The sequence below is a fragment of the Heterodontus francisci genome, chromosome 29 (assembly GCF_036365525.1).
Source record: "Heterodontus francisci isolate sHetFra1 chromosome 29, sHetFra1.hap1, whole genome shotgun sequence".
Lineage (NCBI taxonomy): Eukaryota > Metazoa > Chordata > Chondrichthyes > Heterodontiformes > Heterodontidae > Heterodontus > Heterodontus francisci.
The window spans coordinates 55,117,937-55,190,025 of record NC_090399.1 but is presented as its reverse complement, the minus strand read 5'-3'; the positions used below and the strand labels follow the sequence as shown (position 1 = coordinate 55,190,025).

General features: G+C 56.8%; 1 long non-coding RNA gene across 1 annotated transcript; it reads right to left on the bottom strand.

Moving 5' to 3' along the window:
* Window positions 1–49,394: 49,394 nt before the first annotated feature.
* Window positions 49,395–50,232, bottom strand: LOC137346038 (uncharacterized). The gene is made up of 2 exons (XR_010968636.1): window positions 50,145–50,232; window positions 49,395–49,959 (listed from the first exon to the last, which is right to left on the bottom strand). It is a non-coding gene; the product is annotated as an uncharacterized lncRNA (long non-coding RNA).
* Window positions 50,233–72,089: the final 21,857 nt, after the last annotated feature.

Sequence of the window (72,089 nt, the reverse complement as noted above, 5' to 3'; positions counted from 1 at the left end):
ACAACAACCCACCACCTCCCACGTCCCAGCAGACACACACACAACAACCACCACCTCCCCCCGCACAGCAGACACACACACACAACAACTCACCACCTCCCCCCGGCCAGCAGACACACAGACACACACACAACAACTCACCACCTCCCCCCGCCCAGCACATACACACACACAACAACCCACCACCTCCCACGTCCCAGCAGACACACACCCACAACAACCCACCACCTCCCACGTCCCAGCAGACACACACACACAACAACCACCACCTCCCACGTCCCAGCAGACACACAACAACCCACCACCTCCCCCCCGGCCCCGCACACACACACCCACAACAACCCACCACCTGCCCCCGGCCAGCTCACACACACCCACAACAACCCACCACCTCCCCCCCGGCACAGCACACACACACACACACACACACACACACACACAACAACCACCACCTCCCCTCGCCCAGCAGACACACACCCACAACAACCCACCACCTCCCCCCGCCCAGCACACACACAGACAACCTCCACCTCCCCCCGCCCAGAACACACACAGACAACCACCACCTCCACCCACCGAGCAGACACACAGACACACAGACACAACAAACACCACCTGCCCCCGCCCAGCACACACACAACCACCACCTGCCCCCGCCCAGCACACACACACACACAAACAACCCACCACCTCCCCCCGCCCAGCACACACACACACACAACAACCCACCACCTCCCCCTGCCCAGCACACACACACCCACACACAACAACCACCACCTCCCCCCGGCCAGCACACACACACCCACAACAACCCACCACCTCCCCCCGGCCTGCACACACACACACACACACAACAACCACCACCTCCCCTCGCCCAGCAGACACACACCCACAACAACCCACCACCTCCCCCCGCCCAGCACACACACAGACACAACAACCCAACACCTCCCTCCGCCCAGCACACACACACAACAACACACCACCTCCCCCCGGCCAGCACACACACACCCACAACAACCCACCACCTACCCCCAGCCAGCACACACACCCACAACAACCCACCACCTCCCCCCGGCCAGCACACACACACCCACAACAACCCACCACCTCCCCCCGGCCAGCAGGCACACACACACCAACCACCACCTCCCCCCACCCAGCACACACACACCCACAACAACCCACCACCTCCCCCCGGCCAGCAGGCACACACACAACAACCACCACCTCCCCCCACCCAGCACACACACAACCACAAAAACCCACCACCTCCCCCCGCCCAGCACACACAAACAACCACCACCTCCCCCCGCCCAGCACACACACTCCCACAACAACCCACCACCTCCCCTCGCCCAGCAGACACCCACACACAACAAACCACCACCTCACCCCGCCCAGCCCACACACCCACAACAAACCACCACCTCCCCCCGCCCAGCACACACACACCCACGACAACGACCACCTCCCCCCGCCCAGCGCACACACACCCACAACAACCACCACCTTCCCCCGCCCAGCACACACACCCACAACAGCCACCACCTCCCCTCACCCAGCACACACACACCCACAACAACCACCACCTCCCCTCACCCAGCACACACACACCCACAACAACCACCACCTCCCCCAGCCAGCAGGCACACCCACAACAACCCACCACCTCCCCCCGCCCAGCACACGCACCCACATCCGCCACCACCTCCCCCCACCCAGCACACACACACCCCCACAAGAAACCACCACCTCCCCCCGCCCAAAACACACACAAACACAACAACCACCACCTCCCCCCGCCCAGCACAAACACACACACACACACAACAAACCATCACCTCGCTCCACCCAGCACAAACACAACCACCTCCCCCTGCCCATCAGACACACACAACAACCACCACCTCCCCCCGCCCAGCACACACACAAACAACCACCACCTCCCCCCGCCCAGCACACACACAAGCAACCACCACCTCCCCTCGCCCAACACACACACACACAACCCACCACCTCCCCTCGCCCAGCACACACACACACAACAACCACCACCTCCCCCCGCCCAGCACACACACACACACAACAACCACCACCTCCCCTCGCCCAGCACACACACACACAACAACCACCACCTCCCCTCGCCCAGCACACACACAAACAACCACCACCTCCCCCCACCCAGCACCCACACACACAACCCACCACCTCCCCTCGCCCAGCACACACACACAAACAACCACCATCTCCCCCCGCCCAGCACACACACACACACAACCCACCACCTCCCCTCGCCCAACACACACACACACAACCCACCACCTCCCCTCGCCCAGCACACACACACACAACAACCACCACCTCCCCCCGCCCAGCACACACACACACAACAACCACCTCCCCCGCCCAGCAGACACACACAAACAACCACCACCTCCCCCCGCCCAGCACACACACACACAACAACCACCTCCCCCCGCCCAGCAGACACACACAAACAACCACCACCTCCCCCCGCCCAGCACACACACACACACACACACACACACACACAAACAACAACCACCTCCCCCCGCCCAGCACACACACACACACAATAACCACCACCTCCCCCCACCCAGCACACACACAAACAACCACCATCTCCCCTCGCCCAGCACACACACACACAACAACCACCACCTCCCCCCACCCAGCACACACACACAACAACCACCACCTCCCCCCGCCCAGCACACACACACAAACAACCACCACCTCCCCCACCCAGTACACACACACAACAACCACCACCTCCCCCCGCCCAGCACACACACACACAAACAACCCACCACCTCCCCCTGCCCAGCACACACACACCCACACACAACAACCACCACCTCCCCCCGGCCAGCACACACACACCCACAACAACCCACCACCTCCCCGCGGCCTGCACACACACACACACACACACACACACACACAGACAACCTCCACCTCCACCCGCCCAGCACACACACACACACAACCACCACCTCCCCCCGCCCAGCACACACACACCCACAACAACCCACCACCTCCCCCCGCCCAGCACACGCACCCACAACAACCCACCACCTCCCTCCGACCAGCACACGCACCCACATCCGCCACCACCTCCCCCCGCCCAGCACACACACACACAACCACCACCTCCCCCCGCCCAGCACACACACACCCACAACAACCCACCACCTCCCCCCGCCCAGCACACGCACCCACAACAACCCACCACCTCCCTCCGACCAGCACACGCACCCACATCCGCCACCATCTCCCTCCGACCAGCACACACACCCACAACAGCCACCACCTCCCCCCGCCCAGCACACACACACACAACCGCCACCTCCCCACGCCCAGCACACGCACCCACATCCGCCACCACCTCCCTCCGACCAGCACACACACCCAAAACAACCACCACCTCCCCCCGCCCAGCACACACACACACAACCACCACCTCCCCCCGCGCCCAGCACACACACACACAAAGCCACCACCTCCCCCCGCCCAGCAAACACACACACAAAAACAACCACCTCCCCCCGCCCAGCAGACACACACACACAACAACCACCACCTCCCCCCGCCCAGCAGACACACACACACAACAACCACCACCTCCCCCCGCCCAGCAGACACACACACACAACAACCACCACCTCCCCCCGCCCAGCACACACACACACACACACACACAACAACCCACCACCACCCCCCGCCCAGCACACACACACCCACAACAACCCGCCACCTCCCCCCGCCAAGCACACACACACAAACAACCCACCACCTCCCCCCGCCCAGCACACACACACCCACAACAACCCACCACCTCCCCCCGGCCAGCACACACACACCCACAACAACCCACCACCTCACCCCGGCCAGCAGACACACCCACAACAACCCACCACCTCCCTCCGCCCAAACACACACACACAACAGCCACCACCTCCCCCCGCCCAGCACACACACACACACACACACAACAGCCACCACCTCCCCCCACACAGCACACACACACACACACAACAGCCACCACCTCCCCCCACCCAGCACACACACACAACAACCACCACCTCCCTCCGCCCAGCACACACACACAACAACCACCTGCCCCCGCCCAGCACACACACACACACACAACAACCCACCACCTCCCCCCGCACAGCAGACACACACACACAACAACCCACCACCTCCCCCCGGCCAGCACACACACACCCACAACAACCCACCACCTCACCCCGGCCAGCACACACACACACACAACAGCCACCACCTCCCCCCGCCCAGCACACACACACACACAACAGCCACCACCTCCCCCCACCCAGCACAAACACACACAACAGCCACCACCTCCCCCCGCCCAGCACACACACACACACAACAGCCACCACCTCCCCCCACCCAGCACACACACACAACAACCACCACCTCCCTCCGCCCAGCACACACACACACAACAACCACCTTCCCCCGCCCAGCACACACACACACACACAACAACCCACCACCTCCCCCCGCCCAGCACACACACACACACAACAACCCACCACCTCCCCCCGCCCAGCACACACACACCCACAACAACCCACCACCTCCCCCCGGCCAGCAGACACACACACACAACAACCACCACCTCCCCCCGGCCAGCAGACACACACACACAACAACCACCACCTCTCCCCGCACAGCAGACACACACACACACAACAACCACCACCTCCCCCCGGCCAGCACACACACACACAAAAACCACCACCTCCCCCCGCCCAACAGATACACACACAACAACCACCACCTCCCCTCGCCCAGCGCACACACAACAACCACCACCTCCCCCCGCCCAGCACACACACACACAACAACCACCACCTCCCCCCGCACAGCAGACACACACACACAACAACCACCACCTCCCCTCGCCCAGCACACACACACACACACAAACAACTCACCACCTCCCCCCGCACAGCAGACACACACCCACAACAACCCACCACCTCCCACGTCCCAGCAGACACACACACACACAACAACCACCACCTCCCACGTCCCAGCAGACACACACACACAACAACCACCACCTCCCCCCGCCCAGCACACACACACCCACAACAACCCACCACCTCCCACGTCCCAGCAGACACACACACACAACAACTCACCACCTCCCCCCGGCCAGCAGACACACAGACACACACACAACAACTCACCACCTCCCCCCTCCCAGCACACACACACACACAACAACCCACCACCTCCCACGTCCCAGCAGACACACACCCACAACAACCCACCACCTCCCACGTCCCAGCAGACACACACACACAACAACCACCACCTCCCACATCCCAGCAGACACACAACAACCCACCTCCCCCCCGGCCCCGCACACACACACCCACAACAACCCACCACCTGCCCCCGGCCAGCACACACACACCCACAACAACCCACCACCTCCCCCCCGGCACAGCACACACACACACACACACACACACACAACAACCACCACCTCCCCTCGCCCAGCAGACACACACCCACAACAACCCACCACCTCCCCCCGCCCAGCACACACACAGACAACCTCCACCTCCCCCCGCCCAGCACACACACACACACAACCACCACCTCCCCCCACCGAGCAGACACACAGACACACAGACACAACAAACACCACCTGCCCCCGCCCAGCACACACACAACCACCACCTGCCCCCGCCCAGCACACACACACACAAACAACCCACCACCTCCCCCCCGCCCAGCACACACACACACACAACAACCCACCACCTCCCCTTGCCCAGCACACACACACCCACACACAACAACCACCACCTCCCCCCGGCCAGCACACACACACCCACAACAACCCACCACCTCCCCCCGGCCTGCACACACACACACACACACAACAACCACCACCTCCCCTCGCCCAGCAGACACACACCCACAACAACCCACCACCTCCCCCCGCCCAGCACACACACAGACACAACAACCCAACACCTCCCTCCGCCCAGCACACACACAGACACAACAACCCAACACCTCCCTCCGCCCAGCACACACACACAACAACACACCACCTCCCCCCGGCCAGCACACACACACCCACAACAGCCCACCACCTACCCCCAGCCAGCACACACACCCACAACAACCCACCACCTCCCCCCGGCCAGCACACACACACCCACAACAACCCACCACCTCCCCCCGGCCAGCAGGCACACACACACCAACCACCACCTCCCCCCACCCAGCACACACACACCCACAACAACCCACCACCTCCCCCCGGCCAGCAGGCACACAACCACAAAAACCCACCACCTCCCCCCGCCCAGCACACACAAACAACCACCACCTCCCCCCGCCCAGCACACACACACCCACAACAACCCACCACCTCCCCTCGCCCAGCAGACACCCACACACAACAAACCACCACCTCACCCCGCCCAGCCCACACACCCACAACAAACCACCACCTCCCCCCGCCCAGCACACACACACCCACGACAACGACCACCTCCCCCCGCCCAGCGCACACACACCCACAACAACCACCACCTTCCCCCGCCCAGCACACACACCCACAACAGCCACCACCTCCCCTCACCCAGCACACACACACCCACAACAACCACCACCTCCCCCAGCCAGCAGGCACACCCACAACAACCCACCACCTCCCCCCGCCCAGCACACGCACCCACATCCGCCACCACCTCCCCCCACCCAGCACACACACACCCCCACAAGAAACCACCACCTCCCCCCGCCCAAAACACACACAAACACAACAACCACCACGTCCCCCCGCCCAGCACAAACACAAACAACCACATCCCCCCGCCCAGCACACACACACACACACACACACACAACAAACCATCACCTCGCTCCACCCAGCACAAACACAACCACCTCCCCCCGCCCATCAGACACACACAACAACCACCACCTCCCCCCGCCCAGCACACACACACACAACCCACCACCTCCCCTCGCCCAGCACACACACACACAACAACCACCACCTCCCCCCGCCCAGCACACACACACACACAACAACCACCACCTCCCCTCGCCCAGCACACACACACACAACAACCACCACCTCCCCTCGCCCAGCACACACACAAACAACCACCACCTCCCCCCACCCAGCACCCACACACACAACCCACCACCTCCCCTCGCCCAGCACACACACACACACAACCCACCACCTCCCCTCGCCCAACACACACACACACAACCCACCACCTCCCCTCGCCCAGCACACACACACACAACAACCACCACCTCCCCCCGCCCAGCACACACACAAACAACCACCTCCCCCGCCCAGCAGACACACACAAACAACCACCACCTCCCCCCGCCCAGCACACACACACACAACAACCACCTCCCCCCGCCCAGCAGACACACACAAACAACCACCACCTCCCCCCGCCCAGCACACACACACACACACACACACACACACAAACAACAACCACCTCCCCCCGCCCAGCACACACACACACACAATAACCACCACCTCCCCCCACCCAGCACACACACAAACAACCACCATCTCCCCTCGCCCAGCACACACACACACAACAACCACCACCTCCCCCCACCCAGCACACACACACAAACAACCACCACCTCCCCCCACCCAGCACACACACACAAACAACCACCACCTCCCCCACCCAGCACACACACACAACAACCACCACCTCCCCCCGCCCAGCACACACACACACAGACAAACAACCACCACCTCCCCCCACCAAGCACACACACACACAAACAACCACCACCTCCCCCCACCCAGCACACACACACACACAACAACCACCACCTCCCCCAGCCCAGCACACACACACACACACAAACAACCACCACCTCCCCCCGCCCAGCACACACACACACAAACAACCACCTCCCCCAGCCAGCACACACTCACACAACAACCACCACCTCCCCCCACCCAACACACGCACACACACAAGAACCACCACCTCCCCCAACCCAGCACACGCACACACACACAACAACCACCTCCCCCTGCCCAGCGCACACACACCCACAACAACCACCACCTCCCCCCACCCAGCACACACACCCACAACAACCACCACCTCCCCCTGCCCAGCACACACACACACAAGCACCACCTCCCCCCGCCCAGCACACACATACAACAAACCACCACCTCCCCCTGCCCAGCACACACACACACAACAAGCACCACCTCCCCCCGCCCAGCACACACACACACAACCACCACCTCCCCCCGCCCAGCACACACACACAAACAACCCACCCAGCACACACACACACCCACAACAACCACCACCTCCCTCCGCCCAGCACACACACACACACAACCACCTCCCCCCGCCCAGCACACCACACACACAACAACCACCACCTCCCCCAACCCAGCACACACACACACAACAACCACCACCTCCCCCCGCCCAGCACACACACACACAAAACAACCCCCACCTCCCCCCGCCCAGCACACACACACACACACAACCACCACCTCCCCCCGCCCAGCACACACACACAACCACCACCTCCCCCCGCCCAGCACACACACACAAACAACCACCACCTCCCCCCGCCCAGCACACACACACACAAACAACCACCACCTCCCCCCGCCCAGCACACACACACACAAACAACCACCACCTCCCCCCGCCCAGCACACACACACAAACAACCACCACCTCCCCCCGCCCAGCACACACACACAAACAACCACCACCTCCCCCCGCCCAGCACACACACACAAACAACCACCACCTCCCCCCGCCCAGCACACACACACCCACAACCACCACCTCCCCCCGCCCAGCGCACACACACAGACAACAACCACCACCTCCCCCCGCCCAGCGCGCACACACACACAACAACCACCACCTCCCCCCGCCCAGCGCACACACACACAAACAACCACCACCTCCCCCCGCCCAGCGCACACACACACAAACAACCACCACCTCCCCCCGCCCAGCACACACACACAGACAACAACCACCACCTCCCCCCGCCCAGCGCACACACACACACAACAACCACCACCTCCCCCCGCCCAGCGCACACACACACACAACAACCACCACCTCCCCCCACCCAGCACACACACACAGAAACAACCACCACCTCCCCCCGCCCAGCACACACACACACACAACAACCACCACCTCCCCCCGCCGAGCACACACACACAAACAACCACCACCTCCCCCCGCCGAGCACACACACACAAACAACCACCACCTCCCCCCGCCCAGCACACACACACCCACCCACAACAACCCACCACCTCCCCCTGCCCAGCACACACACACACACAACAACCCACCACCTCCCCCCGGCTAGCACACACACACCCACAACAACCCACCACCTCCCCCCGGCCTGCACACACACACACACACACACACACACACAACAACCACCACCTCCCCCCACCCAGCAGACACACAGACACAACAACCCACCACCTCCCCCCGCCCAACACACACACAACCACCACCTCCCCCCACCCAGCAGACACACAGACACAACAACCCACCACCTCCCCCCGGCCAGCACACACACAACCACAAAAACCCACCACCTCCCCCCGCCCAGCACACACACACAACAACACACCACCTCCCCCCGGCCAGCACACACACAACCACAAAAACCCACCACCTCCCCCCGCCCAGCACACACACACACAACCACCACCACCCCCCGCCCAGCACACACACACACAACCACCACCACCCCCCGCCCAGCACACACACACACAACAACCCACCACATCCCCCCGCCCAGCACACACACACACAACAACCCACCACATCCCCCCGCCCAGCACACACACCCACAACAACCCACCACCTCACCCCGGCCAGCAGACACACCCACAACAACCCACCACCTCACCCCGGCCAGCAGACACACCCACAACAACCCACCACCTCCCCCCGCCCAGCACACACACACACACAACCACCACCACACCCCGCCCAGCACACACACACACAACCACCACCACCCCCCGCCCAGCACACACACACACACACAACAACCACCACCTCCCCCCGCCCAGCACACACACAGACACACAACAACCACCACCACCCCCCGCCCAGCACACACACACACAACCACCACCACCCCCCGCCCAGCACACACACACACCCACAACAACCACCACCTCCCCCCGCCCAGCACACACACACACAACCACCACCTCCCCCCGCCCAGCACACACACACACAACAACCCACCACCTCCCCTCGCCCAGCAGACACCCACACACAACAAACCACCACCTCACCCCGCCCAGCACACACACACCCACAACAACCACCACCTCCCCCCGCCCAGCACACACACACCCACAACAACCACCACCTCCCCCCGCCCAGCACACACACCCACAACAGCCACCACCTCCCCTCACCCAGCACACACACATCCACAACAACCCACCACCTCCCCCCGGCCAGCGCACACACACACACACAACAACCCACCACCTCCCCCCGGCCAGCACACACACAACCACAAAAACCCACCACCTCCCCCCGGCCAGCACACACACACACACACACACACAACAACCCACCACCTCCCCCAGCCAGCAGGCACACCCACAACAACCCACCACCTCCCCCCACCCAGCACACGCACCCACATCCGCCACCACCTCCCCCCACCCAGCACACACACACCCACAACAGCCACCACCTCCCCTCGCCCAGCAGACACACACCCACAACAAACTACCACCTCCCCCCGCCCAAAACACACACACACACAACCACCACCTACCCCCGCCCAGCACAAACACAAACAACCACCTCCCCCCGCCCAGCACACACACACAACAACCACCACCTCCCCCCGCCCAGCACAAACACAAACAACCACCTCACCCCGCCCAGCACACACACACACAACCCACCACCTCCCCTTGCCCAGCACACACACACAAACAACCAACATCTCCCCCCGCCCAGCACACACACACACAACCCACCACCTCCCCCCGCCCAGCACACACACACACACAACCCACCACGTCCCCTCGCCCAGCACACACACACAAACAACCCACCACGTCCCCTCGCCCAGCACACACACACACACAACCCACCACCTCCCCTCGCCCAGCACACACACACAAACAACCACCACCTCCCCTCGCCCAGCACACACACAAACAACCACCACCTCCCCCCGCCCAGCACACCCACACACAACCCACCACCTCCCCCCGCCCAGCACACACACAACCCACCACCTCCCCTCGCCCAGCACACACACACACAACCCACCACCTCACCCCGCCCAGCACACACACACAAACAACCACCTCCCCCCGCCCAGCACACACACACACACACAAACAACCACCACCTCCCCCCACCCAGCAGACACACACACACAACCACCACCTCCACCCACCCAGCGCACACACACACACAACAACCACCTCCCACCGCCCAGCACACACACACACAACCACCACCTCCCCCCGCCCAGCACACACACACACAACCACCACCTCCCCCCGCCCAGCACACACTCACAAAACAACCACCACCTCCCCCCGCCCAGCACACACTCACAAAACAACCACCACCTCCCCCTGCCCAGCACACACACACAAACAACCACCACCTCCCCCCGCCCAGCACACACACACAAACAACCACCTCCCCCCGCCCAGCACACACACACACACACAAACAACCACCACCTCCCCCCACCCAGCAGACACACACACACAACCACCACCTCCACCCACCCAGCGCACACACACACACAACAACCACCTCCCCCCGCCCAGCACACACTCACAAAACAACCACCACCTCCCCCTGCCCAGCACACACACACAAACAACCACCACCTCCCCCCGCCCAGCACACACACACACACAACCACCACCACCTCCCCCGCCCAGCACACACACACACACACTAAACAACCACCACCTCCCCCTGCCCACAACATACACACAACCACCACCTCCCCCCGCCCAGCACACACACACACAACCACCACCTCCCCTCGCCCAGCAGACACAAACACACAACAACCACCACCTCCCCTCTCCCAGCACACACACAACCACCACCTCCCCTCGCCCAGCAGACACACACAGACAAACAACCACCACCTCCTCCCGCCCAGCACACACGCACACACACACACAACCCACCACCTCCCCCCGCCCAGCTCACACACACAACAACCACCTCCGCCCGCCCAGCACACACACACAAACAACCACCACCTCCCCCCACCCAGCACACACACACAACAACCACCACCTCCCCCCATCCAGCACACACACACAACAACCACCACCTCCCCCCGCCCAGCACACACACACACAACAACCACCACCTCCCCCCGCCCAGCACACACACACACAACAACCACCTCCCCCCGCCCAGCACACACACACACAACAACCACCACCTCCGTCCACCCAGCACACACACACAACAACCACCACCTCCCTTCGCCCAGCACACACACACACAACCACCACCTCCCCCCGCCCAGCACACACACACACAACCACCACCTCCGCCCGCCCAGCACACACACACAACAACCACCACCTCCCCCCGCCCAGCACACACACACACAACAACCACCACCTCCCCCCACCCAGCACACACGCACACAACAAACACCACCTCCCCCCACCCAGCACACACACACACACAACAACCACCACCTCCCCCCACCCAGCACACACACACAACCACCACCTCCCCCCACCCAGCACACACACAACAACCACCACCTCCCCCCACCCAGCACACACACACAATCACCACCTCCCCCCACCCAGCACATACACACACAACAACCACCACCTCCCCCCGCCCAGCACACACACACACAACAACCACCACCTCCCCCCGCCCAGCACACACACACACAACAACCACCTCCCCCCGCCCAGCACACACACACACAACAACCACCACCTCCCCCCACCCAGCACACACACACAACAACCACCACCTCCCCCCGCCCAGCACACACACACAACAACCACCACCTCCCCCCGCCCAGCACACACACACACAACAACCACCACCTCCCCCCACCCAGCACACACACACACACAACCACCACCTCCCCCCACCCAGCACACACACACAACCACCACCTCCCCCCGCCCAGCACACACACACACACAACAACCACCACCTCCCCCCACCCAGCACACACACACAACCACCACCTCCCCCCGCCCAGCACACACACACACACAAACAACAACCACCTCCCCCCGCCACGCACACACACACACAACAACCACCACCTCCCCCCGCCCAGCACACACACACACAAACTACCACCTCCCCCCGCCCAGCACACACACACACACAACAACCACCACCTCCCCCCGCCCAGCACACACACACACACAACAACCACCACCTCCCCCGACCCAGCACCCACACACACAACAAACACCACCTCCCCCCACCCAGCGCCCACACACACAACAACCACCACCTCCCCCCACCCAGCACCCACACACACAACAAACACCACCTCCCCCCGCCCAGCACACACACAGACAACAACCACCACCTCCCCTCGCCCAGCACACACACAAACAACCACCACCTCCCCCCGCCCAGGACACACACACAAACTACCACCACCTCCCCCCACCCAGCACACACTCACACACAACAACCACCTCCCCCCACCCAGCACACACACACACAACAACCACCTCCCCCCACCCAGCACACACACACCCACAACAACCACCTCCCCCCACCCAGCACACACACACACAACAACCACCTCCCCCCGCCCAGCGCACACACACACACAAACAACCACCACCTCCCCCCGCCCAGCGCACATACACACAACCACCACCTCCCCCCGCCCAGCACACACACACACACAACCAGCACCTCCCCCCGCCCAGCACACACACAGCAACCACCTCCCCTCGCCCTGCACACACACAACAACCACCACCTCCCCCCGCCCAGCACACACACACCCACAACAACCACCACCTCCCCCCGCCCAGCACACACACCCACAACAGCCACCACCTCCCCCCGGCCAGCGCACACACACACACACAACAACCCACCACCTCCCCCCGGCCAGCACACACACAACCACAAAAACCCACCACCTCCCCCCGGCCAGCGCGCGCGCGCACACACACACACACACACACACACACACACACACACACACACACACACATCAACCAACCACCTCCCCCAGCCAGCAGGCACACCCACAACAACCCACCACCTCCCCCCGCCCAGCACACGCACCCACATCCGCCACCACCTCCCCCCACCCAGCACACACACACCCACAACAGCCACCACCTCCCCTCGCCCAGCAGACACACACCCACAACAAACTAACACCTCCCCCCGCCCAAAACACACACACACACAACCACCACCTACCCCCGCCCAGCACAAACACAAACAACCACCTCCCCCCGCCCAGCACACACACACAACAACCACCACCTCCCCCCGCCCAGCACAAACACAAACAACCACCTCACCCCGCCCAGCACACACACAAACAACCACCACCTCCCCCCGCCCAGCACAAACACAAACAACCACCTCACCCCGCCCAGCACACACACACAAACAACAACCACCTCCCCCCGACCAGCACACACACACACAACAACCACCACCTCCCCCCGCACAGCACAAACACAAACAACCACCTCACCCCGCCCAGCACACACACACAAACAAACAACAACCACGTCCCCTCGCCCAGCACACACACACACAACCCACCACCTCCCCTCGCCCAGCACACACACAAACAACCACCACCTCCCCTCGCCCAGCACACACACAAACAACCACCACCTCCCCTCGCCCAGCACACACACACACAACCCACCACCTCCCCTCGCCCAGCACACACACAAACAACCACCACCTTCCCTCGCCCAGCACACACACACAACAACCCACCACCTCCCCCCGCCCAGCACACACACAACCCACCACCTCCCCCCGCCCAGCACACACACACACAACCCACCACGTCCCCTCGCCCAGCACACACACACACAACCCACCACCTCCCCCCACCCAGCACACACACACAAACAACCACCACCTCCCCCCACCCAGCACACACACACACAACGCACCACCTCCCCCCACCCAGCACACACACACAAACAACCACCACCTCCCCCCACCCAGCACATACACACAAACAACCACCACCTCCCCCCCGCCCAGCACACACACACGCACACACAAACAACCACCACCTCCCCCCACCCAGCAGACACACACACACAACCACCACCTCCACCCACCCAGCGCACACACACACACAACAACCACCTCCCCCCGCCCAGCACACACACACACAACAACCACCACCTCCCCCCGCCCAGCACACACTCACAAAACAACCACCACCTCCCCCCGCCCAGCACACACACACAAACAACCACCACCTCCCCCCGCCCAGCACACACACACACACAACCACCACCACCTCCCCCGCCCAGCACACACACACACACACGAAACAACCACCACCTCCCCCTGCCCACAACATACACACAACCACCACCTCCCTCCGCCCAGCACACACACACACAACCACCACCTCCCCTCGCCCAGCAGACACACACACACAACAACCACCACCTCCCCTCGCCCAGCACACACACAACAACAACCACCTCCCCTCGCCCAGCAGACACACACAGACAAACAACCACCACCTCCCCCCGCACAGCACACACGCACACACACACACAACCCACCACCTCCCCCCGCCCAGCTCACACACACACACACACAACAACCACCTCCCCCCGCCCAGCTCACACACACAACAACCACCTCCGCCCGCCCAGCACACACACACAAACAACCACCACCTCCCCCCACCCAGCACACACACACAACAACCACCACCTCCCCCCACCCAGCACACACACACAACAACCACCACCTCCCCCCGCCCAGCACACACACACACAACAACCACCACATCCCCCCGCCCAGCACACACACACACAACAACCACCTCCCCCCGCCCAGCACACACACACAACAACCACCACCTCCCCCCACCCAGCACACACACACAACAACCACCACCTCCCCCCGCCCAGCACACACACACACAACAACCACCACCTCCCCCCGCCCAGCACACACACACACAACAACCACCACCTCCCCCCACCCAGCACACACGCACAACAACCACCACCTCCCCCCACCCAGCACACACACACAACCACCACCTCCCCCCACCCAGCACACACACACAACAACCACCACCTCCCCCCACCCAGCACACACACAAACAACAACCACCTCCCCCCGCCACGCACACACACACACAACCACCACCTCCCCCCACCCAGCGCACACACACACACAAACTACCACCACCTCCCCCCGCCCAGCACACACACACACAACAACTACCACCTCCCCCCGCCCAGCACACACACACAAACTACCACCACCTCCCCCCGCCCAGCACACACACACAAACAACAACCACCTCCCCCCGCCCAGCACACACACACACACACACAACAACCACCACCTCCCCCGACCCAGCACCCACACACACAACAAACACCACCTCCCCCCACCCAGCGCCCACACACACAACAACCACCACATCCCCCCACCCAGCACCCACACACACAACAAACACCACCTCCTCCCACCCAGCACACACACACACAACAACCACCACCTCCCCTCACCCAGCACACACACAAACAACCACCACCTCCCCCCACCCAGCACACACACACAAACTACCACCACCTCCCCCCACCCAGCACACACTCACACACAACAACCACCTCCCCCCACCCAGCACACACACACACAACAACCATCTCCCCCCACCCAGCACACACACACCCACAACAACCACCTCCCCCCACCCAGCACACACACACACAACAACCACCTCCCCCCGCCCAGCGCACACACACACACAAACAACCACCAACTCCCCCCGCCCAGCGCACACACAAACAACCACCACCTCCCCCCGCCCAGCGCACACACACACACAAACAACCACCACCTCCCCCCGCCCAGCGCACACACACACAACCACCACCTCCCCCCGCCCAGCACACACACACACACAGCAACCACCTCCCCTCGCCCTGCACACACACACAACAACCACCTCCCCCCGCCCAGCACACCACACACACAACAACCACCACCTCCCCCCACCCAGCACACCACACAGACAACAACCACCACCTCCCCCCGCCCAGCACACACACACACAACAACCAGCACCTCCCCCCGCCCAGCACACACACACAAACAACCACCACCTCCCCCCACCCAGCACACACACACCCAACAACCACCACCTCCCCCCGCCCAGCACACACACACACACACACACAAACAACCACCACCTCCCCCTCCCAGCACACACACACACAACCACCACCTCCCCCCGCCCAACACACACACACAACAACCACCACCTCCCCCCGCCGAGCACACACACACACAACAACCACCACCTCCCCCCGCCCAGGACACACACACACACACACAACAACCACCTCCCCCCGCCCAGCACACACTCACACACAACAACCACCACCTCCCCCCGCCCAGGACACACACACACACACACAACAACCACCTCCCCCCGCCCAGCACACACACACACAACAACACACCACCTCCCCCGACACAGCACACACACACACACAACAACCACCACCTCCCCCCGCCCAGCACACACACACACAACAACCCACCACCTCCCCCTGCCCAGCACACACACACACAAACAACCACCACCTCCCCCTGCCCAGCACACACACAAACAACCACCACCTCCCCCCGCCCAGCACACACACACACAACCACCACCTCCCCCCGCCCAGCACACACACACACAACAACCACCACCTCCCCCCGCCCAGCACACACACACACAACAACCACCACCTCCCCCCGCCCAGCACACACACACTACAACCACCACCTCCCCCCGCCCAGCACACGCACACACAACAACCACCACCTCCCCCCGCCCAGCACACACACACACAACAACCACCTCCCCCCGCCCAGCACACACACACACACAACAACCACCACCACCCCCTGCCCAGCACACACACACACAAACAACCACCACCTCCCCCTGCCCAGCACACACACAAACAACCACCACCTCCCCCCGCCCAGCACACACACACACACAAACACCACCTCCCCCCGCCCAGCACACACACACACACAACAACCACCACCTCCCCCTGCCCAGCACACACACACACACAACAACCACCACCTCCCCCTGCCCAGCACACACACACATAACAACCCACCACCTCCCCCTGCCCAGCACACACACACACAAACAACCACCACCTCCCCTCGCCCAGCACACACACACACACAACCACCACCTTCCCCCGCCCAGCACACACACACACAAACAACCACCACCTCCCCCCGCCCAGCACACACACACACAAACAACCACCACCTCCCCCCGCCCAGTACACACACACAAACAACCACCACCTTCCCCCGCCCAGCACACACACACACAAACAACCACCACCTCCCCCCGCCCAGCACACACACACACAAACAACCACCACCTCCCCAAGCCCAGCACACACACAGAAACAACCACCTCGCCCCGCCCAGCACACACACAAACAACCCACCACCTCCCCCCGCCCAGCACACACACACACACTCACAACTACCCACCACCTCCCCTCGCCCAGCAGACACACAAACAGCTCACCACCTCCCCCCACCCAGCACACACACACACACACACAACAACCCACCACCTCCCCCCGCCCAGCACACACACACACAACAACCACCACCTCCCCCCGCCCAGCACACACACACACAACACCCACCACCTCCCCCTGCCCAGCACACACACACACAACAACCCACCACCTCCCCCTGCCCAGCACACACACACACACAAACAACCACCACCTCCCCCCGCCCAGCACACACACAAACAACCACCACCTCCCCCCGCCCAGCACACACACACAACAACCACCACCTCCCTCCGCCCAGCACACACACACACAACAACCACCACCTCCCCCCGCCCAGCACACACACACAACAACCACCACCTCCCCCCGCCCAGCACACACACACACAACTACCACCTCCCCCCGCCCAGCGCACACACACACACAAACAACCACCACCTCCCCCTGCCCAGCACACACACACACAACCACCACCTCGCCCCAACCAGCACACACACACACACAACCACCACCTCGCCCCAACCAGCACACACACACACACAACCACCACCTCCCCCCGCCCAGCACACACACACAACAACCACCACCTCCCCCCGCCCAGCACACACACAAACAACCACCACCTCCCCTCGCCCAGCACACACACAAACAACCACCACCTCCCCTCGCCCAGCACACACACACACACAACAACCACCACCTCCCCTCGCCCAGCACACACACAAACAACCACCACCTCCCCCTGCCCAGCGCACACACACACAACAACCCACCACCTCCCCCTGCAACAGCACACACACACACAACAACCACCACATCCCCCTGCCCAGCACACACACACACAACAACCCACCACCTCCCCCTGCCAAGCACACACACACACAAACAACCACCACCTCCCCCTGCCCAGCACACACACAAACAACCACCACCTCCCCTCGCGGAGCACACACACACACAACAACCACCACCTCCCCCCGCCCAGCACACACACACACAACCACCACCTCCCCCCGCCCAGCAGACACACACACAACAACCACCACCTCACCCCGCCCAGCAGACACACACACAACAACCCACCACCTCCCCCTGCCCAGCACACACACACACACAAACAACCACCACCTCCCCCCGCCCAGCGCACACACACAACAACCACCACCTCCCTCCGCCCAGCACACACACACACAACAACCACCACCTCCCTCCGCCCAGCACACACACACACAACAACCACCACCTCCCCCCGCCCAGCACACACACACAACAACCACCACCTCCCCCCGCCCAGCACACACACACACAACTACCACCTCCCCCCGCCCAGCACACACACACACAAACAACCACCACCTCCCCCTGCCCAGCACACACACAAACAACCACCACCTCCCCTCGCGGAGCACACACACACACAAACAACCACCACCTCCCCCCGCCCAGCACACACACACACAACCACCACCTCCCCCCGCCCAGCAGACACACACACAACAACCACCACCTCCCCCCGCCCAGCAGACACACACACAACAACCCACCACCTCCCCCTGCCCAGCACACACACACACACAAACAACCACCACCTCCCCCTGCCCAGCACACACACACACACAACAACCACCACCTCCCCCCCGCCCAGCACACACACAACAACCACCACCTCCCCCCGCCCAGCACACACACACACAACCACCACCTCCCCCCGCCCAGCACACACACAAACAACCACCACCTCCCCCCGCCCAGCACAAACACACACACACACACAACCACCACCTCCCCCCGCCCAGCGCACACACACACACAAACAACCACCACCTCCCCCTGCCCAGCACACACACACACACAACAACCACCACCTCCCCCCCGCCCAGCACACACACAAACAACCACCACCTCCCCCCGCCCAGCACACACACACACAACCACCACCTCCCCCCGCCCAGCACACACACAAACAACCACCACCTCCCCCCGCCCAGCACAAACACACACACACACACACACACACAACCACCACCTCCCCCCGCCCAGCACACACACAACAACCCACCACCTCCCCCCACCCAGCATACACACAAACAACCACCACCTCCCCCCGCCCAGCACACACACACACAACCACCACCTCCCCCCGCCCAGCACACACACAAACAACCACCACCTCCCCCCGCCCAGCACACACACAACAACCACCACCTCCCCCCGCCCAGCACACACACAACAACCCACCACCTCCCCCCACCCAGCGCGCACACACACAACAACCCACCACCTCCCCCCACCCAGCGCGCACACACACAACAACCACCTCCCCCCGCCCAGCACACACACACACACACACACACAACAACCACCACCTCCCCCCGCCCAGCACACACACACACACACACCACAACCCACCACCTCCCCCCAACCAGCACACACACACACACACAACAACCACCACCTCCCCCCGCCCAGCACACACACACACAACAACACACCACCTCCCCCGACACAGCACACACACACACAACAACCACCACCTCCCCCCGCCCAGCACACACACACACAACAACCCACCACCTCCCCCTGCCCAGCACACACACACACAAACAACCACCACCTCCCCCTGCCCAGCACACACACAAACAACCACCACCTCCCCCCGCCCAGCACACACACAAACAACCACCACCTCCCCCCGCCCAGCACACACACACACAACAACCACCACCTCCCCCCGCCCAGCACACACACACACAACAACCACCACCTCCCCCCGCCCAGCACACACACACAACAACCACCACCTCCCCCCGCCCAGCACACGCACACACAACAACCACCACCTCCCCCCGCCCAGCACACACACACACAACAACCACCTCCCCCCGCCCAGCACACACACAAACAACCACCACCTCCCCCCGCCCAGCACACACACACACACAAACACCACCTCGCCCCGCCCAGCACACACACACACACAACAACCACCACCTCCCCCTGCCCAGCACACACACACACACAACAACCACCACCTCCCCCTGCCCAGCACACACACACATAACAACCCACCACCTCCCCCTGCCCAGCACACACACACACAAACAACCACCACCTCCCCTCGCCCAGCACACACACACACACAACCACCACCTTCCCCCGCCCAGCACACACACACACAAACAACCACCACCTCCCCCCGCCCAGCACACACACACACAAACAACCACCACCTCCCCCCGCCCAGTACACACACACAAACAACCACCACCTCCCCCCGCCCAGCACACACACACACAAACAACCACCACCTCCCCAAGCCCAGCACACACACAGAAACAACCACCTCCCCCCGCCCAGCACACACACAAACAACCCACCACCTCCCCCCGCCCAGCACACACACACACACTCACAACTACCCACCACCTCCCCTCGCCCAGCAGACACACAACAACCCACCACCTCCCCCCGCCCAGCACACACACACACAACAACCACCACCTCCCCCCGCCCAGCACACACACACACAACACCCACCACCTCCCCCTGCCCAGCACACACACACACAACAACCACCACCTCCCTCCGCCCAGCACACACACAAACAACCACCACCTCCCCCCGCCCAGCACACACACACACAACCACCACCTCCCCCCGCCCAGCACACACACACAAACAACCACCACCTCCCCCCGCCCAGCACACACACACAACAACCACCACCTCCCTCCGCCCAGCACACACACACACAACAACCACCACCTCCCCCCGCCCAGCACACACACACAACAACCACCACCTCCCCCCGCCCAGCACACACACACACAACCACCACCTCCCCCCGCCCAGCGCACACACACACACAAACAACCACCACCTCCCCCTGCCCAGCACACACACACACAACCACCACCTCGCCCCAACCAGCACACACACACACACAACCACCACCTCGCCCCAACAAGCACACACACACACACACAACCACGACCTCCCCCCGCCCAGCACACACACACACACAAACAACCACCACCTCCCCCTGCCCAGCACACACACACACAACAACCACCTCGCCCCAACCAGCACACACATACACAACAACCACCACCTCCCCCCGCCCAGCACACACACAAACAACCACCACCTCCCCTCGCCCAGCACACACACAAACAACCACCACCTCCCCTCGCCCAGCACACACACACACACAACAACCACCACCTCCCCTCGCCCAGCACACACACAAACAACCACCACCTCCCCCTGCCCAGCGCACACACACACAACAACCCACCACCTCCCCCTGCCCAGCACACACACACACAACAACCACCACCTCCCCCTGCCCAGCACACACACACACAACAACCCACCACCTCCCCCTGCCCAGCACACACACACACAAACAACCACCACCTCCCCCTGCCCAGCACACACACAAACAACCACCACCTCCCCTCGCGGAGCACACACACACACAACAACCACCACCTCCCCCCGCCCAGCACACACACACACAACCACCACCTCCCCCCGCCCAGCAGACACACACACAACAACCACCACCTCCCCCCGCCCAGCAGACACACACACAACAACCACCACCTCCCCCCGCCCAGCAGACACACACACAACAACCCACCACCTCCCCCTGCCCAGCACACACACACAAACAACCACCACCTCCCCCCGCCCAGCACACACACACACACAAACAACCACCACCTCCCCCTGCCCAGCACACACACACACACAACAACCACCACCTCCCCCCCGCCCAGCACACACACAAACAACCACCACCTCCCCCCGCCCAGCACACACACACACAACCACCACCTCCCCCTGCCCAGCACACACACACACACAAACAACCACCACCTCCCCCTGCCCAGCACACACACACACACAACAACCACCACCTCCCCCCCGCCCAGCACACACACAAACAACCACCACCTCCCCCCGCCCAGCACACACACACACAACCACCACCTCCCCCCGCCCAGCACACACACAAACAACCACCACCTCCCCCCGCCCAGCACAAACACACACACACACACAACCACCACCTCCCCCCGCCCAGCACACACACACACACAACAACCACCACCTCCCCCCGCCCAGCACACACACAACAACCCTCCCAGCACACACACAAACAACCACCACCTCCCCCCGCCCAGCACACACACACACAACCACCACCTCCCCCCGCCCAGCACACACACAAACAACCACCACCTCCCCCCGCCCAGCACACACACAACAACCACCACCTCCCCCCGCCCAGCACACACACAACAACCCACCACCTCCCCCCACCCAGCGCGCACACACACAACAACCCACCACCTCCCCCCACCCAGCGCGCACACACACAACAACCACCACCTCCCCCCGCCCAGCACACACACACACACACACAACAACCCACCACCTCCCCCCACCCAGCACACACACACCCACAACAACCACCACCTCCACCCGCCCAGCACACACTCACACACAAACAACCACCACCTTCCCCCGCCCAGCACACACACACAACAACCACCACCTCCCCCCACCCAGCACACACACACACACACAACAACCACCACCTCCCCCAGCCCAGCACACACACACACACTCATAACTACCCACCACCTCCCCTCGCCCAGCAGACACACACGCACAACCACCACCTCCCCCCGCCCAGCACACACACACACACACACACACACAACAACCCACCACCTCCCCCCGCCCAGCACACACACCACAACCACCACCTCCCCCTGCCCAGCACACACACACAAACAACCACCACCTCCCCCCGCCCAGCACACACACACACAACAACCACCACCTCCCCCCGCCCAGCACACTCACACCCACAACAACCAACACCTCCCCCCGCCCAGCACACATACACACAACCACCACCTCCCCCCGCCCAGCACACACACAAACAACCGCCACCTCCACCCACCCAGCAGACACACAAACAACCACCACCTCCCCCCGCCCAGCACACACACACACCCACAACAACCACCTCCCCCCACCCAGCACACACACACACACAACAACCAACACCTCCCCCCGCCCAGCACACACACACAAACAACTACCACCTCCCCCCGCCCAGCACACACACACAAACAACCACCACCTCCCCCCGCCCAGCACACACACACCCACAACAACCACCTCCCCCCACCCTGCACTCACACACACACAACAACCAACACCTCCCCTCGCCCAGCACACACACACACACAACAACCAACACTTCCCCCCGCCCAGCACACACACACAAACAACCAACACCTCCCCCCGCCCAGCACACACACACACAACAACCCACCACCTCCCCCCGCCCAGCACACACACAAACAACCGCCACCTCCACCCACCCAGCAGACACACACAAACAACCACCACCTCCCCCCGCCCAGCACACACACACAACCACCACCTCCCCCCGCCCAGCACACACACACACAACCACCACCTCCCCCTACCCAGCACACACACAAACAACCACCACCTCCCCCCGCCCAGCACACACACAAACAACCACCACCTCCCCCCACCCAGCACACACACACACCCACAACCACCACCTCCCCCCGCCCAGCACACACACAAACAACCACCACCTCCCCTCGCCCAGCACACACACACCCACAACCACCACCACCTCCCCCCGCCCAGCACACACACACACAACAACCCACCACCTCACCCCGCCCAGCACACACACAAACAACCACCACCTCCCCCCGCCCAGCACACACACAAACAACCACCACCTCCCCCCGCCCAGCAGGCACACACAAACAACCACCACCTCCCCCCGCCCAGCACACACACAGACAACCACCACCTCCCCTCGCCCAGCACACACACAAACTACCACCTCCTCCCCCCGCCCAGCACACACACAAACAACCACCACCTCCCCCCGCCCAGCACACACACAAACAACCACCACCTCCCCCCGCCCAGCACACACACAAACAACCACCACCTCCCCCCACCCAGCACACACACACCCACAACCACCACCTCCCCCCGCCCAGCACACACACAAACAACCACCACCTCCCCTCGCCCAGCACACACACACCCACAACAACCACCTCCCCCCGCCCAGCACACACACACCAACAACCCACCACCTCCCCCCGCCCAGCACACACACACACACAACAACCCACCTCCCCCCGCCCAGCACACACACACAAACAACCACCACCTCCCCCCGCCCAGCACACACACACACAAACAACCACCACCTCCCCCCGCCCAGCAGACACACACAAACAACCACCACCTCCCCTCGCCCAGCACACACACATCCACAACCACCACCTCCCCCCACCCAGCACACACACACTCACAACAACCACCACCTCCCCCCGCCCAGCACACACACACTCACAACAAACCATCACCTCGCCCCACCCAGCACAAACACAAACCACCACCTCCCCCCGCCCAGCACACACACAGAAACAACCACCACCTCCCCCCGCCCAGCACACACACACACACTCACAACTACCCACCACCTCCCCCCGCCCAGCACAAACACACACACAACAAACCATCACCTCGCCCCACCCAGCACAAACACAAACCACCACCTCCCCCCGCCCAGCACACACACAGAAACAATCACCACCTCCCCACGCCCAGCACACACACAGAAACAACCACCACCTCCCCCCGCCCAGCACACACACACACACTCACAACTACCCACCAACTCCCCTCGCCCAGCACACACACACACACTCACAACTACCCACCACCTCCCCCCGCCCAGCACACACACAGAAACAACCCACCACCTCCCCCCGCCCAGCACACACACAGAAACAACCCACCACCTCCCCCCGCCCAGCACACACACACAAACAACCCACCACCTCCCCCCGCCCAGCACACACACACCCACAACAACCACCTCCCCCCACCCAGCACACACAAACAACCACCACCTCCCCCCGCCCAGCACACACACACACCACAACAACCACCTCCCCCCCACCCAGCACACACAAACAACCACCACCTCCCCCCACCCAGCACACACACACACAACAACCACCTCCCCCCCGCCCAGCACACACACACAACCACCACCTCCCCCCACCCAGCACACACACACACAACAATCACCACCTCCCCCCGCCCAGCACACACACACACAACAACCATCACCTCCCCCCGCCCAGCACACACACACAAACAACAAACCATCACCTCGCCCCACCAAGCACAAACACAAACCACCACCTCCCCCCGCCCAGCACACACACAGAAACAACCACCACCTCCCCCCGCCCAGCACACACACACACGCAACAACCACCACCTCACCCCGCCCAGCACACACACAGAAACAACCACCACCTCCCCCCGCCCAGCACACACACACTCACAACAACCACCACCTCCCCCCGCCCAGCACAAACACACACACAACAAACCATCACCTCGCCCCACCCAGCACAAACACAAACCACCACCTCCCCCCGCCCAGCACACACACAGAAACAACCACCACCTCCCCCCGCCCAGCACACACACACACGCAACAACCACCACCTCCCCCCGCCCAGCACACACACAGAAACAACCACCACCTCCCCCCGCCCAGCACACACACACTCACAACAACCATCACCTCGCCCCACCCAGCACAAACACAAACCACCACCTCCCCCCGCCCAGCACACACACAGAAACAATCACCACCTCCCCTGCCCAGCACACACACAGAAACAATCCACCACCTCCCCCCGCCCAGCACACACACACACACACTCACAACTACCCACCAACTCCACTCGTCCAGCACACACACACACACTCACAACTACCCACCACCTCCCCCCGCCCAGCACACACACAGAAACAACCCACCACCTCCCCCCGCCCAGCACACAAACACACACTCACAACTACCCACCAACTCCCCTCACCCAGCAGACACACACGCACAACCACCACCTCCCCCCGCCCAGCACACACACAAACAGCCCACCACCTCCGCCCACCCAGCACACACACCACAACCACCACCTCCCCCTGCCCAGCGCGCACACACACACAACCACCACCTCCCCCCGCCCAGCACACACACACACAAAAACCAACACCTCCCCCCGCCCAGCACACACACACAAACAACCCACCACCTCCCCCCGCCCAGCACACACACACAACAACCACCACCTCCCCCCGCCCAGCACACACACAAACAACCACCACCTCCCCCCGCCCAGCACACACACACACACACACAACAAACACCACCTCCCCCGGCCCAGCACACACACACAAACAACCACCACCTCCCCCCGCCCAGCACACACACACACAACAACCCACCACCTCCCCCCGCCCAGCACACACACAAACAACCACCACCTCCCCCCGCCCAGCACACACACAAACAACCACCACTTCCCCCCGCCCAGCAGACACACACAAACAACCATCACCTCCCCCCGCCCAGCACACACACACACAACAACCACCACCTCCCCCCGCCCAGCACACACACACACACAACAACCACCACCTCCCCCCGCCCAGCACACACACACAAACAACCACCACCTCCCCCCGCCCAGCACACACAGAACTACCCACCACCTCCCCTCGCCCAGCAGACACACACACCCACAACCATCACCTCCCCCCGCCCAGCACACACACAAACAACCACCACCTCCCCCCGCCCAGCACACACACACACACACACAACAACCACCACCTCCCCCCGCCCAGCACACACACAAACAACCACCACCTCCCCCCACCCAGCACACACACACCCACAACCACCACCTCCCCCCGCCCAGCACACACACAAACAACCACCACCTCCCCTCGCCCAGCACACACACACCCACAACCACCACCTCCCCCCGCCCAGCACACACACACCAACAACCCACCACCTCCCCCCGCCCAGCACACACACACACACAACAACCCACCTCCCCCCGCCCAGCACACACACACAAACAACCACCACCTCCCCCCGCCCAGCACACACACACACAAACAACCACCACCTCCCCCCGCCCAGCAGACACACACAAACAACCACCACCTCCCCTCGCCCAGCACACACACATCCACAACCACCACCTCCCCCCACCCAGCACACACACACTCACAACAACCACCACCTCCCCCCGCCCAGCACACACACACTCACAACAAACCATCACCTCGCCCCACCCAGCACAAACACAAACCACCACCTCCCCCCGCCCAGCACACACACAGAAACAACCACCACCTCCCCCCGCCCAGCACACACACACACACTCACAACTACCCACCACCTCCCCCCGCCCAGCACACACACACACACACACAACAACCACCACCTCCCCTCGCCCAGCACACACACACTCACAACAAACACCACCTCCCCCCGCCCAGCACAAACACACACACAACAAACCATCACCTCGCCCCACCCAGCACAAACACTAACCACCACCTCCCCCCGCCCAGCACACACACAGAAACAATCACCACCTCCCCACGCCCAGCACACACACAGAAACAACCACCACCTCCCCCCGCCCAGCACACACACACACACTCACAACTACCCACCAACTCCCCTCGCCCAGCACACACACACACACTCACAACTACCCACCACCTCCCCCCGCCCAGCACACACACAGAAACAACCCACCACCTCCCCCCGCCCAGCACACACACAGAAACAACCCACCACCTCCCCCCGCCCAGCACACACACACAAACAACCCACCACCTCCCCCCGCCCAGCACACACACACCCACAACAACCACCTCCCCCCACCCAGCACACACAAACAACCACCACCTCCCCCCGCCCAGCACACACACACACCACAACAACCACCTCCCCCACACCCAGCACACACAAACAACCACCACCTCCCCCCACCCAGCACACACACACACAACAACCACCTCCCCCCCGCCCAGCACACACACACAACCACCACCTCCCCCCACCCAGCACACACACACACAACAATCACCACCTCCCCCCGCCCAGCACACACACACACAACAACCATCACCTCCCCCCGCCCAGCACACACACACAGAAACAACCACCACCTCCCCCCGCCCAGCACACACACACACGCAACAACCACCACCTCCCCCCGCCCAGCACACACACAGAAACAACCACCACCTCCCCCCGCCCAGCACACACACACTCACAACAACCACCACCTCCCCCCGCCCAGCACAAACACACACACAACAAACCATCACCTCGCCCCACCCAGCACAAACACAAACCACCACCTCCCCCCGCCCAGCACACACACAGAAACAATCACCACCTCCCCTGCCCAGCACACACACAAAAACAATCCACCACCTCCCCCCGCCCAGCACACACACACACACACTCACAACGACCCACCAACTCCCCTCGTCCAGCATACATACACACACTCACAACTACCCACCACCTCCCCCCGCCCAGCACACACACAGAAACAACCCACCACCTCCCCCCGCCCAGCACACAAACACACACTCACAACTACCCACCAACTCCCCTCACCCAGCAGACACACACGCACAACCACCACCTCCCCCCGCCCAGCACACACACAAACAGCCCACCACCTCCGCCCACCCAGCACACACACCACAACCACCACCTCCCCCTGCCCAGCGCACACACACACACAACCACCACCTCCCCCCGCCCAGCACACACACACACAAAAACCAACACCTCCCCCCGCCCAGCACACACACACAAACAACCCACCACCTCCCCCCGCCCAGCACACACACACAACAACCACCACCTCCCCCCGCCCAGCACACACACAAACAACCACCACCTCCCCCCGCCCAGCACACACACACACACGCACAACAAACACCACCTCCCCCGGCCCAGCACACACACACAAACAACCACCACCTCCCCCCGCCCAGCACACACACACACAACAACCCACCACCTCCCCCCGCCCAGCACACACACAAACAACCACCACCTCCCCCCGCCCAGCACACACACAAACAACCACCACTTCCCCCCGCCCAGCAGACACACACAAACAACCATCACCTCCCCCCGCCCAGCACACACACACACACAACAACCACCACCTCCCCCCGCCCAGCACACACACACACACAACAACCACCACCTCCCCCCGCCCAGCACACACACACAAACAACCACCACCTCCCCCCGCCCAGCACACACAGAACTACCCACCACCTCCCCTCGCCCAGCAGACACACACACCCACAACCATCACCTCCCCCCGCCCAGCACACACACAAACAACCACCACCTCCCCCCGCCCAGCACACACACACACACACACAACAACCACCACCTCCCCCCGCCCAGCACACACACAAACAACCACCACCTCCCCCCGCCCAGCACACACAGAACTACCCACCACCTCCCCTCGCCCAGCAGACACACAAACAACCACCACCTCCACCCACCCAGCAGACACACACAAACAACCACCACCTCCCCCCACCCAGCACACACACAACAACCACCACCTCCCCCCACCCAGCACACACAAACAACCACCACCTCCCCCCGCCCAGCGCGCACACACACACAACAACCACCACCTCCCCCCACCCAGCACACACACAACAACCACCACCTCCCCCCACCCAGCACACACAAACAACCACCACCTCCCCCCGCCCAGCGCGCACACACACACAACAACCTCCACCTCCCCCCGCCCAGCACACTCACACAACAACCACCACCTCCCCCCGCCCAGCACACTCACACAACAACCACCACCTCCCCCCACCCAGCACACACACACAACAACCACCACCTCCCCCCACCCAGCACACACAAACAACCACCACCTCCCCCCGCCCAGCGCACACACACACACAACAACCACCACCTCCCCCCGCCCAGCACACACACACACACACTCACAACTACCCACCAACTCCCCTCGCCCAGCAGACACACACGCACAACCACCACCTCCCCCCGCCCAGCACACACACCACTACCACCACCTCCCCCTGCCCAGCGCAGACACACACACAACCACCACCTCCCCCCGCCCAGCACACACACACACACAACAACCACCACCTCCCCCCGCCCAGCACACACACACACACAACAACCACCACCTCCCCCCGCCCAGCACACTCACAAACAACCACCACCTCCCCCCGCCCAGCACACACACAAACAACCACCACCTCCCCCCGCCCAGCACACACACACAAACAACCACCACCTCCCCCCACCCAGCAGACACACACAAACAACCACCACCAACCCCCGACCAGCACACACACACACAAACAACCACCACCTCCCCCCACCCAGCACGCACACAAACAACCACCACCTCCCCCCACCCAGCACACTCACACAACAACCAACACCTCCCCCCACCCAGCACACACTCACACAACAACCAACACCTCCCCCCACCCAGCACCCACACACACAACAACCACCACCTCCCCCCACCCAGCACACACACACAACAACCTCCACCTCCCCCCGCCCAGCACACACTCACACAACAACCAACACCTCCCCCCACCCAGCACACACACACAACAACCACCTCCCCCCCGCCCAGCACACACACACAACAACCACCTCCCCTCGCCCAGCACACACACACACAACAACCACCACCTCCCCCCACCCAGCACACACACACAACAACCTCCACCTCCCCCCGCCCAGCACACTCACACAACAACCACCACCTCCCCCCACCCAGCACACACACACCCACAACAACCACTTCCCCCCACCCAGCACACACACACACAAACAACCACCACCTCCCCCCGCCCAGCACACACACAAACAAACAACCACCACCTCCCCCCGCCCAGCACACACACACAACAACCACCACCTCCCCCCGCCCAGCACACACACACCCACAACCACCACCTCCCCCCGCCCAGCACACACACACAAACAACCCACCACCTCCCTCTGCCCAGCACACACACACTCACAACAACCACCACCTCCCCCCGCCCAGCACACACACACTCACAACAACCACCACCTCCCCCCGCCCAGCACACACACACACACAAACAACCCACCACCTCCCTCTGCCCAGCACACACACACAACAACCCACCACCTCCCCCCACCCAGCACACACACACACACAAACAACCACCACCTCCCCCAGCCCAGCACAAACACACACACAACAAACCATCACCTCGCCCCACCCAGCACAAACACAAACCACCACCTCCCCCCGCCCAGCGCACACACACAAACAACCACCACCTCCCCTCGCCCAGCACACACACACACAACAACCACCTCCCCCCGCCCAGCACACACACACAAAACAACCACCACCTCCCCCCACCCAGCACACACACACACAACAACCACCTCCCCCCGCCCAGCACACACACACAAAACAACCACCACCTCCCCCCGCCCAGCACACACACACACACACAACCCACCACCTCCCCCCGCCCAGCACACACACACACAACAACCACCACCTCCCCTCGCCCTGCACACACACACAAACAACCACCACCTACCCTCGCCCAGCACCCACACACAAACAACCAACACCTCCCCTCGCCCAGCACACACACACACAACCACCACCTCCCCCCGCCCAGCACACACACACAACAACCTCCACCTCCCCCCGCCCAGCACACACACACACCCACAACCACAACCTACCCCCGCCCAGCACACACACACACACAACAACCTCCACCTCCCCCCGCCCAGCACACACAAACAACCATCACCTCCCCCCACCCAGCACACACACACCCACAACCACCACCTCCCCCCGCCCAGCACACACACACAACAACCCACCACCTCCCCCCGCCCAGCACACACACCACAACCACCACCTCCCCCTGCCCAGCGCACAAACACACACAACAACCACCTCCCCCCCGCCCAGCACACACAAACAACCACCACCTCCACCCGCCCAGCACACACACACACAACAACAACCACCTCCCCCCCGCCCAGCACACACACACAACAACCACCACCTCCCCCCGCCCAGCGCGCACACACACAACCACCACCTCCCCCCGCCCAGCACACACACACACACAACAACCACCACCTCCCCCCGCCCAGCACACACACAAACAACCACCACCTCCACCCGCCCAGCACACACACACACACACACACAACAACCACCACCTCCCCCCGCCCAGCACACACACAAACAACCACCACCTACCCCCGCCCAGCACACACACAAACAACCACCACCTCCCCCCGCCCAGCACACACACACAAACAACCACCACCTCCCCCCACCCAGCAGACACACACAAACAACCACCACCAACCCCCGACCAGCACACACACACACAAACAACCACCACCTCCCCCCACCCAGCACGCACACAAACAACCACCACCTCCCCCCACCCAGCACACTCACACAACAACCAACACCTCCCCCCACCCAGCACACACAAACAACCACCACCTCCCCCCGCCCAGCACACACTCACACAACAACCAACACCTCCCCCCACCCAGCACCCACACACACAACAACCACCACCTCCCCCCACCCAGCACACACACACAACAACCTCCACCTCCCCCCGCCCAGCACACACTCACACAACAACCAACACCTCCCCCCACCCAGCACACACACACAACAACCACCTCCCCCCCGCCCAGCACACTCACACAACAACCACCACCTCCCCCCACCCAGCACACACACACCCACAACAACCACCTCCCCCCACCCAGCACACACACACACAAACAACCACCACCTCCCCCCGCCCAGCACACACACAAACAAACAACCACCACCTCCCCCCGTCCAGCACACACACACCCACAACCACCACCTCCCCCCGCCCAGCACACACACACCCACAACCACCACCTCCCCCCGCCCAGCACACACACACAAACAACCCACCACCTCCCTCTGCCCAGCACACACACACTCACAACAACCACCACCTCCCCCCCGCCCAGCACACACACACTCACAACAACCACCACCTCCCCCCGCCCAGCACACACATACACACAAACAACCCACCACCTCCCTCTGCCCAGCACACACACACAACAACCCACCACCTCCCCCCACCCAGCACACACACACACACAAACAACCACCACCTCCCCCCGCCCAGCACAAACACACACACAACAAACCATCACCTCGCCCCACCCAGCACAAACACAAACCACCACCTCCCCCCGCCCAGCGCACACACACAAACAACCACCACCTCCCCTCGCCCAGCACACACACACACAACAACCACCTCCCCCCGCCCAGCACACACACACAAAACAACCACCACCTCCCCCCACCCAGCACACACACACACAACAACCACCTCCCCCCGCCCAGCACACACACACAAAACAACCACCACCTCCCCCCGCCCAGCACACACACACACACACAACCCACCACCTCCCCCCGCCCAGCACACACACACACAACAACCACCACCTCCCCTCGCCCTGCACACACACACAAACAACCACCACCTACCCTCGCCCAGCACCCACACACAAACAACCAACACCTCCCCTCGCCCAGCACACACACACACAACCACCACCTCCCCCCGCCCAGCACACACACACAACAACCTCCACCTCCCCCCGCCCAGCACACACACACACCCACAACCACAACCTACCCCCGCCCAGCACACACACACACACAACAACCTCCACCTCCCCCCGCCCAGCACACACAAACAACCATCACCTCCCCCCACCCAGCACACACACACCCACAACCACCACCTCCCCCCGCCCAGCACACACACACAACAACCCACCACCTCCCCCCGCCCAGCACACACACCACAACCACCACCTCCCCCTGCCCAGCGCACAAACACACACAACAACCACCTCCCCCCCGCCCAGCACACACAAACAACCACCACCTCCCCCCGCCCAGCACACACACACACAACAACAACCACCTCCCCCCCGCCCAGCACACACACACAACAACCACCACCTCCCCCCGCCCAGCGCGCACACACACAACCACCACCTCCCCCCGCCCAGCACACACACACACACAACAACCACCACCTCCCCCCGCCCAGCACACACACACACACAACAACCACCACCTCCCCCCGCCCAGCACACACACAAACAACCACCACCTCCACCCGCCCAGCACACACACACACACACACACAACAACCACCACCTCCCCCCGCCCAGCACACACACAAACAACCACCACCTCCCCCCGCCCAGCACACACACAAACAACCACCACCTCCCCCCGCCCAGCACACACACACCCACAACCACCACCTCCCCCCGCCCAGCACACACACACCCACAACCACCACCTCCCCCCGCCCAGCACACACACACAAACAACCCACCACCTCCCTCTGCCCAGCACACACACACTCACAACAACCACCACCTCCCCCCCGCCCAGCACACACACACTCACAACAACCACCACCTCCCCCCGCCCAGCACACACATACACACAAACAACCCACCACCTCCCTCTGCCCAGCACACACACACAACAACCCACCACCTCCCCGCACCCAGCACACACACACACACAAACAACCACCACCTCCCCCCGCCCAGCACAAACACACACACAACAAACCATCACCTCGCCCCACCCAGCACAAAAACACAAACCACCACCTCCCCCCGCCCAGCGCACACACACAAACAACCACCACCTCCCCTCGCCCAGCACACACACACACAACAACCACCTCCCCCCGCCCAGCACACACACACAAAACAACCACCACCTCCCCCCACCCAGCACACACACACACAACAACCACCTCCCCCCGCCCAGCACACACACACAAAACAACCACCACCTCCCCCCGCCCAGCACACACACACACACACAACCCACCACCTCCCCCCGCCCAGCACACACACACACACAGCAACCACCACCTCCCCTCGCCCTGCACACACACACAAACAACCACCACCTACCCTCGCCCAGCACCCACACACAAACAAACAACACCTCCCCTCGCCCAGCACACACACACACAACCACCACCTCCCCCCGCCCAGCACACACACACAACAACCTCCACCTCCCCCCGCCCAGCACACACACACACCCACAACCACAACCTACCCCCGCCCAGCACACACACACACACAACAACCACCACCTCCCCCCACCCAGCACACACACACAACAACCTCCACCTCCCCCCGCCCAGCACACACAAACAACCACCACCTCCCCCCACCCAGCACACACACACCCACAACAACCACCTCCCCCCACCCAGCACACACAAACAACCACCACCTCCCCCCGCCCAGCGCACACACACACACAACAACCACCTCCCCCCCGCCCAGCACACACAAACAACCACCACCTCCCCCCGCCCAGCACACACAAACACAACAACAACCACCTCCCCCCCGCCCAGCACACACACACAACAACCACCACCTCCCCCCGCCCAGCGCACACACACACACAACAACCACCTACCCCCCCGCCCAGCACACACACACAAACAACCACCACCTCCCCCCGCCCAGCACAAACACAAACCAACACCTCCCCCCGCCCAGCACACACACAGAAACAATCACCACCTCCCCTCGCCCAGCACACACACAACAACCACCACCTCCCTCCGCCCAGCACACACACACAAAACAACCACCACCTCCCCCCGCCCAGCAGACACACACAAACAACCACCACCACCCCCCGCCCAGCACACACACACACGAACAACCACCACCTCCCCCCGCCCAGCACACACACAAACAACCACCACCTCCCCCGGCCCAGCACACACACACAAACAACCCACCACCTCCCCCCGCCCAGCACACACACACAACAACCACCACCTCCCCCAGCAGACACACACTCACAACAACAACCACCTCCCCCCGCCCAGCACACACACAAACAACCACCACCTCCCCCGGCCCAGCACACACACACACACAACCACCACCACCCCCCGCCCAGCACACACACACAAACAACCCACCACCTCCCCCCGCCCAGCACACACACACAACAACCACCACCTCCCCCAGCAGACACACACTCACAACAACCACCACCTCCCCCCACCCAGCACACACACACACACAACAAACCATCACCTCGCCCCACCCAGCACAAACACAAACCACCACCTCCCCCCGCCCAGCACACACACACAAACAACCACCACCTCCCCTCACCCAGCACACACACACAAACAACAAACCATCACCTCGCCCCACCCAGCACACACACACACACAACAACCACCACCTCCCCCCGCCCAGCACACACACACAAACAACCACCACCTCCCCTCGCCCAGCACACACACACACAACCCACTACCTCCGCCCGCCCAGCACACACACACACAACAACCACCACCTCCCCTCGCCCAGCACACACACAAACAACCACCACCTCCCCCCGCCCAGCACACGCACACAAACAACCACCACCTCCCCCCGCCCAGCACATACACACACAACAACCACCACCTCCCCCCACCCAGCACCCACACACACAACAACCACCACCTCCCCCCACCCAGCACACACACACAACAACCACCACCTCCCCCCGCCAGCACACACACACCCACAACAACCACCACCTCCCCCCGCCCAGCACACACACCCACAACAACCACCACCTCCCCCCGCCCAGCACATACACACACAACAACCACCACCTCCCCCCACCCAGCACCCACACCCACAACAACCACCACCTCCCCCCGCCCAGCACACTCACCCACAACACCAACCACCTCCCCCCGCCCAGCACACACACAAACAACCACCACCTCCCCCCGCGCAGCACACACACACACACAACCACCACCTCCCCCCACCCAGCACACACACACACAACAACCACCACCTCCCCCCGCCCAGCACCCACACACACAACAACCACCACCTCCCCCCGCCCAGCACACACACACACACAACAACCACCACCTCCCCCCGCCCAGCACACACACACACACAACAACCACCTCCCCCCGCCCAGCACACACACACACACAACAACCACCACCTCCCCCCGCCCAGCACACACACACACAACAACCACCACCTCCCCCCGCCCAGCACACACACACACAACAAACCACCACCTCCCCCCGCCCAGCACACACACACACACAGAAACAACCACCACCTCCCCCCGCCCAGCACACACACACAAAACAACCACCACCTCCCCTCGCCCAGCACACACACACAAACAACAAACCATCACCTCGCCCCACCCAGCACAAACACAAACAACCACCTCCCCCCGCCCAGCAAACACACACAAACAACCACCACCTCCCTCCGCCCAGCACACACACACAAACAACCACCATCTCCCCCCGCCCAGCACACACACACACAACCCACCACCTCCCCCCGCCCAGCACACACACACACAACAACCACCACCTCCCCTCTCCCAGCACACACACACAAACAACCACCACCTACCCTCGCCCAGCACACACACACACAACAAACACCACCTCCCCCCACCCAGCACCCACACACACAACCACCACCTCCCCCCACCCAGCACACACACACCCACAACAACCACCACCTCCCCCCACCCATCACACACACACCCACAACAACCACCTCCCCCCACCCAGCACACATCACACACACACACACACAACAACCACCTCCCCCCCACCCAGCACACACACACACACAACAACCACCTCCCCCCCGCCCAGCACACACACACAAACAAACAACAAACCATCACCACCCCCCGCCCAGCACACACACACACACAACAACCACCACCTCCCCCCGCCCAGCACACACACACACACACAACCACCACCTCCCCCCTCCCAGCACACACACACACAACAACCACCTCCCCCCCGCCCAGCGCACACACACACACAACAACCACCACCTCCCCCCGCCCAGCACAAACACAAACCACCACCTCCCCCTGCCCAGCACACACACACACACACAACCACCACCTCCCCCCACCCAGCACACACACACACACAACAACCGCCACCTCCCCCCGCCCAGCACACACACAGAAACAACCACCACCTCCCCACGCCCAGCACACACACACACACGCACACAACAAACCATCACCTCGCCCCACCCAGCACAACACAAACAACCACCTCCCCCCGCCCAGCACACACACACAAACAACCACCACCTCCCCTCGCCCAGCACACACACACACAACCACCACCTCCCCCCGCCCAGCACACACACACAAACAACCAGCACCTCCCCTCGCCCAGCACACACACACAAACAACCACCACCTCCCCCCACCCAGCACACACACACACACAACCACCACCTCCCCTCGCCCAGCACACACACACACAACCACCACCTCCCCCCGCCCAGCACACACACACACACAACCACCACCTCCCCTCGCCCAGCACACACACAAACAACCACCACCTCCCCTCGCCCAGCACACACACACAAACAACCACCACCTCCCCCCACCCAGCACACACACACACACAACCACCACCTCCCCCCGCCCAGCACACACCCACAACCACAACCTCCCCCAGCCCAGCACACACACACAGACAAACAACCACCACCTCCCCCCACTCAGCACCCACACACATAACAACCACCACCTCCCCCCACCCAGCACCCACACACATAACAACCACCACCTCCCCCCGCCCAGCACACACCCACAACCACAACCTCCCCCAGCCCAGCACACACACACACAACCACCACCTCCCCCCACCCAGCACTCACACACATAACAACCACCACCTCCCCCCACCCAGCACCCACACACATAACAACCACCACCTCCCCCCACCCAGCACCCACACACATAACAACCACCACCTCCCCCCGCCGAGCAAACCACACGCCCACACACAAGAACCACCACCTCCCCTCGCCCAGCACACCCACACAACCACCACCTCCCCCCACCCATCACACACACACCCACACACAACAACCACCACCTCCCCCCACCCAGCACCCACACACATAACAACCACCACCTCCCCCCGCCGAGCAAACCACACACACACACACAACAACCACCACCTCCCCCCGCCCAGCACACGCACCCACATCCGCCACCACCTCCCTCCGACCAGCACACACACACACACACAACCACCACCTCCCCCCGCCCAGCACACACACACACACAACAGCCACCACCTCCCCCCGGCCAGCACACACACACACAAAAACCACCACCTCCCCCCGCCCAGCAGACACACACACACAACAACCACCACCTCCCCCCGCCCAGCACACACACACAACAACCACCATCTCCCCCTGCCCAGCACACACACACACAAAAACCACCACCTCCCCCCGCCCAGCACACACACACACAACAACCACCACCTCCCCCTGCCCAGCACACACACACACAAAAACCACCACCTCCCCCCGCCCAGCACACACACACAACAACCCACCACCTCCCCCCGCCCAGCACACACCCACAACAACCCACCACCTCCCCCCGCCCAGCACACACACACCCACAACAACCCACCACCTCCCCCCGCCCAGCACACACACACCCACAACAACCCACCACCTCCCCCCGGCCAGCACACACACACCCACAACAACCCACCACCTCCCCCCGGCCAGCACACACACACCCACAACAACCCACCACCTCCCCCCGCCCAGCACACACACACCCACAACAACCCACCAGCTCCCCCCGGCCAGCACACACACACCCACAACAACCACCACTTCCCCCCGCCCAGCACACACACACACACACACACAACCACCACCTCGCCCCACCCAGCAGACACACAACCACCACCTGCCCCCGCCCAGCACACACACACACACACAACAACCCACCACCTCCCCCCGCCCAGCACACACAAACAAACCACCACCTCCCCCCGCCCAGCAGACACACACCCACAACAACCCACCACCTCCCCCCGCCCAGCACACACACAAACAACCTCCACCTCCCCCTGCCCAGCACACACACCCACAACAACCACCACCTCCCTTCGCCCAGCAGACACACACACACACACAACAACCCACCACCTCCCCCCACCCAGCACACACACAAACAACCCACCACCTCCCCCCGGCCAGCACACACACACCCACAACAACCCACCACCTCCCCCCGGCCAGCACACACACACCCACAACTACCACCACCTCCCCCCGGCCAGCACACACACACACACAACAACCCACCACCTCCCCCCGCCCAGCACACAAACACAACCACAAAAACCCACCACCTCCCCCCGGCCACAGGCACACACCCACAACAACCACCACCTCCCCCCGGCCAGCACACACACACACACACACAACAACCCACCACCTCCCCCCGGCCAGCACACACACACCCACAACAACCCACCACCTCCCCCCGGCCAGCACACACACACCAACAACTACCACCACCTCCCCCCGGCCAGCACACACACACACACAACAACCCACCACCTCCCCCCGGCCAGCACACACACACCCACAACAACCCACCACCTCCCCCCGGCCAGCACACACACACACAACAACCCACCGCCTCCCCCCGGCCAGCACACACACACCAACAACAACCACCACCTCCCCCCGGCCAGCAGGCACACACCCACAACAACCACCACCTCCCCCCACCCAGAACACACACCACAACAACCACCTCCCCCCGCCCAGCAGACACACACACCACAACCACCTCCCCCCGCCCAGCAGACACACACACCACAACCACCACCTCCCCCCGCCCAGCACACACACAAACAACCACCACCTCCCCCCGCCCAGCACACACACACACAAGAACCCACCACCTCCCCCCGCCCAGCACACACAACACCAACCACCTCCCCCCGCCCAGCACACACACAAACAACCACCACCTCCCCCCGTCCAGCACACACAACACCAACCACCTCCCCCCCACCCAGCACACACAAACAACCACCACCTCCCCCCGCGCAGCACACACACACACACACACAACCACCACCTCCCCTCGCCCAGCACACACACACACAACCACCACCTCCCCCCACCCAGCACACACACACACAACAACCACCACCTCCCCCCGCCCAGCACACACACACACACACACACACAACCACCACCTGCCCCCGCCCAGCACGCACACAAACAACCACCACATCCCCCCGCCCAGCACACGCACTCACAACTACCCACCACCTCCCCCTGCCCAGCACACACACACCCACAACCACCACCTCCCCCCGCCCACCACACACACAAACAACCCTCCACCTCCCCCCGCCCAGCACACACACACACACAACTACCCACCACCTCCCCCCGCCCAGCACACACACACCCACAACCACCACCTCCCCCCGCCCAGCACACACACAAACAACCCAAAAGCTCCCCTCGCCCAGCACCCACACAAACAACCACCACCTCCCCCCGCCCAGCACACACACACTCACAACAACCACCACCTCCCCCCGCCCAGCACACACACAAACAACCCACCACCTCCCCCCGCCCAGCACACACACACACACAAACAACCCACCACCTCCCCCCGCTCAGCACACACACACACACAAACAACCCACCACCTCCCCCCGCCCAGCACACACACACACACAAACAACCCACCACCTCCCCCCGCCCAGCACACACACACACACTCACAACAACCACCACCTCCCCCCGCCCAGCACACACACACACTCACAACAACCACCACCTCCCCCCGCCCAGCACACACACACTCACAACAACCACCACCTCCCCCCGCCCAGCACACACACAAACAACCCACCACCTCCCCCCGCCCAGCACACACACACACAACAACCACCACCTCCCCCCCGCCCAGCACACACACACACAACAACCACCACCTCCCCCCGCCCAGCACACACACACACAACAACCAACTCCCCCCGCCCAGCACACACACATCCACAACAACCACCACCTCACCCCGGCCAGCACACACACACCCACAACAATCCACCACCTCACCCCGGCCAGCACACACACACCCACAACAGCCACCACCTCCCCCCGCTCAGCACACACACCCACAACAGCCACCACCTCCCCCCGCCCAGCACACGCACACCCACAACAACCCACCACCTCCCCCCGCCCAACAGACACACATACAACAACCACCAGCTCCACTCGCTCAGCGCACACATCACAACAAGCACCACCTCCCCCCGCCCAGCACACACACACACACACAAACAACCACCACCAACCCCCGGCCAGCAGACACAAACACACAACAACCACCACCTCCCCTCGCCCAGCACACACACCCACAACAACCCACCACATCCCCCTGCCCAGCACACACACACACAACAACCCACCACCTCCCCTCGCCCAGCAGACACACACCCACAACAACCCACCACCTCCCCCTGCCCAGCACACACACACACAACAACCCACCACCTCCCCCTGCCCAGCACACACACACACAACAACCCACCACCTCCCCCCGCCCAGCACACACACACACAACAACCACCACCTCCCCCCACCCAGCACACACACACACACAACTACCCACCAACTCCCCCCGCCCAGCACACACACACACAACAACCACCACCTCCCCCCGCCCAGCACACACACACACACACAACAACCACCACCTCCCCCCACCCAGCACCCACACACACAACCACCACCTCCCCCCGCCCAGCACCCACACACACAACCACCACCTCCCCCCGCCCAGCACACACTCACACAACAACCACCACCTCCCCTCGCCCAGCACACACACACAAACAACCACCACCTCCCCCTGCCCAGCACCCACACACAACAGCCACCACCTGCCCTCGCCCAGCACACACACACAACAACCACCACCTCCCCCCGCCCAGCACACACACACACCCACAACCACAACCTCCCCCCGCCCAGCACACACACACACACAACAACCACCACCTCCCCCCGCCCAGCACACACACACACAAACAACCACAACCTCCCCCCGCCCAGCACCCACACACAACAGCCACCACCTGCCCTCGCCCGGCACACACACAACAACCACAACCTCCCCCCGCCCAGCACACACACACACAAACAACCACCACCTCCCCCCGCCCAGCACACACACACACAAACAACCACCACCTCCCCCCGCCCAGCACACACACACACACACCCACAACCTCCCCCCGCCCAGCACACACACACAAACAACCACCACCTCCCCCCACCCAGCACACACACACAAACAACCACCACCTCCCCCCACCCAGCACACACACACAAACAACCACCACCTCCCCCCACACAGCACACACACACACAAACAACCACCACCTCCCCCCGCCCAGCACACACACACACCAACCGCCACCTCCCCTCGCCCAGCACACACACACAAACAACCACCACCTCCCCTCGCCCAGCACACACACACAAACAACCACCACCTCCCCTCGCCCAGCACACACACACACACAACAACCACCACCTCCCCTCGCCCAGCACACACACACAACAACCACCTCCCCCCGCCCAGCACACACACCCACAACAACCATCTCCCCCCGCCCAGCACACCCACACACAACAACCACCACCTCCCCCCGCCCAGCACACACACACACACAACAACCACCTCCCACCGCCCAGCACACACACCCACAACAACCATCTCCCCCCGCCCAGCACACACACACACACAACAACCACCTCCCACCGCCCAGCACACACACACACAACAACCACCACCTCCCCTCGCCCAGCACACACACACACAACCACCACCTCCCCTCGCCCAGCACACACACACACAACAACCACCTCCCCCCGTCCAGCACACACACACACACACACACACACACACACAACAACCACCACCTCCCCTCACCCAGCACACACACACACACACCAACCACCACCTCCCCTCGCCCAGCACACACACACAAACAACCACCACCTCCCCTCGCCCAGCACACACACACAAACAACCACCACCTCCCCCCGTCCAGCACACACACACACACACACACCAACCACCACCTCCCCTCGCCCAGCACACACACACAAACAACCACCACCTCCCCTCGCCCAGCACACACACACAAACAACCACCACCTCCCCTCGCCCAGCACACACACACAAACAACCACCACCTCCCCCCGTCCAGCACACACACACACACACACAACAACCACCACCTCCCCTCGCCCAGCACACACACACACACACACACAACAACCACCTCCCCCCGTCCAGCACACACACACACACACAACAACCACCACCTCCCCTCGCCCAGCACATACACACACACAACAACCACCTCCTCCCCTCGCCCAGCACATACACACACACAACAACCACCTCCCCTCGCCCAGCACACACACACCCACAACAACCACCTCCCCCCGTCCAGCACACAGACACACACACACACACAACAAGCACCACCTCCCCTCGCCCAGCACACACACACACACAACAACCACCACCTCCCCTCGCCCAGCACACACACACACACAACCACCACCTCCCCCCGTCCAGCACACACACAGACACACACACAACAACCACCACCTCCCCTCGCCCAGCACACACACACAAACAACCACCACCTCCCCCCGCCCAGCACACACACACACAAACAACCACCACCTCCCCTCGCCCAGCACACACACACACACAAACAACCACCACCTCCCCCCACCCAGCACACACACACCCACAACAACCACCTGCCCCCACCCAGCACACACACAAACACAACAACAACCACCTCCCCCCGTCCAGCACACACACACACACACACACAACAACCACCACCTCCCCTCGCCCAGCACACACACACACAAACAACCACCACCTCCCCTCGCCCAGCACACACACACACACAACCACCACCTCCCCCCGTCCAGCACACACACACACACACACACAACAACCACCACCTCCCCTCGCCCAGCACACACACACAAACAACCACCACCTCCCCCCCGCCCAGCACACACACACACAAACAACCACCACCTCCCCTCGCCCAGCACACACACACACACAAACAACCACCACCTCCCCCCACCCAGCACACACACACCCACAACAACCACCTGCCCCCACCCAGCACACACACACACAACAACCACCACCTCCCCTCGCGCAGCACACGCTCACAAACAACCACCACCTCCCCCCGCCCAGCACACACACACACAACAACCACCTCCCCCCGCCCAGCACACACACACAGACAAACACCACCTCCCCCCGCCCAGCACACACACACACAACAACCACCACCTCCCTCCGCCCAGCACACACACACAAACAACCACCATCTCCCTCCGCCCAGCACACACACACACACACAAAACAACCACCTGCCCCCACCCAGCACACCCACACACAACAACCACCACCTCCCCTCGCGCAGCACACGCTCACAAACAACCACCACCTCCCCTCGCCCAGCACACACACACAAACAACCACCACCTCCCCTCGCCTAGCACACACACACAAACAACAACCACCACCTCCCCCCGCCCAGCACACACACACACACAACAACCACCTCCCCCCGCCCAGCACACACACACAAACAACCACCATCTCCCTCCGCCCAGCACACACACACACACACACACACACACACAACAACCACTTCCCCCCGCCCAGCACACACACACACACACCAACCACCACCTCCCCTCGCCCAGCACACACACACACACAAACAACCACCACCTCCCCTCGCCCAGCACACACACACAAACAACAACCACCACCTCCCCCCGCCCAGCACACACACACACACAACAACCACCTCCCCCCGCCCAGCACACACACACACACACCAACCACCACCTCCCCTCGCCCAGCACACACACACACACAAACAACCACCACCTCCCCTCGCCCAGCACACACACACAAACAAACAACCACCATCTCCCCTCGCCCAGCACACACACACACACACACAACCACCACCACCTCCCCTCGCCCAGCACACACACACAAACAACCACCACCCAACCCCGCCCAGCACACACACACACAAACAACCACCACCACCTCCCCTCGCCCAGCACACACACACACAATCACCACCTCCCCCCACCCAGCACACACACCCACAACCACCACCTCCCCCCACCCAGCACACACACACACAACCACCACCTCCCCCCACCCAGCACACACACACACACAACAACCACCACCTCCCCCCGCCCAGCACACACACACAACAACCACCACCTCCCCCCGCCCAGCACACACACACAACAACCACGACCTCCCCCCGCCCAGCACACACACACCCACAACAACCACCACCTCCCCCACCCAGCACACACACACACAAACAACCACCACCTCCCCCCACCTAGCGCACACACACAAACAACCACCACCTCGCCTCGCCCACAACACACACACACAACAACCACCACCTCCCCCCACCCAGCACACACACACACACAAACAACCACCACCTCCCCTCGCCCACAACATACGCACACAACAACCACCACCTCCCCCCCGCCCAGCACACACGCACCCACAACATCCACCAGCTCCCCCCGCCCAGCGCGCACGCACCCACAACAACCCACCACCTCCACCCCCCCAGCGAGCACACACCAACATCCACCACCTCTCCCCCCGCCCAGCGCGCGCCCACACATACATGCAAACACACACACATGCAATCAAACACACACGCACGCAATCAAACACACACGAACACATAAAGGCACGCAAACACATATATACACACACAAACACATATAGACACAGACATACCCACACAGCAAACACACATACACACAAACATGCAAACATATACACACACACAAACACACACCACAAACACATACATACCCACAAACGCACGCAAGCATACACGCACACATGCAAACACACACATGCAAACACACATACACACAAACATGCAAACATATACACACACAAAAACACACACAAACACATACATACACATGCTAAAAACATAGACACAGACGCGCAAACACATACACACATGCAAACACGCACACAAATACAGACATACACAGACACACAAACACATACACACACACCAAAACATTAGATTAAGTTTATGCACTCCAAAACGCATGGGATATAATTTGCATCTAAGAGTTTACTATCAACGTCAGTTCTAGAGGAATACAGTTAATTATTTCTGCACCAGCTGCCCTATACTGCTCAGGATGTATATTCAGTACAGGGATGTCTCTGGACTATCTTGTACTCTCTCTCAATCTCACTCTCCGGTTTAACCTCTTTCTATACAAATTAATCAATGACACTCTTTACACATAGCAAATTGACCAACTGTTATATTTCACACTATCCTGCACATCAAATGTATCCGAGTCAAACTATTCAAAGTATCTCTTACATTGTTGATTGTTTGTTCTGGAGCTCAGTTATATATATTGTCCTGATCCTCTGGAATAGCTTTCAGAACAGTCTTTCACACCAGGGAGAGGGATTCTCCATTTAACTGATGTACCTGTTTAATATGACAGAGTGATTCATCCAGTTCAGATGGAACTCCTTCTCAGTCATTCTCTCTGAAGCTAACTCTCGGTCGGTACCTAGCTTGCTATGTAAGCTCTGTTTTCACTTGAGCTGATCTTTGCAGGGACCTCGAGATAGTCACCGTCATCTGCCTCTGAATTTTCCTGCAATATCAGAGGTGAGGACAGCGAGGACGGGATTGTTGTCCTTCCTCGATCGTCTGCTTTAGAAAGTTCCTTTGTTCCTGGGATCCACAGGTAAAGTATTGTTGTTTGTTGCTGCTCAACTCTCAGCTTCCCCACCTTGTAGCCATTGTTGGATTTTGTCCAGATGGTTTTGCACTGTTCAGGTCGCTGATGGGAGTGTCTGGGATTTACAGAGAAGGAAAATCGTGTCACCATCTGTATTGTTAATTTGATGCTAAGTGACCGAGTTCAATCATACCAATTATTTATCTAATATGTTGTTTACCAGCTGTTTTCTTCACCTGTCTTTAGTCATTACAACTAGTCTAAGAATAGAACCTAACGACTATGAGCCAGTTCCCTCACCAGGTATCTACTCCCCTCTCCTACTCAGGAACTAAACCCCGCCGTTTGATCTCATTCTTGCTGTTCTCCGTTTAGCATTGAACACGTTTTGAGCCTTTTTATTTTTCATTGTTCCCCATCGACCATTTATCTCCCAATTTATAATTGATAATGTATTACTTATTTTCAGTTAGTTTCCTTGTGTTTTCTTTTTATTGGTTTATTTGTGTTTCCTTCACTGAGCTGCTACTTCTGACAATTATTTATATTTCATTACCTCGCTGTTCATTTACTCGTATAGTTAAATGACCAGAAATTTACCCCGAGCTCTGCTGTGTTTCCACCGCACTTTCGATAGAGTTTGTAATGGAACGAGAGCAGCTGAACTGGAATTTCAAAAGTATGTATTTGATCAGTCTATGGTCTTTTCTAAAAGATTTAAATGTATTCACTCCAAACTCTATACATCACATGGCAATTTGATAGTAAAATTCAATCAATTACACAATTCTAGCAGCTGTAAAGAGTTCAGTTCCCATCCCCAGTTCCTGCAGTAAAGTATATTTCACATCAAATACCATCAGACTATTTTGTTTTAACCAGGTGGGTGATTCCCTATTTCTGTTCGTTTCTCTTTTACAGCTAACGTGATGACAATTGTGATCCTGTCCCGGGGAAAGTGCGGTCTCTCCAGATGTATCACTCACTACCTGGTCGCCATGTCGGGGGCGGATCTACTGGTCGTTATAACTGACGTGATATTTTTTCGGATTAATGATTATTATTTCCCGAATACCTTCCTGTTACTCACCCCTGTGTGCTCTTTCCACAATGTCCTGATTCGTGCAGCCACTGATATTTCTGTCTGGTTAACAGTCGCTTTCACTTTTGATCGTTTTGTGACCATTTGTTGCCAGAAGCTGAGGACTAAATATTGCACCGAGAAAACGGCAGCTGTAGTTATAGGAACTGTGTGTCTGCTGTTCTGTTTTAAAAACATTCCTTTGTATTTTACATTTGAACCCTACATTACAATCGACAACAGACCCTGGGCCTGCAATCAAAAGCTGCAGTATTACACATTAACTGCATGGAGAGCATTTAGCTGGATTGGCCGCTGTCTCACCCCACTGCTCCCAACATTCCTGATATTACTGCTCAATGCTCTGACCATTGGACACATTTTGGCGGCCAATCGAGTCCGCAGGAGGCTGAGAGGCAGAAAGGATGAAATAGATCATAATGATCCGGAGATGGAGAGCAGAAGGAAATCTATCATTTTACTGTTCGCTATATCCGGAAACTTCATACTGTTATGGATGACGTATGTGATATATTTCCTATTAATGCAAATTACAAAGCAATATTATTTAACAGGTTTCAATGACCCGATGACTATCGCAGACTATACCAGCTACATGCTCCTGCTTTTAAGCTGCTGCACAAACACGTGTATTTATGCAGTGACCCAGACTAAATTCAGAGAGGAGCTGAAGAATGGCATAACATCTCCAGTGAGAATAATATTTAAATTATTGAAACGTAGAAAATAACAGGAATTCCCAGCATTGAATCTGAATTGCATCTCATATCCCATTCCAATGTTATTTGTGTCTCATGGCTGAACTGAACGGATTCCATCTCTGCCTCACTCTGCTCCAGATATAATGCTGGGCAATATCTGACACAGGCTGTATTTTCAATGTAGGAATCAGTGATAAAGGCAATATCCAGATGATAATAGGGGTAGGCATTTCACTGGATTAAATCCTAGTCATGAACCCATGGAGATAAAAGACGCAGCACTGAGGCTTAGGCTGGTTGAAAAATGTCCGGGTAAATAAAGAATCTGCATCAGAACATGTGGGAAATACTAGGGGCATGTGAAAGTAGAATAAGCCCCTCCCCGATTGATATCTCAATAAAATAAGGAGATGAAGGGCAAATGTCTGTGAATTACTTGCAGAAAAATAAACAGATCATTATAGTAAAGGGAATTTGCTGTTTGGACTTTTTCTGTCTCAATTTCGGAAAGAGCCTATCTTTCAGAATCAGCTCTGTGAATTTTTGGACACTCAGTATTGAAGATAGAACAATGACTCCTCTGAACATGTGTCCATGAACAGCAGCTTTTCCAGTAGTGATCCTCTGCACTTGAGTCCAGAAACAGTGGTGTTTCCTGCAGTAAGACTCCTCGGCTTGTGTCTATGAACAATGGCCTTTCTGGTTGTGAGCCCTCAGGAATTGTATTTCTGAGCAGTGATGTTTCCAGCAGTCCCCTGTCCTGCTATGTATGAACAGTGATGTTTTGAGGAATATGTCCCATCTACCAGTGTCTGTAAACAGTGATGTTTCCTGGAATATGTTCCCTTGACCAGCGCCTGTGAACAGTGGCGTGACTCACAGCAGTGAATCCCCTGTATCTGTGTCTATTATCAGTGGTGTTTGCAGCAGTGAGTCCCCTGTATCTGTGTCTATTAACAGTGGTGTTTGCAGCAGTGAGTCCCCTGTATCTGTGTCTATTAACAGTGGTGTTTGCAGCAGTGAGTCCCCTGTATCTGTGTCTATTAACAGTGGTGTTTGCAGCAGTGAATCCCCTGTATCTGTGTCTATTATCAGTGGTGTTTGCAGCAGTGAGTCCCCTGTATCTGTGTCTATTATCAGTGGTGTTTGCAGCAGTGAGTCCCCTGTATCTGTGTCTATTAACAGTGGTGTTTGCAGCAGTGAATCCCCTGTATCTGTGTCTATTATCAGTGGTGTTTGCAGCAGTGAGTCCCCTGTATCTGTGTCTATTATCAGTGGTGTATGTGATAGCTTGTCACCTGTATCTGTGTCTATGTTTGCAGCAGTGAGTCCCCTGTATCTCTGTCTATTATCAGTGGTGTTTGCAGCAGTGAATCCCCTGTATCTGTGTCTATTAACAGTGGTGTTTGCAGCAGTGAATCCCCTGTATCTGTGTCTATGTTTGCAGCAGTGAGTCCCCTGTATCTGTGTCTATTATCAGTGGTGTTTGCAGCAGTGAATCCCCTGGATCTGTGTCTATTAACAGTGGTGTTTGCAGCAGTGAGTTCCTGTATCTGTGTCTATTAACAGTGGTGTTTGCAGCAGTGAATCCCCTGTATCTGTGTCTATTATCAGTGGTGTTTGCAGCAGTGAGTCCCCTGTATCTGTGTCTATTAACAGTGGTGTTTGCAGCAGTGAGTCCCCTGTATCTGTGTCTATTAACAGTGGTGTTTGCAGCAGTGAATCCCCTGTATCTGTGTCTATTATCAGTGGTGTTTGCAGCAGTGAATCCCCTGTATCTGTGTCTATTAACAGTGGTGTTTGCAGCAGTGAATCCCCTGTATCTGTGTCTATTATCAGTGGTGTTTGCAGCAGTGAATCCCCTGTATCTGTGTCTATTATCAGTGGTGTTTGCAGCAGTGAATCCCCTGTATCTGTGTCTATTATCAGTGGTGTTTGCAGCAGTGAATCCCCTGTATCTGTGTCTATTATCAGTAGTGTTTGCAGCAGTGAGTCCCCTGTATCTGTGTCTATTATCAGTGGTGTTTGCAGCAGTGAGTCCCCTGTATCTGTGTCTATTATCAGTGGTGTTTGCAGCAGAGTCCCCTGTATCTGTGTCTATTAACAGTGGTGTTTGCAGCAGTGAATCCCCTGTATCTGTGTCTATTATCAGTGGTGTTTGCAGCAGTGAATCCCCTGTATCTGTGTCTATTATCAGTGGTGTTTGCAGCAGTGAGTCCCCTGCATCTGTGTCTATTAACAGTGGTGTTTGCAGCAGTGAATCCCCTGTATCTGTGTCTATTAACAGTGGTGTTTGCAGCAGTGAATCCCCTGTATCCGTGTCTATTATCAGTGGTGTTTGCAGCAGTGAATCCCCTGTATCTGTGTCTATTATCAGTGGTGTTTGCAGCAGTGAATCCCCTGTATCTGTGTCTATTAAAAGTGGTGTTTGCAGCAGTGAGTCCCCTGTATCTGTGTCTATTATCAGTGGTGTTTGCAGCAGTGAATCCCCTGTAACTGTGTCTATGTTTGCAGCAGTGAATCCCCTGTATCTGTGTCTATTAACAGTGGTGTTTGCAGCAGTGAGTCCCCTGTATCTGTGTCTATTAACAGTGGTGTTTGCAGCAGTGAGTCCCCTGTATCTGTGTCTATTAACAGTGGTGTTTGCAGCAGTGAGTCCCCTGTATCTGTGTCTATTAACAGTGGTGTTTGCAGCAGTGAGTCCCCTGTATCTGTGTCTATTAACAGTGGTGTTTGCAGCAGTGAATCCCCTGTAAGTGTGTCTATGTTTGCAGCAGTGAATCCCCTGTATCGGTGTCTATGTTTGCAGCAGTGAGTCCCCTGTATCTGTGTCTATTAACAGTGGTGTTTGCAGCAGTGAATCCCCTGTATCTGTGTCTATTATCAGTGGTGTTTGCAGCAGTGAATCCCCTGTATCTGTGTCTATTATCAGTGGTGTTTGCAGCAGTGAATCCCATGTATCTGTGTCTGTTATCAGTGGTGTTTGCAGCAGTGAGTCCCCTGTATCTGTGTCTATTAAAAGTGGTGTTTGCAGCAGTGAGTCCCCTGGATCTGTGTCTATTATCAGTGGTGTTTGCAGCAGTGAGTCCCATGTATCTGTACCTATTATCAGTGGTGTTTGCAGCAGTGAGTCCCCTGCATCTGTGTCGATTAACAGTGGTGTTTGCAGCAGTGAATCCCCTGTATCTGTGTCTATTATCAGTGGTGTTTGCAGCAGTGAATCCCCTGTATCTGTGTCTATTATCAGTGGTGTTTGCAGCAGTGAGTCCCCTGTATCTGTGTCTATTAACAGTGGTGTTTGCAGCAGTGAATTCCCTGTATCTGTGTCTATGTTTGCAGCAGTGAATCCCCTGTATCTGTGTCTATTATCAGTGGTGTTTGCAGCAGTGAATCCCATGTATCTGTGTCTATTAACAGTGGTGTTTGCAGCAGTGAGTCCCCTGTATCTGTGTCTATTAACAGTGGTGTTTGCAGCAGTGAATCCCCTGTATCTGTGTCTATTATCAGTGGTGTTTGCAGCAGTGAATCCCCTGTATCTGTGTCTATTATCAGTGGTGTTTGCAGCAGTGAGTCCCCTGTATCTGTGTCTATTATCAGTGGTGTATGTGATAGCTTGTCACCTGAATCTGTGTCTATTATCAGTGGTGTTTGCAGCAGTGAATCCCCTGTATCTGTGTCTATTAACAGTGGTGTTTGCAGCAGTGAATCCCCTGTATCTGTGTCTATTAACAGTGGTGTTTGCAGCAGTGAGTCCCCTGTATCTGTGTCTGTTATCAGTGGTGTTTGCAGCAGTGAATCCCCTGTATCTGTGTCTATTATCAGTGGTGTTTGCAGCAGTGAATCCCCTGTATCTGTGTCTATTAACAGTGGTGTTTGCAGCAGTGAATCCCCTGTATCTGTGTCTATTAACAGTGGTGTTTGCAGCAGTGAATCCCCTGTATCTGTGTCTATGTTTGCATCAGTGAATCCCCTGTATCTGTGTCTATTATCAGTGGTGTTTACAGCAGTGAATCCCCTGTATCTGTGTCTATTAACAGTGGTGTTTGCAGCAGTGAGTCCCCTGTATCTGTGTCTATTAACAGTGGTGTTTGCAGCAGTGAGTCCCCTGCATCTGTGTCTATTATCAGTGGTGTTTGCAGCAGTGAGTCCCCTGTATCTGTGTCTATTATCAGTGGTGTTTGCAGCAGTGAGTCCCCTGTATCTGTGTCTATTATCAGTGGTGTTTGCAGCAGTGAATCGCCTGTATCTGTGTCTATTATCAGTGGTGTTTGCAGCAGTGAATCCCATGTATCTGTGTCTATTATCAGTGGTGTTTGCAGCAGTGAGTCCCCTGTATCTGTGTCTATGTTTGCAGCAGTGAATCCCCTGTATCTGTGTCTATTATCAGTGGTGTTTGCAGCAGTGAATCCCCTGTATCTGTGTCTATTAACAGTGGTGTTTGCAGCAGTGAGTCCCCTGTATCTGTGTCTATTAACAGTGGTGTTTGCAGCAGTGAATCCCCTGTATCTGCGTCTATTATCAGTGGTGTTTGCAGCAGTGCGTCCCCTGTATCTGTGTCTATTATCAGTGGTGTATGTGATAGCTTGTCACCTGTATCTGTGTCTATTATCAGTGGTGTTTGCAGCAGTGAATCCCCTGTATCTGTGTCTATTAACAGTGGTGTTTGCAGCAGTGAATCCCCTGTATCTGTGTCTATTATCAGTGGTGTTTGCAGCAGTGAATCCCCTGTATCTGTGTCTATTAACAGTGGTGTTTGCAGCAGTGAATCCCCTGTATCTGTGTCTATTAACAGTGGTGTTTGCAGCAGTGAATCCCCTGTATCTGTGTCTATTATCAGTGGTGTTTGCAACAGTGAATCCCCTGTATCTGTGTCTATTATCAGTGGTGTTTGCAGCAGTGAGTCCCCTGTATCTGTGTCTATTATCAGTGGTGTTTGCAGCAGTGAATCCCCTGTATCTGTGTCTATTAACAGTGGTGTTTATAGCAGTGAATCCCCTGTATCTGTGTCTATTAACAGTGGTGTTTGCAGCAGTGAGTCCCCTGTATCTGTGTCTATTATCAGTGGTGTTTGCAGCAGTGAATCCCCTGTATCTGTGTCTATTAACAGTGGTGTTTGCAGCAGTGAATCCCCTGTATCTGTGTCTATTAACAGTGGTGTTTGCAGCAGTGAATCCCCTGTATCTGTGTCTATTATCAGTGGTGTTTGCAGCAGTGAATCCCCTGTATCTGTGTCTATTATCAGTGGTGTTTGCAGCAGTGAGTCCCCTGTATCTGTGTCTATTATCAGTGGTGTTTGCAGCAGTGAGTCCCCTGTATCTGTGTCTATTATCAGTGGTGTTTGCAGCAGTGAATCCCCTGTATCTGTGTCTATTATCAGTGGCGTTTGCAGCAGTGAATCCCCTGTATCTGTGTCTATTATCAGTGGTGTTTGCAGCAGTGAATCCCCTGTATCTGTGTCTATTAACAGTGGTGTTTGCAGCAGTGAATCCCCTGTATCTGTGTCTATGTTTGCAGCAGTGAATCCCCTGTATCTGTGTCTATTATCAGTGCTGTTTGCAGCAGTGAATCCCCTGTATCTGTGTCTATTATCAGTGGTGTTTGCAGCAGTGAGTCCCCTGTATCTGTGTCTATTATCAGTGGTGTATGTGATAGCTTGTCACCTGTATCTGTGTCTCTTATCAGTGGTGTTTGCAGCAGTGAATCCCCTGTATCTGTGTCTATTAACTGTGGTGTTTGCAGCAGTGAATCCCCTGTATCTGTGTCTATGTTTGCAGCAGTGAATCCCCTGTATCTGTGTCTATTATCAGTGGTGTTTACAGCAGTGAATCCCCTGTATCTGTGTCTATTAACAGTGGTGTTTGCAGCAGTGAGTCCCCTGTATCTGTGTCTATTAACAGTGGTGTTTGCAGCAGTGAGTCCCCTGTATCTGTGTCTATTAACAGTGGTGTTTGCAGCAGTGAGTCCCCTGTATCTGTGTCTATTAACAGTGGTGTTTGCAGCAGTGAGTCCCCTGTATCTGTGTCTATTATCAGTGGTGTTTGCAGCAGTGAGTCCCCTGTATCTGTGTCTATTATCAGTGGTGTTTGCAGCAGTGAGTCCCCTGTATCTGTGTCTATTATCAGTGGTGTTTGCAGCAGTGAATCCCCTGTATCTGTGTCTATTATCAGTGGTGTTTGCAGCAGTGAATCCCATGTATCTGTGTCTGTTATCAGTGGTGTTTGCAGCAGTGAGTCCCCTGTATCTGTGTCTATTAACAGTGGTGTTTGCAGCAGTGAATCCCCTGTATCTGTGTCTATTATCAGTGGTGTTTGCAGCAGTGAATCCCCTGTATCTGTGTCTATTATCAGTGGTGTTTGCAGCAGTGAGTCCCCTGTATCTGTGTCTCTTATCAGTGGTGTATGTGATAGCTTGTCACCTGTATCTGTGTCTATTATCAGTGGTGTTTGCAGCAGTGAATCCCCTGTATCTGTGTCTATTAACAGTGGTGTTTATAGCAGTGAATCCCCTGTATCTGTGTCTATTAACAGTGGTGTTTGCAGCAGTGAATCCCCTGTATCTGTGTCTATTAACAGTGGTGTTTGCAGCAGTGAATCCCCTGTATCTGTGTCTATTTTCAGTGGTGTTTGCAGCAGTGAATCCCCTGTATCTGTGTCTATTATCAGTGGTGTTTGCAGCAGTGAGTCACCTGTATCTGTGTCTATTATCACTGGTGTTTGCAGCAGTGAATCCCCTGTATCTGTGTCTATTATCAGTGGTGTTTGCAGCAGTGAATCCCATGTATCTGCGTCTGTTATCAGTGGTGTTTGCAGCAGTGAGTCCCCTGTATCTGTGTCGATGTTTGCAGCAGTGAATCCCCTGTATCTGTGTCTATTATCAGTGGTGTTTGCAGCAGTGAATCCCCTGTATCTGTGTCTATTATCAGTGGTGTTTGCAGCAGTGAGTCCCCTGTATCTGTGTCTATTATCAGTGGTGTATGTGATAGCTTGTCACCTGTATCTGTGTCTATTATCAGTGGTGTTTGCAGCAGTGAATCCCCTGTATCTGTGTCTATTAACAGTGGTGTTTATAGCAGTGAATCCCCTGTATCTGTGTCTATTAACAGTGGTGTTTGCAGCAGTGAATCCCCTGTATCTGTGTCTATTAACAGTGGTGTTTGCAGCAATGAATCCCCTGTATCTGTGTCTATTTTCAGTGGTGTTTGCAGCAGTGAATCCCCTGTATCTGTGTCTATTATCAGTGGTGTTTGCAGCAGTGAGTCACCTGTATCTGTGTCTATTATCAGTGGTGTTTGCAGCAGTGAATCCCCTGTATCTGTGTCTATTAACAGTGGTGTTTGCAGCAGTGAATCCCCTGTATCTGTGTCTATTAACAGTGGTGTTTGCAGCAGTGAATCCCCTGTATCTGTGTCTATTAACGGTGGTGTTTGCAGCAGTGAATCCCCTGTATCTGTTTCTATTATCAGTGGTGTTTGCAGCAGTGAATCCCCTGTATCTGTGTCTATTATCAGTGGTGTTTGCAGCAGTGAATCCCCTGTATCTGTGTCTATTAACAGTGGTGTTTGCAGCAGTGAATCCCCTGTATCTGTGTCTATTATCAGTGGTGTTTGCAACAGTGAATCCCCTGTATCTGTGTCTATTATCAGTGGTGTTTGCAGCAGTGAGTCCCCTGTATCTGTGTCTATTATCAGTGGTGTATGTGATAGCTTGTCACCTGTATCTGTGTCTATTATCAGTGGTGTTTGCAGCAGTGAGTCCCCTGTATCTGTGTCTATTATCAGTGGTGTTTGCAGCAGTGAATCCCCGGTAGATGTGTCTATTAACAGTGGTGTTTGCAGCAGTGAGTCCCCTGTATCTGTGTCTATTAACAGTGGTGTTTGCAGCAGTGAATCCCCTGTATCTGTGTCTATTATCAGTGGTGTTTGCAGCAGTGAATCCCCTGTATCTGTGTCTATTATCAGTGGTGTTTGCAGCAGTGAATCCCCTGTATCTGTGTCTATTAACAGTGGTGTTTGCAGCAGTGAGTCCCCTGTATCTGTGTCTATTAACAGTGGTGTTTGCAGCAGTGAGTCCCCTGTATCTGTGTCTATTATCAGTGGTGTTTGCAGCAGTGAATCCCCTGTATCTGTGTCTATTATCAGTGGTGTATGTGATAGCTTGTCACCTGTATCTGTGTCTATGTTTGCAGCAGTGAGTCCCCTGTATCTGTGTCTATTATCAGTGGTGTTTGCAGCAGTGAATCCCCTGTATCTGTGTCTATTATCAGTGGTGTTTGCAGCAGTGAATCCCCTGTATCTGTGTCTATTATCAGTGGTGTTTGCAGCAGTGAGTCCCCTGTATCTGTGTCGATGAACAGTGGTGTTTGCAGCAGTGAGTCCCCTGTATCTCTGTCTATTATTAGTGGTGCTTGCAGCAGTGAATCCCCTGTATCTGTGTCTATTAACAGTGGTGTTTGCAGCAGTGAATCCCCTGTATCTGTGTCTATGTTTGCAGCAGTGAATCCCCTGTATCTGTGTCTATTAACAGTGGTGTTTGCAGCAGTGAATCCCCTGTATCTGTGTCTATTATCAGTGGTGTTTGCAGCAGTGAATCCCCTGTATCTGTGTCTATTAACAGTGGTGTTTGCAGCAGTGAGTCCCCTGTATCTGTGTCTATTAACAGTGGTGTTTGCAGCAGTGAGTCCCCTGTATCTGTGTCTATTAACAGTGGTGTTTGCAGCAGTGAGTCCCCTGTATCTGTGTCTATTATCAGTGGTGTTTGCAGCAGTGAATCCCCTGTATCTGTGTCTATTATCAGTGGTGTTTGCAGCAGTGAGTCCCCTGTATCTGTGTCTATTAACAGTGGTGTTTGCAGCAGTGAATCCCCTGTATCTGTGTCTATTATCAGTGGTGTTTGCAGCAGTGAATCCCCTGTATCTGTGTCTATTATCAGTGGTGTTTGCAGCAGTGAATCCCCTGTATCTGTGTCTATTATCAGTGGTGTTTGCAGCAGTGAGTCCCCTGTATCTGTGTCTATTAACAGTGGTGTTTGCAGCAGTGAATCCCCTGTATCTGTGTCTATTATCAGTGGTGTTTGCAGCAGTGAATCCCCTGTATCTGTGTCTATTATCAGTGGTGTTTGCAGCAGTGAGTCCCCTGTATCTGTGTCTATTAACAGTGGTGTTTGCAGCAGTGAATCCCCTGTATCTGTGTCTATTATCAGTGGTGTTTGCAGCAGTGAGTCCCCTGTATCTGTGTCTATTAACAGTGGTGTTTGCAGCAGTGAATCCCCTGCATCTGTGTCTATTATCAGTGGTGTTTGCAGCAGTGAATCCCCTGTATCTGTGTCTATTAACAGTGGTGTTTGCAGCAGTGAATCCCCTGTATATGTGTCTATTAACAGTGGTGTTTGCAGCAGTGAGTCCCCTGTATCTGTGTCTATTATCAGTGGTGTTTGCAGCAGTGAATCCCCTGTATCTGTGTCTATTAACAGTGGTGTTTGCAGCAGTGAATCCCCTGTATCAGTATCTATTATCAGTGGTGTTTGCAGCAGTGAGTCCCCTGTATATGTGTCTATTAACAGTGGTGTTTGCAGCAGTGAGTCCCCTGTATATGTGTCTATTAACAGTGGTGTTTGCAGCAGTGAGTCCCCTGTATCTGTGTCTATTATCAGTGGTGTTTGCAGCAGTGAATCCCCTGTATCTGTGTCTATTATCAGTGGTGTTTGCAGCAGTGAGTCCCCTGTATCTGTGTCTATTATCAGTGGTGTTTGCAGCAGTGAGTCCCCTGTATCAGTATCTATTATCAGTGGTGTTTGCAGCAGTGAATCCCCTGTATCTGTGTCTCTTATCAGTGGTGTTTGCAGCAGAGTCCCCTGTATCTGTGTCTATTAACAGTGGTGTTTGCAGCAGTGAGTCCCTTGTATCTGTGTCTATTATCAGTGGTGTTTGCAGCAGTGAATCCCCTGTATCTGTGTCTATTATCAGTGGTGTTTGCAGCAGTGAGTCCCCTGTATCTGTGTCTATTATCAGTGGTGTTTGCAGCAGTGAATCCCCTGTATCTGTGTCTATTATCAGTGGTGTTTGCAGCAGTGAGTCCCCTGTATCTGTGTCTATTATCAGTGTTGTTTGCAGCAGTGAATCCCCTGTATCTGTGTCTATTATCAGTGTTGTTTGCAGCAGTGAATCCCCTGTATCTGTGTATATTATCAGTGTTGTTTGCAGCAGTGAGTCCCCTGTATCTGTGTCTATTATCAGTGTTGTTTGCAGCAGTGAATCCCCTGTATCCGTGTCTATTAACAGTGGTGTTTGCAGCAGTGAGTCCCCTGTATCTGTGTCTATTATCAGTGTTGTTTGCAGCAGTGAATCCCCTGTATCTGTGTCTATTAACAGTGGTGTTTGCAGCAGTGAGTCCCCTGTATCTGTGTCTATTAACAGTGGTGTTTGCAGCAGTGAATCCCCTGTATCTGTGTCTATTAACAGTGGTGTTTGCAGCAGTGAATCCCCTGTATCTGTGTCTATTATCAGTGGTGTATGTGATAGCTTGTCACCTGTATCTGTGTCTATTATCAGTGGTGTTTGCAGCAGTGAGTCCCCTGTATCTGTGTCTATTATCAGTGGTGTTTGCAGCAGTGAATCCCCTGTAACTGTGTCTATTAACAGTGGTGTTTGCAGCAGTGAGTCCCCTGTATCTGTGTCTATTATCAGTGGTGTTTGCAGCAGTGAATCCCCTGTATCTGTGTCTATTATCAGTGGTGTTTGCAGCAGTGAATCCCCTGTATCTGTGTCTATTAACAGTGGTGTTTGCAGCAGTGAGTCCCCTGTATCTGTGTCTATTAACAGTGGTGTTTGCAGCAGTGAATCCCCTGTATCTGTGTCTATTATCAGTGGTGTTTGCAGCAGTGAATCCCCTGTATCTGTGTCTATTATCAGTGGTGTTTGCAGCAGTGAATCCCCTGTATCTGTGTCTATTAACAGTGGTGTTTGCAGCAGTGAGTCCCCTGTATCTGTGTCTATTAACAGTGGTGTTTGCAGCAGTGAGTCCCCTGTATCTGTGTCTATTATCAGTGGTGTTTGCAGCAGTGAATCCCATGTATCTGTGTCTGTTATCAGTGGTGTTTGCAGCAGTGAGTCCCCTGTATCTGTGTCTATGTTTGCAGCAGTGAATCCCCTGTATCTGTGTCTATTATCAGTGGTGTTTGCAGCAGTGAATCCCCTGTATCTGTGTCTATTATCAGTGGTGTTTGCAGCAGAGTCCCCTGTATCTGTGTCTATTAACAGTGGTGTTTGCAGCAGTGAATCCCCTGTATCTGTGTCTATTATCAGTGGTGTTTATAGCAGTGAATCCCCTGTATCTGTGTCTATTAACAGTGGTGTTTGCAGCAGTGAATCCCCTGTATCTGTGTCTATTAACAGTGGTGTTTGCAGCAGTGAATCCCCTGTATCTGTGTCTATTTTCAGTGGTGTTTGCAGCAGTGAATCCCCTGTATCTGTGTCTATTATCAGTGGTGTTTGCAGCAGTGAGTCACCTGTATCTGTGTCTATTATCAGTGGTGTTTGCAGCAGTGAATCCCCTGTATCTGTGTCTATTATCAGTGGTGTTTGTAGCAGTGAATCCCCTGTATCTGTGTCTATTAACAGTGGTGTTTGCAGCAGTGAGTCCCCTGTATCTGTGTCTATTATCAGTGGTGTTTGCAGCAGTGAATCCCCTGTATCTGTGTCTATTATCAGTGGTGTTTGCAGCAGTGAATCCCCTGTATCTGTGTCTATTAACAGTGGTGTTTGCAGCAGTGAATCCCCTGTATCTGTGTCTATTAACAGTGGTGTTTGCAGCAGTGAATCCCCTGTATCTGTGTCTATTAACGGTGGTGTTTGCAGCAGTGAATCCCCTGTATCTGTGTCTATTATCAGTGGTGTTTGCAGCAGTGAATCCCCTGTATCTGTGTCTATTATCAGTGGTGTTTGCAGCAGTGAATCCCCTGTATCTGTGTCTATTAACAGTGGTGTTTGCAGCAGTGAATCCCCTGTATCTGTGTCTATTAACAGTGGTGTTTGCAGCAGTGAATCCCCTGTATCTGTGTCTATTATCAGTGGTGTTTGCAACAGTGAATCCCCTGTATCTGTGTCTATTATCAGTGGTGTTTGCAGCAGTGAGTCCCCTGTATCTGTGTCTATTATCAGTGGTGTATGTGATAGCTTGTCCCCTGTATCTGTGTCTATTATCAGTGTTGTTTGCAGCAGTGAATCCCCTGTATCTGTGTCTATTATCAGTGTTGTTTGCAGCAGTGAGTCCCCTGTATCTGTGTCTATTATCAGTGTTGTTTGCAGCAGTGAATCCCCTGTATCCGTGTCTATTAACAGTGGTGTTTGCAGCAGTGAGTCCCCTGTATCTGTGTCTATTATCAGTGTTGTTTGCAGCAGTGAATCCCCTGTATCTGTGTCTATTAACAGTGGTGTTTGCAGCAGTGAGTCCCCTGTATCTGTGTCTATTAACAGTGGTGTTTGCAGCAGTGAATCCCCTGTATCTGTGTCTATTAACAGTGGTGTTTGCAGCAGTGAATCCCCTGTATCTGTGTCTATTATCAGTGGTGTATGTGATAGCTTGTCACCTGTATCTGTGTCTATTATCAGTGGTGTTTGCAGCAGTGAGTCCCCTGTATCTGTGTCTATTATCAGTGGTGTTTGCAGCAGTGAATCCCCTGTAACTGTGTCTATTAACAGTGGTGTTTGCAGCAGTGAGTCCCCTGTATCTGTGTCTATTATCAGTGGTGTTTGCAGCAGTGAATCCCCTGTATCTGTGTCTATTATCAGTGGTGTTTGCAGCAGTGAATCCCCTGTATCTGTGTCTATTAACAGTGGTGTTTGCAGCAGTGAGTCCCCTGTATCTGTGTCTATTAACAGTGGTGTTTGCAGCAGTGAATCCCCTGTATCTGTGTCTATTATCAGTGGTGTTTGCAGCAGTGAATCCCCTGTATCTGTGTCTATTATCAGTGGTGTTTGCAGCAGTGAATCCCCTGTATCTGTGTCTATTAACAGTGGTGTTTGCAGCAGTGAGTCCCCTGTATCTGTGTCTATTAACAGTGGTGTTTGCAGCAGTGAGTCCCCTGTATCTGTGTCTATTATCAGTGGTGTTTGCAGCAGTGAATCCCATGTATCTGTGTCTGTTATCAGTGGTGTTTGCAGCAGTGAGTCCCCTGTATCTGTGTCTATGTTTGCAGCAGTGAATCCCCTGTATCTGTGTCTATTATCAGTGGTGTTTGCAGCAGTGAATCCCCTGTATCTGTGTCTATTATCAGTGGTGTTTGCAGCAGAGTCCCCTGTATCTGTGTCTATTAACAGTGGTGTTTGCAGCAGTGAGTCCCTTGTATCTGTGTCTATTATCAGTGGTGTTTGCAGCAGTGAATCCCCTGTATCTGTGTCTATTATCAGTGGTGTTTATAGCAGTGAATCCCCTGTATCTGTGTCTATTAACAGTGGTGTTTGCAGCAGTGAATCCCCTGTATCTGTGTCTATTAACAGTGGTGTTTGCAGCAGTGAATCCCCTGTATCTGTGTCTATTTTCAGTGGTGTTTGCAGCAGTGAATCCCCTGTATCTGTGTCTATTATCAGTGGTGTTTGCAGCAGTGAGTCACCTGTATCTGTGTCTATTATCAGTGGTGTTTGCAGCAGTGAATCCCCTGTATCTGTGTCTATTATCAGTGGTGTTTGTAGCAGTGAATCCCCTGTATCTGTGTCTATTAACAGTGGTGTTTGCAGCAGTGAGTCCCCTGTATCTGTGTCTATTAACAGTGGTGTTTGCAGCAGTGAATCCCCTGTATCTGTGTCTATTTTCAGTGGTGTTTGCAGCAGTGAATCCCCTGTATCTGTGTCTATTATCAGTGGTGTTTGCAGCAGTGAGTCACCTGTATCTGTGTCTATTATCAGTGGTGTTTGCAGCAGTGAATCCCCTGTATCTGTGTCTATTATCAGTGGTGTTTGTAGCAGTGAATCCCCTGTATCTGTGTCTATTAACAGTGGTGTTTGCAGCAGTGAGTCCCCTGTATCTGTGTCTATTATCAGTGGTGTTTGCAGCAGTGAATCCCCTGTATCTGTGTCTATTATCAGTGGTGTTTGCAGCAGTGAATCCCCTGTATCTGTGTCTATTAACAGTGGTGTTTGCAGCAGTGAATCCCCTGTATCTGTGTCTATTAACAGTGGTGTTTGCAGCAGTGAATCCCCTGTATCTGTGTCTATTAACGGTGGTGTTTGCAGCAGTGAATCCCCTGTATCTGTGTCTATTATCAGTGGTGTTTGCAGCAGTGAATCCCCTGTATCTGTGTCTATTATCAGTGGTGTTTGCAGCAGTGAATCCCCTGTATCTGTGTCTATTAACAGTGGTGTTTGCAGCAGTGAATCCCCTGTATCTGTGTCTATTAACAGTGGTGTTTGCAGCAGTGAATCCCCTGTATCTGTGTCTATTATCAGTGGTGTTTGCAACAGTGAATCCCCTGTATCTGTGTCTATTATCAGTGGTGTTTGCAGCAGTGAGTCCCCTGTATCTGTGTCTATTATCAGTGGTGTATGTGATAGCTTGTCCCCTGTATCTGTGTCTATTATCAGTGTTGTTTGCAGCAGTGAATCCCCTGTATCTGTGTCTATTATCAGTGTTGTTTGCAGCAGTGAGTCCCCTGTATCTGTGTCTATTATCAGTGTTGTTTGCAGCAGTGAATCCCCTGTATCCGTGTCTATTAACAGTGGTGTTTGCAGCAGTGAGTCCCCTGTATCTGTGTCTATTATCAGTGTTGTTTGCAGCAGTGAATCCCCTGTATCTGTGTCTATTAACAGTGGTGTTTGCAGCAGTGAGTCCCCTGTATCTGTGTCTATTAACAGTGGTGTTTGCAGCAGTGAATCCCCTGTATCTGTGTCTATTAACAGTGGTGTTTGCAGCAGTGAATCCCCTGTATCTGTGTCTATTATCAGTGGTGTATGTGATAGCTTGTCACCTGTATCTGTGTCTATTATCAGTGGTGTTTGCAGCAGTGAGTCCCCTGTATCTGTGTCTATTATCAGTGGTGTTTGCAGCAGTGAATCCCCTGTAACTGTGTCTATTAACAGTGGTGTTTGCAGCAGTGAGTCCCCTGTATCTGTGTCTATTATCAGTGGTGTTTGCAGCAGTGAATCCCCTGTATCTGTGTCTATTATCAGTGGTGTTTGCAGCAGTGAATCCCCTGTATCTGTGTCTATTAACAGTGGTGTTTGCAGCAGTGAGTCCCCTGTATCTGTGTCTATTAACAGTGGTGTTTGCAGCAGTGAATCCCCTGTATCTGTGTCTATTATCAGTGGTGTTTGCAGCAGTGAATCCCCTGTATCTGTGTCTATTATCAGTGGTGTTTGCAGCAGTGAATCCCCTGTATCTGTGTCTATTAACAGTGGTGTTTGCAGCAGTGAGTCCCCTGTATCTGTGTCTATTAACAGTGGTGTTTGCAGCAGTGAGTCCCCTGTATCTGTGTCTATTATCAGTGGTGTTTGCAGCAGTGAATCCCATGTATCTGTGTCTGTTATCAGTGGTGTTTGCAGCAGTGAGTCCCCTGTATCTGTGTCTATGTTTGCAGCAGTGAATCCCCTGTATCTGTGTCTATTATCAGTGGTGTTTGCAGCAGTGAATCCCCTGTATCTGTGTCTATTATCAGTGGTGTTTGCAGCAGAGTCCCCTGTATCTGTGTCTATTAACAGTGGTGTTTGCAGCAGTGAGTCCCTTGTATCTGTGTCTATTATCAGTGGTGTTTGCAGCAGTGAATCCCCTGTATCTGTGTCTATTATCAGTGGTGTTTATAGCAGTGAATCCCCTGTATCTGTGTCTATTAACAGTGGTGTTTGCAGCAGTGAATCCCCTGTATCTGTGTCTATTAACAGTGGTGTTTGCAGCAGTGAATCCCCTGTATCTGTGTCTATTTTCAGTGGTGTTTGCAGCAGTGAATCCCCTGTATCTGTGTCTATTATCAGTGGTGTTTGCAGCAGTGAGTCACCTGTATCTGTGTCTATTATCAGTGGTGTTTGCAGCAGTGAATCCCCTGTATCTGTGTCTATTATCAGTGGTGTTTGTAGCAGTGAATCCCCTGTATCTGTGTCTATTAACAGTGGTGTTTGCAGCAGTGAGTCCCCTGTATCTGTGTCTATTAACAGTGGTGTTTGCAGCAGTGAATCCCCTGTATCTGTGTCTATTTTCAGTGGTGTTTGCAGCAGTGAATCCCCTGTATCTGTGTCTATTATCAGTGGTGTTTGCAGCAGTGAGTCACCTGTATCTGTGTCTATTATCAGTGGTGTTTGCAGCAGTGAATCCCCTGTATCTGTGTCTATTATCAGTGGTGTTTGTAGCAGTGAATCCCCTGTATCTGTGTCTATTAACAGTGGTGTTTGCAGCAGTGAGTCCCCTGTATCTGTGTCTATTATCAGTGGTGTTTGCAGCAGTGAATCCCCTGTATCTGTGTCTATTATCAGTGGTGTTTGCAGCAGTGAATCCCCTGTATCTGTGTCTATTAACAGTGGTGTTTGCAGCAGTGAATCCCCTGTATCTGTGTCTATTAACAGTGGTGTTTGCAGCAGTGAATCCCCTGTATCTGTGTCTATTAACGGTGGTGTTTGCAGCAGTGAATCCCCTGTATCTGTGTCTATTATCAGTGGTGTTTGCAGCAGTGAATCCCCTGTATCTGTGTCTATTATCAGTGGTGTTTGCAGCAGTGAATCCCCTGTATCTGTGTCTATTAACAGTGGTGTTTGCAGCAGTGAATCCCCTGTATCTGTGTCTATTAACAGTGGTGTTTGCAGCAGTGAATCCCCTGTATCTGTGTCTATTATCAGTGGTGTTTGCAACAGTGAATCCCCTGTATCTGTGTCTATTATCAGTGGTGTTTGCAGCAGTGAGTCCCCTGTATCTGTGTCTATTATCAGTGGTGTATGTGATAGCTTGTCCCCTGTATCTGTGTCTATTATCAGTGTTGTTTGCAGCAGTGAATCCCCTGTATCTGTGTCTATTATCAGTGTTGTTTGCAGCAGTGAGTCCCCTGTATCTGTGTCTATTATCAGTGTTGTTTGCAGCAGTGAATCCCCTGTATCCGTGTCTATTAACAGTGGTGTTTGCAGCAGTGAGTCCCCTGTATCTGTGTCTATTATCAGTGTTGTTTGCAGCAGTGAATCCCCTGTATCTGTGTCTATTAACAGTGGTGTTTGCAGCAGTGAGTCCCCTGTATCTGTGTCTATTAACAGTGGTGTTTGCAGCAGTGAATCCCCTGTATCTGTGTCTATTAACAGTGGTGTTTGCAGCAGTGAATCCCCTGTATCTGTGTCTATTATCAGTGGTGTATGTGATAGCTTGTCACCTGTATCTGTGTCTATTATCAGTGGTGTTTGCAGCAGTGAGTCCCCTGTATCTGTGTCTATTATCAGTGGTGTTTGCAGCAGTGAATCCCCTGTAACTGTGTCTATTAACAGTGGTGTTTGCAGCAGTGAGTCCCCTGTATCTGTGTCTATTATCAGTGGTGTTTGCAGCAGTGAATCCCCTGTATCTGTGTCTATTATCAGTGGTGTTTGCAGCAGTGAATCCCCTGTATCTGTGTCTATTAACAGTGGTGTTTGCAGCAGTGAGTCCCCTGTATCTGTGTCTATTAACAGTGGTGTTTGCAGCAGTGAATCCCCTGTATCTGTGTCTATTATCAGTGGTGTTTGCAGCAGTGAATCCCCTGTATCTGTGTCTATTATCAGTGGTGTTTGCAGCAGTGAATCCCCTGTATCTGTGTCTATTAACAGTGGTGTTTGCAGCAGTGAGTCCCCTGTATCTGTGTCTATTAACAGTGGTGTTTGCAGCAGTGAGTCCCCTGTATCTGTGTCTATTATCAGTGGTGTTTGCAGCAGTGAATCCCATGTATCTGTGTCTGTTATCAGTGGTGTTTGCAGCAGTGAGTCCCCTGTATCTGTGTCTATGTTTGCAGCAGTGAATCCCCTGTATCTGTGTCTATTATCAGTGGTGTTTGCAGCAGTGAATCCCCTGTATCTGTGTCTATTATCAGTGGTGTTTGCAGCAGAGTCCCCTGTATCTGTGTCTATTAACAGTGGTGTTTGCAGCAGTGAGTCCCTTGTATCTGTGTCTATTATCAGTGGTGTTTGCAGCAGTGAATCCCCTGTATCTGTGTCTATTATCAGTGGTGTTTATAGCAGTGAATCCCCTGTATCTGTGTCTATTAACAGTGGTGTTTGCAGCAGTGAATCCCCTGTATCTGTGTCTATTAACAGTGGTGTTTGCAGCAGTGAATCCCCTGTATCTGTGTCTATTTTCAGTGGTGTTTGCAGCAGTGAATCCCCTGTATCTGTGTCTATTATCAGTGGTGTTTGCAGCAGTGAGTCACCTGTATCTGTGTCTATTATCAGTGGTGTTTGCAGCAGTGAATCCCCTGTATCTGTGTCTATTATCAGTGGTGTTTGTAGCAGTGAATCCCCTGTATCTGTGTCTATTAACAGTGGTGTTTGCAGCAGTGAGTCCCCTGTATCTGTGTCTATTATCAGTGGTGTTTGCAGCAGTGAATCCCCTGTATCTGTGTCTATTATCAGTGGTGTTTGCAGCAGTGAATCCCCTGTATCTGTGTCTATTAACAGTGGTGTTTGCAGCAGTGAATCCCCTGTATCTGTGTCTATTAACAGTGGTGTTTGCAGCAGTGAATCCCCTGTATCTGTGTCTATTAACGGTGGTGTTTGCAGCAGTGAATCCCCTGTATCTGTGTCTATTATCAGTGGTGTTTGCAGCAGTGAATCCCCTGTATCTGTGTCTATTATCAGTGGTGTTTGCAGCAGTGAATCCCCTGTATCTGTGTCTATTATCAGTGGTGTTTGCAACAGTGAGTCCCCTGTATCTGTGTCTATTAACAGTGGTGTTTGCAGCAGTGAATCCCCTGTGTCTGTGTCTATTAACAGTGGTGTTTGCAGCAGTGAATCCCCTGTATCTGTGTCTATTATCAGTGGTGTTTGCAACAGTGAATCCCCTGTATCTGTGTCTATTATCAGTGGTGTTTGCAGCAGTGAGTCCCCTGTATCTGTGTCTATTATCAGTGGTGTATGTGATAGCTTGTCACCTGTATCTGTGTCTATTATCAGTGGCGTTTGCAGCAGTGAGTCCCCTGTATCTGTGTCTATTATCAGTGGTGTTTGCAGCAGTGAATCCCCTGTATCTGTGTCTATTAACAGTGGTGTTTGCAGCAGTGAGTCCCCTGTATCTGTGTCTATTATCAGTGGTGTTTGCAGCAGTGAATCCCCTGTATCTGTGTCTATTAACAGTGGTGTTTGCAGCAGTGAGTCCCCTGTATCTGTGTCTATTAACAGTGGTGTTTGCAGCAGTGAATCCCCTGTATCTGTGTCTATTATCAGTGGTGTTTGCAGCAGTGAATCCCCTGTATCTGTGTCTATTATCAGTGGTGTTTGCAGCAGTGAATCCCCTGTATCTGTGTCTATTAACAGTGGTGTTTGCAGCAGTGAGTCCCCTGTATCTGTGTCTATTAACAGTGGTGTTTGCAGCAGTGAGTCCCCTGTATCTGTGTCTATTATCAGTGGTGTTTGCAGCAGTGAATCCCCTGTATCTGTGTCTATTATCAGTGGTGTATGTGATAGCTTGTCACCTGTATCTGTGTCTATGTTTGCAGCAGTGAGTCCCCTGTATCTGTGTCTATTATCAGTGGTGTTTGCAGCAGTGAATCCCCTGTATCTGTGTCTATTATCAGTGGTGTTTGCAGCAGTGAATCCCCTGTATCTGTGTCTATTATCAGTGGTGTTTGCAGCAGTGAGTCCCCTGTATCTGTGTCGATGAACAGTGGTGTTTGCAGCAGTGAGTCCCCTGTATCTCTGTCTATTATTAGTGGTGTTTGCAGCAGTGAATCCCCTGTATCTGTGTCTATTAACAGTGGTGTTTGCAGCAGTGAATCCCCTGTATCTGTGTCTATGTTTGCAGCAGTGAATCCCCTGTATCTGTGTCTATTAACAGTGGTGTTTGCAGCAGTGAATCCCCTGTATCTGTGTCTATTATCAGTGGTGTTTGCAGCAGTGAATCCCCTGTATCTGTGTCTATTAACAGTGTTGTTTGCAGCAGTGAGTCCCCTGTATCTGTGTCTATTATCAGTGGTGTTTGCAGCAGTGAGTCCCCTGTATCTGTGTCTATTAACAGTGGTGTTTGCAGCAGTGAGTCCCCTGTATCTGTGTCTATTATCAGTGGTGTTTGCAGCAGTGAATCCCCTGTATCTGTGTCTATTATCAGTGGTGTATGTGATAGCTTGTCACCTGTATCTGTGTCTATTATCAGTGGTGTTTGCAGCAGTGAGTCCCCTGTATCTGTGTCTATTATCAGTGGTGTTTGCAGCAGTGAATCCCCTGTAACTGTGTCTATTAACAGTGGTGTTTGCAGCAGTGAGTCCCCTGTATCTGTGTCTATTATCAGTGGTGTTTGCAGCAGTGAAT